This window comes from Watersipora subatra, chromosome 7, assembly GCF_963576615.1.
Source record: "Watersipora subatra chromosome 7, tzWatSuba1.1, whole genome shotgun sequence".
NCBI lineage: Eukaryota > Metazoa > Bryozoa > Gymnolaemata > Cheilostomatida > Watersiporidae > Watersipora > Watersipora subatra.
In genome coordinates, this window is record NC_088714.1 from 15,887,249 (window position 1) to 15,959,337 (window position 72,089).

Genomic DNA, 72,089 nt, shown 5'->3' on the forward strand with positions numbered 1-72,089 from the left:
AATATGGTAAGTCTGTGGCATGAGTGGAATATGGCATGAATGAGATATTAAAGTTATAATATGACAAGTCTCATCACTTGGATTAAACCCACTTTTTCAAAAATACGTTTGTAGAACAATGCTATAGGTTTACATTATTTTATATTTTTATTTTAATCCAAAATATGGCAAATACATGTATCTATTAAGATGAATGCTGGTATTAAGCTAAAGTGGGAAATTTTTTTGGCATCACTGTTTAAATAATTTATCGAAAAAAAAGTGTTTTTGAGCTAATGGAATTAATGTGCTGCAACTTGCAGTGTTTTTCAATGTAAGGTTTTTTGGTAATTACACATAACCTGTCAGCATTTTGATGGTTTCAAGAAACAACACCAAAAAACATAAGTTTATAATTCAAGCCACTAACATCAACTATCCGACTCACCTGAATTCACTAACAATGCTCACAGGAGTGCAATGATGGAGCCGAAGCTAAAGAAAAAGAAGCTCAAGATGTCAAGGCTATCTCTTGGTACATGAAAATTCAATGGATTCTATACAACGTCTCACTCTCAACTTCAATTCTTGTCACACTCATCTACTGGGGAGTCCTTTTTGCTATCGTTGCACCCGACACAAAGATAACCTTCTTTAATGTCAGCGTGCATGTGATCAACTGTGTCTTTATGTTGATAGAACAGTATATAGCCGGCATTCCTTCTCGCATTGCTCATGTTTATCACTGTGTTGTGTACGCATTTCTCTACGTTATTTTTTCCGTAATAATGCATTTTGCGGAAGGTCTAGTTATATACCCTATCGTACTAGATTGGTCAAACCCTGGGCTTACTACTGGTGTTGTATGTGGTCTATGCTTGTTTTATTTTGTAGCGCAATTTGTGTTTTTTCTCATATACAGGGCATTGATAATGTGCGTAAAATCCAAAAAATTAATGGTTTGACTTGGTAGTGAAAACATTTTTACATTCTGAAAGTAACTTGTAATAAGATTTTTTGTAAGTTTCAATATATTTGGAATAGATTTGTTGACTTACCCAAGTTTTCCAGCACAACAAATATTGTACTTCCAATCAGAAAAATTTCATTTTGTGGTTTTCTGTATGCACTTAATATGATCAAATACATTTATAGTAGTGCTTTAGAAAATAATCTATCTATACCTACTCAGAAATAGCATACCATAGTATACTTACTTACCTATGTTATCTAAGAAGAGATGAAACAGCTAAAAATTTGGGTTGTTTGAGTGTTGACATTATGTTTGAGATTATCTACATGTTTTACCTTATCCACGTCAAGCTAATTTGGTGTTTAATAATTACAATGCATTGATAATTGTTTACTGTATAATATTTTATGAGCATACTCTTTTCTGTTAACATCTTGGTTTAGAGATTACAATAGAAAAACCGGACTTCGTTTTCCGGTCGCCATACTTGCAACTACGATTAATTCTCTCTGTCTCCAAACTATAAAAACAAGTACTTTAACCAATCTTAACATGAGTGGTGATCTACAGCCAGCAGTCTTTATGGAGAAAAATCAATGCGTCGAAATGTTAAACTTTAAATTTCAACATTTAAAAAAGAAAACATTGAGAAAAGCTTGCTAAGTAGTCCAAAGCCTCTCCATTACAAGACAATGTCATAATGTCATGTCAAAATGTCATGTTAAATAAGTTTCTCATAACTGATATTTCATGTCAGATTTTTACAAATCTGTGTACACATGTACATCTAGTATACTGTATATTGAAATAAAAAGCAATGAAGAAGGAGTTGTCTTCTACCGTTGCTAAACTTATTTGAGACTAGAATAAGTGTAGACAACTACGACAAAGGTCCTTTGACAAAATCATTTAAGAAATGCATAGCTTGTGCTTTAAAACAAACTTGTTCAAGATTTTTCGATCAATCATCATTCTTTTAAATAGAAGCATAGCTATTCTTATGTTCAGTCACTGTCCATTATTTATCAGATCTACAATTCTGAGTTTTCATGATGCACACTAACTCAATATCATAAATCTAAATCACATGGAACTAAACTCTGATGCATTGTGCATTGACAAGGTGGCACTAAAAGATTATAAATAGTAGACATTGAATCAACGAGATCATCTCGTTGACTCAATGTCAAGGTCGAGATCTCTGCATTAGAAGATGGTTTGTCAAAGTACGCTGATTGTTGTTGTGTCTTTAGTATTGTACATGCCCTACATTTATGTCATAAGGGGTAAAGCGATTACGTAAGCATACTAGCTGAATGCCCGGCGATGCTCGGGGAATAAAAAAGTCTTTGAAAAAAAAAAGTTTTTATTTAACATATACAGAATTTACCATTCTAGCTTTTAAACTTCATATCATGAGAGAAGTATTTTTGTGCAGTTCAAATGAATTAGGAGACAAAATAAAACAATTGTGAAGGTTTTCAAACTTTTTCAAACACCTGTAATTTTTAAATTCCATATAATGAAATAAGTGTTTCTTTGAAATAAATTAAGAAAAAAAAATGTAAAGGTGTTTAAATGTCAGTGTGAAATTGTTAGCAAGTAGTGGCTAAATATAGTCTGTTTTGCTATGTTTACAATGAAAAATTGTTTGGTATACAATTATATGATTTTAGCGTTGGCATACGAAAGTTGGCATGCCAATTTTCAGATGCCAGTGTTGGCATGCAAGAATATCGCAGGCTATAGACGTACATAGAGTGGTATAGAAACCCATAAAACCACCTGGTAAAAATCATCATCATTAAAAAATAGTAACAAAACAATATGTTAATCTTAGTAACTATAGTTACCTACAACAACTTTAGTGCATTTCGTGGTCATGCTCTGTAAGACAATATAACATTACAATATACTATGCGCAGAGTTCTCACCTTTAAGACAGACGTGTAACATAAATGCTGAATCTAAATTAAATGAATTTAGCTTACCAAAAGCATACTTGAAGGAAATTTTTGTATGTATATTCTAATAAAATTCAAACTTTGAACTAAAATTTTATCATTTTGCTGTTTGAAAATCCGTTTTCACAATAACGAATAATGCTGAACTCGTCATGGCGGGCAATTTATATCTCTTAATAATGTATATAATCAGTACACAAATCGACAAATTTTAGTTTTGAGAGAAATTATTGTTGATATTGTGGGACGGAAAAAATTCGCTCTAGTGACAAAACAACAAAAAAGCATCCTGTTTCCTCGAGTTGGGCCAAAAAATTCTTATAACAGAGGCATCGTAACGCATGGGCACAATGCTCAAATAATACGTCATTTAGCGTATGCATACGCCATATGGTATATGATAGTGTCTTTGATAAATACAACTTGGATAGCTCAGTGGTAGAGTGCGCAGATATAAAACTTGTGGATGCAATCTCTATGTGTTCAAATCCATCTGAACACGTGATTTTAATAACTATAGGCAACAGACCAACAAATATCCAAACGAACGGACAAACTTTGAGAAATATACTGCATATACATGTATAGATATGTTACAATCTGTGCAAAATTTTGAGCTCGTTTCTGCGTGCAGAAATGAAAAACCTTTGAGATACGAGTCAGTTCTCAATGTGCCCACTAAATGACCAAGTATGTGAGATTCTGCTTGAGAACAGCAATGCTCGATCTTTTTTGTCGAATCAGATTGAAAAAGTTTTTCAAAGGATGACTAAAAGTTATAGTTATTCCATGTGGTACTGTACATAGTAATGTTACATTTATTGCAGATCATAGCCACTAAACAAGTATTTGTCACTTTGTAAGCATAGGAAGAGAATTACAACAATTAAAACAAAATTTCCATCATAATATCTTGTTCTTTAGTGATTGTTTCACAGAATTTATATATTTGAGAACTAATGTTGGCCACAGTAACAAGCCTTGTGGGGTTCCAAGTCACTGCCGTGTTATGAGATAGCGCCCTTTTCATTGCCACTTTTTGTCTTTTATTTGTAAAACAATTTGTATCTATTTGCATATGTTCTGGTCTATACCATCAAAATGTCTAATTTTTTGGATTAGAAACATATGTGGAATCTTGTCGAAGGCCGTCTTGAAATCAAAAGTTGCGCTGTGCAAGGTTGAGCCTTTTCTGAGTCTCTTTGCTAGTTCATGATAAGAAATACGCGGTTAGCTTTCCCAACTAAGACCGTTTCTGAATCCGTGCTGCCCGTTATATAGCACAGCATCTAGAGTTTGGTTGAGATAATGAAGAACAGTATGTTCTAGCATTTTGCATGAGATACTCAATAAAGAGATAGGTCTCTAATTACAAGGATCTTCTCTATTTTTTTTTTGCGTATAGAAGTAATTATGGCAAATTTTTACTGATTTCTATTGATGTTTGAAATATATATGCTAAACACCCTGCTGTCAGTCTATTAGAAGTTCAGACTTTCTTGTTCAATCAGGTACGGCAGATTTGTTGTTTTGGGTGTCATGTATGAGTTTGACAATACCATCCGGGTTGATCACTAAAGAGTTGTTGTCTCTCGGCAAGAGTTGTAGTTCGCTTATACGCTCATCATTGCAGAACTAACTGTAGAAATAGACCTCCCAAATGCTGTGTCATGCAAAGTCAGTCTGTATGCGGATGATATGTTTTTATATTCTGAAATCAACAATGACAGATAATTGCAACACTTTCTAAAGGACATTGATCAGCTCTATGAATAGTCTGTCAGATGCGCAATGCCCTTCAATGTTGATAAATGTGAAGTTATGCTTTCCTGCAAGTAATCAATCAATCAGCTAACTTACACTTTGAGCCGGTCAGCACTCTGTGTAATTACAGAAGCCAAATAATCTAGTATTCAAATCTAATCGAACCTGAGATTCGACAAACACATAGACAATAAAACTGGCTCCACCTCAAAGGGTTTTGGCTCTATTAACTACTTTTTCCACGGAGCACCCGGAAAGTACAAGCTGTTAGCATACACCAGTCTATGCAGACCTATTCTTCAGTATGGAGACACTTTATGGAACTCTGCAGACAAAGCCACTGTTAAGTTTTTAGAATCAGTGCTAAACAAACTGTCGGCTTTATTAAAAACATTAAAGACTGTCACAGCCTACAGAAATGCAAGCTCAACTGCAACTATATAATTGTAAATCACAACAAGTAGCCTTATTGATGAGAATACTCCCTGATGAAGATAGATATAACACCCTCTTCTCAGGGTATGATGAACTGCTTGAAAACAGAAACAGCACAACCATGACCACCATTTCAGCTACAACGGGCGAACCAACTTTCATATATGGATCCAACCATGCAGACTGTTACAGCTTTCTCTCAACTGGTGTTACAGATATGAGAATTGAGTAGACAGTTAATCAAGAATAACCTTAGCAGCATTCTGTATAGCTGTGTTACACTGTTTCAAAGCATATACCATTAGAGGCACTTTTCTCTTTACACCGTCAGTGTTGTGAGAGTGTCCTATGCTCCATGAGGTACGAGATGTGAGTATGGAAACGAATTAGTTTGTTTTCATCTATTTTATTTAGAAAATAGTGCTTACTGATACGAGCAAATTGACATACGAGCTCAGTCCTAAAACACATTAAGCTCGTATGTTAAGGTGTGACTAGTACATACCGGTATTTCAATCAATAATATCATGAATGGAGTTGTTTGCTCACTATAAACTGTAGGACAACTCTCGTTAAAAAACTTTGAGTATGTTAGTAATTTTTGTATTTTGTATTTTGCTGATAACAAAATAACAAAAAGCTTCTATTTGCAGGCATATTATCAAGTCTTATTATCATATCTTATTTGTGATCTTATTTTTATGCCTAATGCACCATTTTATTTCTACAGGCCTAGCGGCCACTTGAGATATTTTACAGAGATAGAGATAGATCAAACAAAATGGAAATTGTAAAAGTATCCTGAATGCAAGATAGTAGTGAACAATTCATGTTTAGCTTAAGATTATTTGTGTAAAAAATTAAAAGAAAATTTACATGTGAGGATGACTTCAAATAAGTAATGCAGGATAACTTATACAAAAATAAATCGATTGATAGTATGTACAAGGGTTCAGGTCTGAAGAATAGATCCTCTATGTATGAGATAGATCCACTAGATCTATCTGAGTATGTTACTCTAAACTAGCAAAATATTTTTGAAACCTTTTTATCATAATTTGAAACTAAAAATGTACTATAATGCTAACATATTTAAGTAATCAAGATTTGCACTTGATGCAATCAAAGCACATGTATGATAGCGCGCTAATGATAGGCTAGAAGAACTCTTCTGGATAATTCGATGTCATCACTTCTTGCTGTCGGTGTAGCTCCAGAACTGAGCTATCGATTTGGAAGCTGTATCGTGCTTTAAACTTAGCAACCCGTAACACGATTTTATTGGAATCTAAGGTTGCGAAGAAAAGTCAAGGTTAAAAAATCGATTGTGATTTTTTTATTACAAGAGCCTTAAGCTAGGGTCATAGTAGCAACGCGATAAATCTCGTAAACTTGAAGTTTGTTAAAGGTTTGATTCTTGTCTTAAATTAAGGATGATATTTTGTGATGTACGCTGGATTTTAATTGCTTGCAGTAACTATTTAAATCTATTAGAAGCTGCAGCAAGAGTCTAGGTTTGTCGCTCAATATCTTTGCGCCAAGAAACCAGACATATGAGTTGATCCGCGAATATTTGAATGCTTACATCGCACAAATTAGCATAAGCCAAGCAAAAAATATTAAACAAATTTAGGTAGCATAACAACAATATTATGATGAAACCAAATAATATATAAAATGGTGGATATTTATATTATATTTATTTTATTTTAAAAAAGTGACTAAGTTAAGCATTCTCATCCTTGCCACTGGGAATAGGATTTGCTTATACGTTGACTGGTCTTGATCAATAAGGTTTTACACACATCAAAAATTGTGACAACTTTGTGGTTGCTGGTTATATGGGGTTGTCAACAATCGAAGAGCACTGCTTACTAAAGGCAACGCTCTCATTTTAAATTATTTATCATATGACAAATAGTGCATATCTTTGAACGCATGCATGCGATTTTCATGTTGCAGCAATAATATAGGATATTTTGTTGCTGGTAGGCTATTCAGAACAAATAGTGCAGACTCTTAAAATGTATCCTCATCGCTTTCAGCGGAAGGAAGCGCAATTCTTTTGCTAGATACAAGCTGTAGGTAGCAGTGCTGTTCCTCCAACTTTCTTGACTTCGGGCACAAGACCACACTTACTCGTGCAATAACTGTACATTACTTTCTTTTGGCAGCTACTAAGGATTCCATAGATCGAATTAAGACACATCTGCTCATCACAAAGGCTCTCCTCAGAATTGGAATACTAGAGTAATTGTATTGCATTATCTCTTTAGGCTTTGAAGACTATAAATAAGACGTATTTATGCACAAACAAATAATCAAAGACTGCTAAGATAGACATATGTAAACACAGTTGAAGATGTAACAAAAAGGCGAGGTAAATAGATTTTTGGAAACCAATGGCAATAGATTAAATTAATTAAATCAAAAACCGAATTAAACAGTTTGTAGTTGAATCGTAAATAATATCGTATATTGATGCAATCCAAATTAAATCTTTCATGAAATTTTTAGACGATTTTTTGGACAATTTAAAGCAAAATTAGTAAAATAGAGTTTTCGGTGATTGGAGATGGTTGAGTCATACTTTTTGGTGTTGATATCATGAATTTAAAAAGGAACACAGTAGCAGCTTTAGTTGGATGTCATTGACATTACACTCTTGTCCAGAGGTTAAACTCTTTCGGCCTGTATTATGCTGCTTATTAAAAAATATGCTAGGCTCTTTCATTGAATGCACTTATTTTATTAAAAACCTTTATTCATTTGATCATTCATAGTCATACTATCATTGAGTTTGAATAAAAAGCAAAAAAAAGCAGAAGAATATTGGCCTGCAGTTAAGGCTATGCATAAATTCTAATAATTCTTTACATTATTCAGGTCATCAGTCTAACTAATATGAACAATGCAGGGTGACGAAGCTAAGCATCTCGCTATCGCAGCTGTTTGTGGAGCAGCTCTCGGTGCAGTAGCTGGTGCTTTTGGTTATGCTACTCTTTCGACGCCAATCATATCTAGGCGAAGTTCATGCTCATCGTGCTTAGAGAATGCTAGTCCGAGTCATAGTGGCAAATACTCCGTTATTGGAAAAGGCGATGAAGAAACCATTTCTGAGCAGGATGCTGCTAGGCTTCTGAAAGAGCTCAACAAACGTATGGAGAGTTTAGAGAAGGCGGTGAGAAGTAAACTTTTAAGCAGGTCGGGCACCAACTCTTCCATTGCAGGATATGTCACTGCCCAAGAATCTAGTGCATCTAGTGAGGATGACTTTCAGGATGTTGAGGCTGACTCAGGGTTGGTACAGCTTCTAGTAACAATCTGGGACTTGAGCATACTCGTTTAGTTAAAGGTTGACTTGCAACAAAATTCACATTACAGTTATTTGGTATCAAAAGATTCGCCATGTCTTACTCTGTTGTGTGGTAGGTGCCAAATATGTAGAAATGTGATTAAAAGCTCTTAAAAGCTCAAAAACAAAAAGCTGCCGTAGATTGGAATCTCTTGATTTCGATGACGTATCCGCGGATTTTGGTTATTGTCTTGTCACGTGATGTTCTCGCGTGAATTGAAAGGCCAATACAAAGCTCAATATCAAACTTATCGTAGCAATAGTTTATGACAAGCACTTCGGGTTTTACCTAAGACCCTGTATCAAATATAGATGCTCGCTACTTTACAGTTTCAGCTTGGCCATTCCGTCCGACATTCAACATACGCGTACATGTCCGAGTTGCGATCATAAAAAATGTCAACTTCTGAAGAGTTAAGACCCTGGCGTTTCGAGCCTGACGCTCTATCTGAAGAAGATCATCAACAGAATCAAACCTCCTAGCAAGTAAGCACCGCCACTAGCCAGCTCTTATGTGCCAAGCTAGCTAGTAGTAATAGTTTTAGCTTGAGAGTGATAGAACGAATATTATTATTATATACATGTATATGATTTTAATGATAATAATTATCGCTTCATATTGCGAAAAAATAATTACAGATTTTTCTCGAATGACAACATTAACAATTTTAATATTTAAATCTAGTGCAGCACTGATATACTGTTGGATAACATCGACCTGATGTATTAGCTATGGTTGCATAGACATATCTGTTCATTTCTTTAGGAGCTAATACCATCAGCTACAAAGTGTTGTGTCTGCAAGCGCTGTCAAGACATGCCATCTCTTCCTGAATGTTTGTGCTGTCATGATGCTGAGTTTGCGCATCGTCTCCATGACCGCGGGGAGCATGAATGCCTGTGTATGCATCCTGGTGTGGACGAACTTGTGGCGCCTGCACCCCTTGAGTTGGGGTGGAATAATTACCTGCGATATCATAGTGAGTTGGATTTTCATTTAATGCCAACAACACCAAAGCTATGCTAATGTGTCAAGCATTATTTGCAATTCTTGTGTTACACATTTAATGCATTGGTTGAACACACATATTCTGAACTCATGGAACACACGGAGAACTGTTATATTTGGCTTGTACACTTACTACAGTAGAGAGTGTATTAGTTTTATGATTTTATTATATAAAGATCGAGATTATTTTGATGATCAGCAATTATTGTTTTTCAATAATTGTTTTGGTAGATAATCTATTCCCATTTGGAGAGCCATCGCCAAATGCTCGGAAAAGGTTGTGTGCATACCGAAATCTTGTGTTTTGGCTTATGTCGCAAATTCGTCGCGGTGAGCGACGGCCTCTACCTGCCTGCTTGGTGTCTAAGATTCGGGCTCTTTTCCCACCAACGGATGATGAAGAAGAGTTTGCAGACTACGTCTTCAAGGGCTTCTGCTATGGCGATGAAGAGACTCAACGACTTTGGTAAGTGGTGAAACCAATATGCGTTCTTCTATGTATTTGTTTTTATTTTATAAAATCAGTGATGGCAGATTTATGCACATTAATCATGTGATTTTAAATATGGAAGCAATGTAACAGCAGTTTACTAACAAAAATTAGTTTGTTAGCTACATGGTGTGTAGTCACCATGTGGCTTAGCCTGAATAAAAGTAAAATAATAAAATGACAATGCAATAAAAATGAGTACCACCTATGATATAAAGTTGATCTAGAATTCTCAATCAAAGTCGTTGAGTCTCTTCATCGCCATAGCAGAAGCCCTTGAACACATACTCTGCAAACTCTTCTTCATCATCTGTTGGTGGAAAAAGAGCCCGAATCTTAGACACCAAGCAGGCAGGTAGAGGCCGCCGCTCACCGCGACGAATTTGCGGCATAATCCAAAACACAAGCTTGCGGTATGCACACAACCTCTGTAACAACATCCGTTGTAATGGACCTCACTCTCAGGCCGTGGGAAATTAGATCGGACTGGCATCGCTTGAAGCCTTCCAGCTCCATGGCGTTAGAGCTGGTGGTCTCCGTTGACTGCAAAGTAAAGAAAGTTACGACCAACAATCACTTTCACATTATTTGAATGAATTATTTAGCTAGATCAGCAACTTCATGTTTATGTATTGATAACTACTAAAAAATTTGGGTTTTTGTCAGGCTGTGAAGTAAAAACTGTCAAAGTTTTACCTTGACAAGATGGCTGCTGACTATTAAACCGCAGCTCTGATCCATCATAGTGTAGGCCCCGTATAGTGCGCAATGCCCCGGACTATCGCATCTACCGTCACCTGCCAAATCAAGCTCCCAATCGATTGCTGCCATCAATCCCTCGTTATGCAGGGTGTACTGCTCAGCAATACACTGTAAAATATTGTAAAACTTCATTATACAAGATTAATTTGTATCATTATCATTAGTCTAAGAATGTAGAATCCTCTTCCCCCTTTTTGTGTTATATTATGATGAAGAATCAGAATTTTAAATTATAATAATATATTTCGCTTGAAGAATGACATATTTTCATTTCAAGAAAAAAATTGTTTCCAAATGTCGTTATTCAATTAGTTTGCCAAGCTTTTACTCACGTTTTCCAAGTTTATGGGTAAATATTAACACTCACACCATGTAAGTATTCTCTTTGTTGGTAGAGGCAAACGCTGTGGCTTGGTATCGCGATGTTCAGGAGCGACAGAAAACGGAGGTTCTGCGTAAGGCATCCGCCAGAAAAGAGTGATGCAGCTGCCAGCAGGGGGTTGATGACGTGAGCTCTGTTCACCCTGGCAGTTGTTTCCCAAGTGTACGATTGGTGACAGGAGGCACATGTAACCTTGAACTCTATCCATCCGCCTTCTCGCACCATCGTGAATGAGCAGGGGAGGGCGCAGGCGTGGCAGTGAAATAGTCACTGGAGTGCTGTCACACTTACTATTATTTTCTCCACTTTGAAGGAGGGTTTGGGTCTGAAATCACAACACAATAGTTGACTTGCAATAAGATTTGTACAACGTCATTTCCTGTTATTATATCATATTTGCTTGATCAGAAAAAGAATAAATTTATAGCCATGCAATCATGGCACAGATTTTACAAAACCTTATCAGAATCCATGATATTGTAAACATAAAAATGTGAGTAATAACTCTATAGGTATTCTTTATATTTTGTAAAGTTTGGTTAAGTTCAGCTCTATCTTACATGTAATTGGAGAGTGTTTGACGCTGGCCAACATAGCGCTCAAACTCTTCCCAGTCTTCAGTGGTTGGCACAAACTCTTCATCATCTAATACTAATAATAATCGTCTAATAATACTAATATGCTATTAATGATGATACCAGAAAATGACAATAACTATTTTGTATAACATATCTATTATAAGTGAGTGGGGTTAAGAAATTTGGCGAAATTAATTGTGAAACTTATAACATTATTTCATCAATTATAGATTAATATATTACGTTTTACAGATAGATATGCAGTATGACTTAGTTTTGTTATTATAATAAGAATAATACACGTAATTAAAAAGATAAAATACTAATAATATCATATTACAATTAAATGACATTAATATTGTAATATTAAATATAGATTAATACATTAGTATTAGGAAAATACTAGAAAATAACCCGAGTTACTACTACTACTAATACAAGTGGTTCATAAAATAAATTACTCACGTGCTTTGGTGACATGTGGAGTATGCGAACAGGTTAGAAAACATGTCGTCTTTGAAATGGCGAAAACAAAGGTAAGAGTAAGCAAGCGAATAAATAAAGTTTGTCACATCCAGCTTCACCCAGTTGCTCCACGCCCGGTGAAGGTCTGGTCTTTTCTCTGCTCTTGGCCAAGAAAAAAGGGGCTTCTCAGCTTGCCAGCTGCACAAACACGATGTGGCGCGTTAGAGATTATGACGAATTGAAATTAACAAGTTTAATACGAGAAAGCGTATCTGTTATTTGCGATAGATCAAACTTGAACTGAAACTAACATTATCTGATCATGTGACTTACAATTCCCGCCATATGGCGCGAACACCTTATACAGTATTTTTCGACCATCATAGCGGATCAAAAGGCTCATCATTTTTATCAGAGGATGATAAGCAATCGTTCAAGCTAAGTTTAAAAAATTAAACATATTTTTATGCTATGTTCTGAGATATCAGTGCTCAAAGTTGCAGCATTACGATGCCGATAAAATAGACGCGTAAGAACAATAGACACGGTTTTTATTGCAAGCGTGAAGTATATTTGTGAAAATACTTCGACGAATAAGAATGCATGAAAGTGTAAACATAAACCATCTCCCACACAAACGTCACATTTTAGCCGTTTTGGAAAACGAATCCAAACTAGGGCGGTCTCGTGTGGCTGCGATTTTCTGTTCGTTTTTGAGCTTTCAAGAGCTTTTAATCACATTCCCACATATTTGGCACCTACTACACAATAGAGTAAGACATGGCGAATCTTTTGATACCAAATAACTGTAATGTGAATTTTTTTGCAAGTCAACCTTTAAGATAGTCAGAGCTATCTGGGGACTTATAGTCTTGCAGCCTACATGTCTAACTAGTTTGCTTAAAACTTGTTTAGCTATTGACTGACATAAATCCAGAACACAGACTTTATAGCTTCTGATATTGAATATTAAAATAAGATATTTGATTACGTTATTACTGTTGTATGTTCATTACATTAAGACACACGAATAATGCCGTGTCATTAATATTATTGATATGCTGGCTACAGACTTAAGATACACACGGCTATCTAACCATATAGTGATATACTTTTGGTTCTGTTAGCAGTGAGGACGTCTTCTTCCAGTCGTCTTCTTCCATAAAACAGAGAACTAAGAAAGCAACTGATGGTGGTTTGCTGAACCCTGATGCAGGTCATCTAACCCCTATAGTTCCCAACTCCACGGAGCCTTCTGCAGAGGCTGCAGAACTCAGTGTTGGTTGTTCAAGTGAACTCATTCATGTTGACTACGCTCAGATTGACCAATACCTCTGTAGTGAGCTCATCGATGACAATTCTAAAGCCTACGATGATCTCACTTCTCTCCATCAGCAAGTTAGTATTAAATGGATAGTATCTTTAAGGCTGCTCATCTCCCTTGCTGCTTCATTCTTTAGTATGTTATTAGACCTCACGGTTGTGCCACAGGAATGATTACTTGTTTACTAGTTGGGGAAAAATAACTAATAAAGTGTTTTATAGACAAACCTTTGTCAATAAAAGCTTGTGAGTTCACGGCATTGTTTTCTTCAAAAATTCAATTCCTGGCAAGATCAAAGACATATATAGTATAAATTATCTAACTTTTATTTGGGTGAGAGATGGCTAAATTTCTGGTGGCTCTCAGCCACTCCTGATGATTCCTAGCTATAACCTATGTAGACAATTCTTAAACAGGAAACAAGCATGTTTCTATCAAATAGTAGTCGGCATTAATGAATTATTTTTAATTTACTTGACATTCTTTCGGCCATTTTCTCACACTCTTAACCCTTTTGCAGGCAGAGCGACATTATTGTCGTTTTGCGATACTGATGACAATGGACAGAGCGACTATTTTGTCGCCACACGAACATTTTATAAAAATTGATTTTTTGTTGGCTTATTGCCTTTTTCTGTTAAATTTCTTTACTATTGGTAAACTAAAATATATTGGTCTTTGTTAGAAACTAAAAAATAAGCCGTTTTGATAAAAGAAAAACGATCTTTTTTGCAATATTAAACGAACAAAAAATCCGAAATAAAACGTCTTTAAATAAAATTGGTAGTTTTGTTTGTAGCTTGTTGCTGCTTTTGTTTCTGCTTTCTGAATGTTTTCCCAGACTGCAACAACTTTCTTTTCAGTGCCATGGCGCCCTCCAAACGAAATTACCCACGTCTCTCTAATGCTGCAAGGAGTAGTAGTGTTAGTGCTAGCAGTAATAGTATGATATCAGTTGATTGTGATCACTTTTTAGAGTTAGTAGCCAGAAGTAATAGTAACAGTGAATCTGGTTCAGATTGTGACTGGAGTGATTTTGCATCGGATTCTGAGAGTGAAAGCGATGAAGAAGCTAGTGACAGTTTTCATACTTATGGAGGTGGCAGTGATGCTAGTGCCTGGACTACTATCATAAATTTATATACTAATCAGGCCTCTGCAAGGGCAAATGCTTCCAAAAGTACCATAGCTAGAGAAACAGTTATGAGAAGAATTGACTTGAAACACATTTATTTGTATTTACCTGTATCATAAACACATAATACATGTTTACAATATCATAAGAGAGTATCAGGGATTTAAAAAAAAATCGATTTTTGAAAAATTAATTTGCCTAGGGGTTCTTGAATAGCCACAAAAAAAACTTGCCTGCAAATGGGTTAAAAGATGTTCTCATTTATGTCGACTATGCTCAGATAGACCAATTTCTCTGTAGTGATCTCATCGATGACAGTTCAAAAGAGTACGATGATCTCAATGATTGTTACATAAAGGAAGCTGTTTTTTAGTTTATCTGCCGGTCTCCAAAAAATTAGGAAAGTATTCGCATGTCTAAAATGCTAATGGTGAATTTGTCGAGTTCATCATGTTTTTCATCAATCTCATTTTGATACTCATTTTTCTGGCTCATGCATTACAGGCGGATTTATCATAGTCAGTATCTACTAGCTGGTCTAATTCTTTAGCCTAGCGCTGTAGGCAGTAATTCTTGTGAACTATTTCTGATATTCGAGTGCCATAACTATACAATGGTGCTTTAAATCTTAGCGATTGGTTAGGTTGAATGACCAGACATCCTTATGAATCACCCTTGTTTGGTACTCTCCGAAGCTTTAAAGTTTAAACCTTTTGTCAAACGGCTGCTTTGCAGAACCATTTAACACAATGTTCATATTGTATGGGCACTAAACAAAGAACCATTCATATATAGTCAGTCATATAGCCATATGACTTTATTGAACCAGCTTGAAATGTTGTCGTTTGTTTGCAGAATCCTTCTCTTGACTCGGACGCTCAGTTTCTCTGGCGCTTTGCCAAGTCAGCTCATCAGAAAAATTTAGCTAGCTCCGATCCGGAAGAGAAGAAAGTTCATGCCTTTCAAGCTAAGGAGTTGGCCTTTAAGGCTCTGCAGTGTGAGGGTGGGGAGGAGTTAGCCGATGTGCACAAGTGGTGAGGCTATATCGAGAGCAAGGCTGTGCTAATGCGTTCGGCCAAAGTGCTTTCTCTTTTGTATTGCTGATAACCTGACCTAGCTGCGGTTATTGACACATGAATTTGTTATAAGGGTTTATGGCAATTTCGACTGATCATCTATATTACATAATGGGTTCTAAGCTTTTAAACAGACATTACGAGAGGTCTGGATCTGTGAGTGGAAGGTGTTTCCATGGTAGCTCAAGATCTTCTCTCTCAAATTTTACTTTTTAAATTTTTTTGTAAAACCTTTTATAATTTCTGTCCTAAAATTTCTTTTTGTTTCTGCAATCCACTCGGCACCCCCATCTTGCAACTTGGTAGTGCCATCTTGCAACTTGGTAGTGCCATCTGCAACTTGATAGCGCCATCTTGCAACTTGGCAGCGCCATCTTGCAACTTGGCAGCGCCATCTTGCAACTTGGCAGCGCCATCTTCCAACTTAGTAGTGCCATCTTGTAACTTGGTAGTGCCATCTTACAACTTGGTAGCGCCATCTTGCAACTTGGTAGCGCCATCTTCCAACTTGGTAGCGCCATCTTGCAACTTGGCAGCGCCATCTCGCAACTTGGCAGCGCCATCTTGCAACTTGGCAGCGCCATCTCGCAACTTGGTAGCGCCATCTCGCAACTTGGCAGCGCCATCTTGCAACTTGGCAGCGCCATCTCGCAACTTGGTAGCGCCATCTTGTAACTTGGTAGTGCCATCTTGTAACTTGGTAGCGCCATCTTGCAACTTGGCAGCGCCATCTCGCAACTTGGCAGCGCCATCTTGCAACTTGGCAGCGCCATCTCGCAACTTGGCAGCGCCATCTCGCAACTTGGCAGGGCCATCTTGCAACTTGGCAGCGCCATCTCGCAACTTGGCAGCGCCATCTCGCAACTTGGTAGCGCCATCTTGTAACTTGGTAGTGCCATCTTGCAACTTGGCAGCGCCATCTCGCAACTTGGCAGCGCCATCTTGCAACTTGGCAGCGCCATCTTGCAACTTGGCAGCGCCATCTTGTAACTTGATAGCGCCATCTTGCAACTTGGTAGCGCCATCTTGCAACTTGGTAGTGCCATCTTGTAACTTGGTAGCGCCATCTTGCAACTTGGTAGCACCATCTTGTAACTTGGTAGCGCCATCTTGTAACTTGGTAGCGCCATCTTGCAACTTGGTAGCGCCATCTTGTAAATTGGTAGTGCCATCTTGTAAATTGGTAGTGCCATCTTGCAACTAAAAGTTTAACTTTCAAATTATCGCAAGTCGGCGTCAATGATGTAACCAAGCTTCTAAAAAGGTTAACCCAGCCAAAGCATCCGGATTTGACAACATTCCATCACAATTAGTTAATGATGCAGCAGAAGCTATTGCTCCTGTAATAACTGAAATTTTGAACTCCAGCTTAACAACTTCTCAAGTACCAAGTAAAATGAAAATAGCTAAAGTAAAACCCTTGTTTACAAAAGGCTCAATTATAATTTGCTCTAATTATAGACCCATTAGTTTGCTACCAGTGCTAAGTAAGGTAATTGAAAAAGCTGTAAATAAACAGATTATGGAATACCTTCAGGGTAATTTACTGCTGAAAGATGGGCAATATGGTTTTAGGAAAAAGCTCAGCACCGCTAATGCACTAATTAAATTGACTAATAATGTTTAAAAATCCTTAAACGATGGTAAATGTGTTCTTGGCATCTTTCTAGATTTTAGTAAAGCCTTTGACACAATAGATTATAACATATTGTACTCAAAACTCCACAATCTTAATTCTCACATCACCACATTTCACTGGATCAAAAGCTATCTAACTGAATGTAAACAACACACTATTATTGGTAACACTTTATCTTTCATACTAGATTTAATGTGTTGTGTACCTCAAGGTTCCATCCTTGGGCCAACTCTTTTTTTAATTTACATAAATGATTTAACACATGTTACTAACTTTTTCATGCCTTTGCTCTGTGCAGATGACACTAATCTCTTTTTTGAATCCTCTAACATCAACGAGCACATAGATTGTTTAAATAACGAACTTCTTGCTATTCAAAACTGGTGCACTTCTAATAAACTCACCCTAAATGTTGATAAGACTGATTTTGTGTTACTAAAAAACCCCAAAAATAAATTTCATCTAGCTAACACTCATCCTTTTTCATTTTCAACAAGCCAATTTGTCAGACAGATCACACTAAGTTCTTAGGTATTTTCATTGATTTTAATCCCACTTGGAAAAAATACATCCAATATTTACTAAAACAACTGAGACCCTGATCAGGCTTACTCTACCGCACATCTGAATATTTTCTCCTCAAACCTCTGCTTTTATTATTCAATTCCATGGTTAATTCCAAACTTTCATATTGCCTTGAAGCATGGGGCAATGCACCTGCCACCCATTTTACGAATTTAATAACACTTCAAAAGCGCATGATAAGGATCATTCACAAAAAACCTCGCCTCACCCACACCAAACCTCTTTTTAAATCATCATCCATACTACCTATCAGTTCACTATATTCATACCACATTATACTTTTAGCTCATCAAGAATTTTATTGTAATTACATCCCTCGCACAATACATCAAACCCGATTCTCAAATTTCTGTCTAAATCTCTCCCAATCTCCTTCCCATGCAGGCCATCGCAGGGTGGATTACAAACAGGCCATTTTTTAGAACCGACTCCCTAATACTATTAAAAGCGTAGAGGTGGCCAGTTTCAAGAAAAAACTTAAGTTACATCTTTTAACAAGTGAATAAAACCTAATTACCCATAAAAATTGACGTTGATTACACGATGACGACAAGCCCGACGCCACGACTAGCTATGCTAATGCGTATTATGGGCTTCATCATTCCTCCAGCTTTTTTCTTTTGTTTAACTACTTTTGTTGATGAAAATAAATCACAAAAAAAACCAAACTTGGTAGTGCCATCGTACAACTCGGCCCCGCCATCTTGCAACTTGGTAGCGCCATTTTCCAACTTGGTAGTGCCATCTTGCAACTTGGTAGCGCCATCTTGCAACTTGGTAGCGCCATTTTGTAACTTGGTAGTGCCATCTTGCAACTTGGTAGCGCCATTTTGCAACTTGGTAGTGCCATCTTGTAACTTGGTAGCGCCATCTTGTAACTTGGTAGCGCCATCTTCCAACTTAGTAGCGCCATCTTGCAACTTGATAGCGCCATCTTGCAACTTGGTAGCACCATTTTGCAACTTGATAGCGCCATTTTGCGACTTGGTAGCGTCATCTTGCAACTTGGTAGTGCTATCTTGCAACTTGGTAGTGCCATCTTCCAACTTAGTAGAGCCATTTTGCAACTCGGCTAAATTTGAATTATATTTTGTGATGACTTGCAGCAAGTGTTGCATCTGGTGCTGTCTAATGTTTCACCAGTCAATCTTACATTTCTTAGTTCTTGGTTTAAATCTTTATTAGCTAATCACAAACAACATTAAACTTACTATAATAGTTCATTATCACTTAATAAATAATATTAATAGATTTAATTATATATTTTATATTAATCTGGGGCAACAGATTGTAACAATCCAATGATCTGGGTTGCCTCTGGTTAGTATTGAGTTTGAGTATTCTCTCTTGAATACCACGTCTTCATAAATCTAGTTGTATTGCTAGAGAAAACAACTCCCATGTTTCTTATTTTGTCAGATTGTTAGAAAATATCACTGAAGCTGTAAGTAAAAATATGTTGCTGGCATGACTCTGCCACTGTTATATGATTGTATCAGAGGCACTTGCAATGTAGCGTTCACAGTACGATGTTACAGCAATTCACAATGATATACTTGAAACAATTTTATACACCAATATACTTGTAGCTATTTTCAAACTCAAATTAGTTTTATAATTGTCATGTATTAAGGTGTGCTATCACTATTGGGAACATCGGAGACTATGTCTCAGTACAAGAAAAGATTGCCAATGGGTCACAGTTCAAAGAGAGGATAGACGCTGCCATAAAGTTGAATAAGAAGGATGAGATGAGTTTCTACCTACTCGGCCGATGGTGCTACTCCGTGAGTTGTTAGCTCTTTTATTCCTGTCTGACTTTTCTCACCGACTCAATCTCTTTCATGCTGCTGTGTGTTTTCCTGGGTACACAGTAGTTGACAACACTTTTTAGGCGTATAAGTAAGTCATTTTTTTGCAGATTTACATGATGACATGGGTTGAAAGGAAGGTAGCCAGGTCTCTCGTTTCGGACTTTCCTTCTGCAACAATAGATGAAGCCCTTGTCGCCTTTCAAAGCTCAGAAGCTATAAAGCCTGGGCACTGGATCGATAATCAACTCTATCTCGCTAAGGTAGTCCATGCTTGTTAGGCTGTACCATTCGTATATGATATGCTTTCCTAGAGGCATGCACATTGAGGTCACAAGTGTGAATAAAAAGTTTTTAAACAGTCACTCATTGTTCAGTTTTTCTGCTCTGAGAATACTTTGCAGTCAGAATATCATGTTTAAAATGAGTAAAAAATAATTAAATTGCCATTTTTTTGTTCATCGCGCTGTCAGGACATCTAAGTGTTTTCATTTATACTTGAATTTCTTTCGTCAAAAGGCCTGTTGTTCTCTTGCACAATAGAAAACTTATGGGTATAAATGAGGAGATTTTTCTACATCCTACATACCCTTCGCAGGGTGAGCGTAGACTCACATTCAGGACACTGATATAGGATTTTAAGTCTATTTTCTACCATTACTAGTTGAAAGATATCTTGCATTAATGGGAAGAGTGCTAATTATGGTTGGAAAGAAGATATGTTAATCCTGGTCATTACAAGAGTCGTGTCTGTCCATCCGTCCGAAACCAGGGTTACATTTTAGAGAAAAAGATTGCAGGATACCGAACTCGAACTGATGAATTCAGCTTAGCAGCCTACTGTCCAACTCCTGCGCTGGTTAGGCACCTTTTGAATAATTGTGCACATGTTTATTTCATGCGCTATATCAGCACACTGTACTACCAGGGTATTTGCTTGGAATAAATTGCACAGACCCTTTTAAAGCACCACAGTGTATGCAGACCTGCCGCGTGGTTCTTTTTTGCAACACAACAGCAGAGGTGAAATTATCTTTTTTATTTGCCCTTTTAGCAAGTTTTGCTAATTTAGAAAGGTTCTCTAGTTGGCCTCTTATTCGGTGTGAAATATCAGCAGCACCCTGGAATAGCATCGAACAATCGTTTCTGTGAAAATGCTCCGCATTTGGCAGCGTAGCACTTTTGGCAATCCTTCTTGTTCACTACTCGTCTGCCATTTAGATGTATCTAAATGTTATCCACTGGCACACCCGCTCTGTTCCGTGGCTTCACACCAGCAATACACGTATCTCTTGTCTGACTTATAATGAAAACATGAACTTTATACGCTGACTGGTAGATTGTTTATGTCTGACGCTGTCATCATCTTCATTTTTCCATAACTATGACGTGCTTTTAGATTAATTGAGGATTAAAACATAATACAGATTTTTACAGAGTCATTGTTTACCCTCTAAAATTTGTTTTGAATTTTGGATTATTACGTTATAGAGAGCTATTTTGTTATGAATATTCGTTTTTATGTGCCCTGCTATGAAAACATGATATAAATACGGCTACGAATGTTGAGGTGAGTGCTCAAACTCCCAGGTCTCTCGTAGGAAACAGGAACTTGAGTAGACTTTGCAACCTTCTTTCTATTAGGATATATACATATATATTTATATATATATATATTTATATATATGTATATATATCTATATATAGATATATATAGATCTATATAGATATATATATATATATATAAGTATATACATGTATTAAGTATTTATATATATAAGTATATACATGTATAAGTATTTATATGTATATAAGTATATACATATATAAGTATTTATATATATACATATATGTATATATACATATATATATTTATATGTCTATATACATATATATTTATATATATACATATACATATATACCACTATATGTATATATATACATATATAGCACTTTATACATGAAGTCGCTACAATCAGACTAACTTCATGTATACAGTCAAACATGGATTACTCAAACTTCATCGGGCCGAGCAAAAGTGTTCGAGTTATCAGAGCGATCATGTTATCAGAGCATTGTCACAAGTCCATGTATTTATTTATTTATTTATTAGTAGATTCATGTACATATACAAACTATAATATAAACCAAAAGCATAAATGGCTTGTTTCAAATTAAATACTTCTAATGTAAAGTTTAAAATTTTTTTTATCAAATTGTATGTAGATTTTTCTATCACTTGAGATTGGTTTGTTGTTTGAGGCGATGTTATTGCCAGGGCGTTTTTTAGATTAAAATTGGCAAAACTTGATCGCTGTTGAAATGCTCAGAAGAAAAAACATCTTTTTCTTTTGAGCGTTTTAACCCAGATCAATTTTGCCGATTTTTCTTGAAGTTTATGCGAAGGTTACCTCACTTTTCCTTGCTTCCGAAGGGCCATCGCTAAGCGGATGTTTGGTAAAAATCAAATTTCATCAAACCTTTAGAAAAGTCGTTGACAAAAATATTTTGCCGATGATGGTAAGTAATAGCGACGCCTATGAACTACGAAAAATTGAGGTTTACCTCGAAGGCTTGGAATAAAGTGATTTTTATAAAGCGATAACAACCGTTTCGGTAGCCGTTGGGCAAAAACTGTTCGCGTTAACAAAGTTGAGATCGAGTTATCTAAAGCAATTTATCATTGCGTGGGATCAGACAAAAAAAAACGTTCGAGGTAACCATGTGTTCGAGCTATCCGAGGGCGAGTTATCCATGCTTGACTGTATATATATATATATATCCTAATAGAAAGATATGTGCCGATATCGGGTATGTATTATATACCCTATATCGGCACACTGAACCGTCTGGGTATTAGGTATATATATATTATATATATTATTCCGTGGCCAAACATATTAACAACTCATCATGCCACCCAGACCATGCAACATACTTATTAAATAATTTCTCAGCAGATTTGCTATAAACTTGACAACATTTATATAAAATAAAGCCCGCCATAGCAGTTGCTAAAAACTGACCAAGTCTGCTTGTTGAAAATTATCATTAAAATTCATACCAAATGGCTAAAACACCTGGAAAAAAAGTGAGAGAGCCGTGGTTGTGCACCTTCACAAGCAAGGGATGTTCTTTCTTGTCTGTTTAGCAATAGATTTGGAACCATCATTTGCTTCTGACGGTGCACCATGACGACTCTTTCACTTTCTACGATGTTTTTAGCCCGTTTTGCTGTAGAAAAACTTGAAATCTTCCTAGTCGTTACATTATCGAAATAGAAACTCTGAAAATTTTTCTAGAATGCGAGCGCACAGTTCTTCAAAGGAAATTTTAAATATCAATTCTAATAAAAGCATCATCTGCACAAATGTTTAGGATCCCTAAAAAATACATACACATGCCATAAATGAAAAATACATACACACACCATAAATAAAAAATACATACACATGCGATAAATAAAAAATACATATACATGCCATAAATAAAAAATACATACACATGCCATAAATAAAAAATACATATACATGCCATAAATAAAAAATACATATACATGCCATAAATAAAAAATACATACACATGCCATAAATTAAAGATACATACACATGCCATAAATGAAAAATACATACACATGCCATAAATGAAAAATACATACACATGCCATAAATGAAAAATGCCTGCAATCAAAATCTTTTTAATCATCTTTAGGAACATAACCTTGTTTAAAATACGGTGTAATCTGCTTGAAGTTTTAGCTCTGTGCGAGCAATATGCCTGACCACTCATTCTGGGGTATGATTAGGATCAAGTTGAAAGAAAACAAACAACAACGTCAAACGTTAATCTCTTGCAGCCCATGCTAGCTTGTGATAGAGGGTATTCACAAAAGACAAGATTATAGGCTACTTATGATCAATGATATCAGTGTTTATCCAGCTAATCGCTGCGCCTCTTCCCACTTGAATGTGAGACTATCTTTCGTTAACTCCCTTCAAGGCTTCCACACCCTTAGCCGCTACAATAGACGTGTATATTCTCATCGCTGGCTTAACTCTGATCTAAGGATGGCGACTGACGAGACCAGTGTCAAGGCACACTATAATATAAACAGAAAACGTGTTGTAATAGTGAATATATTCGTAATCCAGACTTTCGTCTTATAAGTGTTATCTCATAGCGTTTAGTCGATATAAGCTAGCTGCTGAAGCTCATAATGCTCTTTTAAGCTGTTTCACTTTTTGAAGCCTGGACCTGGGATAATTCAGTGGATCTTTTTCTCATAAGACTCTATAACCGGCTGCGTGGTTTCCCTTTGTTTTCTGTCACCTCAGCTATAGGTAGGATTATAGGTAGGAAATTTTGGCTACTTTGTGGGTGATATATTTTCAGTAGAATGCCAAAGTTGTAAATCGATTGGACTGTTAATTCGCGAAATATCATCAAAATATATAATAATAAAATAATAATAAAATAATCGTCAAAAGGGCATTTCCAGCTGGTCGAGTGGCGAAAAATGGCTACTGACAGGACATTATTTTTCTGACACCCTGATTGGAACGCTTGGCACTGAAAGCTCAGAAATAGTCGATGTTAGAAAGTTTCTTCTCGTCAGCAACAAAAGCTTTACACTAAACCTAGTTGTTTTTCTATTCATAAAAGAACATACACCATCTATCAGCTTCCGTGTAGAGGCCTACTGCAGTAATTACACATATGGTTATTCAGTTGCCTCCAAAACATCATCTTTATGGGAGAGTGAAATAAGAACTACTCACCTTATATGATTTCTATTATCTTTCATTATTTACTAGAAGCTTAGAGCTTCAAGATGATATTCACTTAAAAAGGAGTTGTTATTTAACATTGCTCATAGCTTGTTACAGGGTGTTTAATAGGCTGAACGCCGAAAAAAATGAGCTCAACAAAGAGCGATTTTATCACAAGATAAGGACGTTATCACACTTTTTGAGCTCATTTTTCTCACCGTTCAGCCTATTAAACATCCTGTAACAAGCTACGAGCAATGTTAAATAGCTTATCCATCTTTCATAAAAGACTGAAACTATTTTAAAGGCTGAATTTAAATAAAAATGGGTTTTAAGACGCTCATCTCTATCATTCTAAATCGGACTAAACACTCCCAACTTCCATTCCTAAAAAGCTAGCATACGTCACATATTTATGGGTGGAGCTTGTTGCATCGATTGTGTCATTTTCGAGACGGATATTGAAACGTTGTAAAAAAGCCTTCATGGCTTGAAAAGTTAGTGGACCAATCTTTATTTTGAGTACAAAATCGGAACCAGCCTGTCTGAGTTATCTAACAAAAACCATGAAAGCTGTTCTTGGCAGTTATGGTTTAAAGCTTCAAGATGATATTCAGCTCAGAAGGAGTTGTGCTATTCTAAGTACTCTCACAGTTCATGAAAAGTTATTAATATGGTCTAGTATCAGAGGACTTGCTGGTATATGAAAGGCTAAACTTTAAATTGTTACGTTAACCCAGTCATCCTGATAAAGATGTACTTGCACTAAATCTTAATTGATTTAATCAGAAAATATCGGTATTCTATCATTTACGATTGTTTTTTTTATGTTTAAGGTGGCCTTGGAGTTTTCTTTTAATGAAAAACTAAATAGGTGACTCTATCCCTTACTCAAGTATAGCGTGTGTATGTCTGCTGCTACGTGTCTTTGGTCACTCTGACCAGTAATGTACATGCTTGAAAAGGTTTTAACAGCAATTGACAGTTTAAAACAAAAATTGATCTTAGAAAGGCTGACTAGCAGGATGTAATTGCAAAATATTATTTAAGCTCTATTTCAGATGGCTTAAAGGCAACAGAGTTTTGGTGCTGAAGCTGAACTGTTTTAGGAAAGTGCACAAAAAATACAACAATTGAATCTCGACAAAAAAACAGTTGTTTCCAAATTGTCCAAAAAAATTATACTATTATTAACATTTTCTCAGCTTTCGCAAACACTAATGAATAATTAATAGTATTCTATTACTAATTATTCATTTGCTTAAAAATGCGACTCAACCCCACTAGACAACACTGATATTTCCGCTAAGCATCCACGCATAATCATTTTAACATAAATCTTAATATTAAAGCTCTAGGAAATTTAAGTAAACGTATTTGAATTTGACTAAATGTAGCGAAAACTCATTGAGTGTTAAACATCTCATGTAATTGGTTGATATGTTTGTATTCTTAAAAGTATTTGGTTGATATGTTTGTATTCTTAAAAGTAATTGGTTGATATGTTTGTATTCTTAAAAGTAATTGGTTGATATGTTTGTATTCTTAAAAGTAATTGGTTGATATGTTTGTATTCTTAAAAGTTGCTGAGATGAAGACTGATAGCACTGAAGAGCCCCTTTGAACTATCAATAGATTTTATGAGGCTGTGAGCCTTAAAGATGAACTGACACAAAATTTTAGCAAATTTATCTGAAGGTATTGATGTTTTTTTATCATTTGTGATTGTTTTTGATGTCTGAGGTGATCTGACTGTAAAGATGTTTTAGGATTAAAATCGACAAAACTATATCATGGTTGAAACAATCGGAAGAAAAATGTGTGAAATGACATCACTAGTTGTTATCGTTGCAATAGTTGATATCAGCTATTGTGTTCAAGCTGCAGCGTTACACATCTCTATTTTGTCAGTCTCTTTACAACTATATACATTATAATCACACTTTCGCTTGATTCGAGCATTTTAACCGCAATCAAGTTATGTCAATTTTAATCTTGAAACAATCATAACAGTCAGGCAACTTCAAACATCGAAAAACAATCACAAATGATAGAGAATACCGATACCTTCTGATAAATTTGTTAAAGGTTGACTTGCAACAAAATTCACATTACACTTATTTGGTATCAAAATATTCACCATGTCTTGCTCTGCTGTGTTGTAGGTGGAAAATATGTGGAAATGTAATTACAAGCTCTTGAAAGCTAAAAAAACAAACAATTAATCGCAGCCATCATGGAAACGCCGTAGAATAGAATCCTTTTATTCCGACGACGTACTCAAATTGATGTGATTATTGTTTTGACACTTGATGTTATCATGTGTCAAAACAATAACCTTTTATACCTTGCGGATTTATTTCTCGCCCAAGTGTTCAGAGGAAACCTGATCATCTGTGTTTTTGGTATTCAAAAGGTCTTCAATATTCTAAGAGCTTAAACTGTAAATTGTAAACTTACAAACATACACAAGCGTTGACGTAATCATTGCGCAGTTATCTAGTCTAGATTGCTAGTTGCTCTTTCAAAATATAGACGACCCTCAGTTGTTCCGACTAAAACAAACTGGGCCATGTCCGTACATTGACAAAAGTCTGGACATCGAGCATTTGGTACTGTACTGTACATTAAACGGCCTATATTGTCTCACCCAGATACTCCTAGGTTACAATATGGTACAATATGCATATACAGTATACATGTGTGAGTAAAATATTGTTATACCTACAATAGTGTACAGTATAATATTAATAACAGTAGTAATAAACAAGAATTGCTGTACAACACCCTGGTGGGAGCCTAGTGCACGCCTTGCTTGCATCGTCTATCGTGAGAGCCAACTATTGATCAATGTTGTCATTCTTTGGACAGACAAGGCCGCATCGAACAATCGTCCGAACAATCAAAAGTCCAGAAGTCCAAGGGAGCTGGTGTCAGCTGTATATTCATAGGTATTGAAACACATACCGGTAGATTAAATGTTGCCCTGTTCAAGCTACGTTATGTCTATGACGATTCTTGATAGGTATTGAAACACATGCCGGTAGATTAAATGTTGCCCTGTTTAAGCTACGTTATGTCTATGACGATTCTTGATAGGTATTGAAACACATGCCGGTAGATTAAATGTTGCCCTGTTCAAGCTACGTTATGTCTATGACGATTCTTGATAGGTATTGAAACACATACCGGTAGATTAAATGTTGCCCTGTTCAAGCTACGTTATGTCTATGTCTATGACGATTCTTGCCGCTGATGAAGCAATTTCAGAAAAGATTGAAGAGAAATTTAAAGAAACTCTAATGAGATATTTTTACTAATAATGGGAGAAAATAGACTTAAAATCTTATATCGGTGTCACAGATGAAAGTCTAATATAACTCTGTCAAATATGGGAACCCACCTAGTTTATAACAATAGGTTTTTATATTGTGCAAGAGAATAATAGTCACTTGATAATGGGAGTTTTAAGTATAAATAAAAACACTTAGATGTCATGACTTTTTGCAATGATACAGCAAAATGCCTGTTTCATTATTTTTTATTCGCTTATTAAACAATTTTTTAATGTAAGATTGATGAAAAGGTGACATAATATATAAAAATAGCTTACAATCCAAGTTTACCATATACACGTAGAAGTGTTTAATACCGTAATGAATTCCGGTGTATAAATAGAAAATTTAACATCACATTTCAAGTTTGAAAATCCATCCTCGACTTATACGGTAGCCACATTTTCATGACATGAATTCTTGTAAAATTCAGCTTCAACAACCATGGCGAATCAAAATTTTATGATATAACGGAGGGATATATTTATAAACTAGTAAAGTTCTAGTAATCCTACTTCACATGAGAACTATCAAGCGCAATGTCCCATTCTTCGTTCAATATGTCATTGCTAGGATTCTCTTTTGAAATAACGTGTTTTTTTCGCATTTAACGCTTTTTGCGTAGTATCTACCCGCAAGTTCACACTTTGGTAATTCATTTGGCACATCCAGCATTGTCCATCTATCCTTTTTCTTGTACATGAATAACGATTCCTGACGGAAATTTGTCTTGTGGTATGGCTTTTATGTTAAAAATGTATATACATGTATTACCAAAGGTGGCAGTTTTGTTCCATTTTCTGTAATCGGGCCAATACGATGACGGAGTTTTGGTTTTTTGTGTTTATGGTCTTCACTAAAACCGTCGTCTCTCGTTGTTTTGTTAATTGCTGTACGTATTGCCAACATCACAAAAACATGGGCATTTTTGTTGATGACACAGTTGAATGCCATTTCCTCAGCTACACATTGTGACATTGGCCGCTTCTGATGCCGCTAAACTATTAGCGATCGAATGATTTGAGCCAGAGATGGGCATCAGCTTATACGGCAGGTATATGGCAAAACAAAAAGTTTAAAATCAAGCTTTAAACTAGTGCTGGGTACGAGTACTTCTTGGCCAATGAGTTTAGACTCCTCTCATTCCCTTCGAGTTTTTCGAGTATCGGGTAGCTGGTAGTGCTTGGCAAGAGTAGGGCCTACTTATTGGCCAACGGGTTTTTTCGGGTATCGAGTTTGTTGATACGGGTTTTATGTCTAAAATTTTCAAATATCAGACATTAAAACTTACAATGCAATTATAATTCTATTAAATTTATTTTAATATTTTTTACTATTTTCTATTGACCGATATTCATGTTCGTTGCATTAAAAGGCGGGTTGTTAAACAGTGATTAGAGCGCAGGAGGCAATAGACCGACTTTTTGTCTACTCTATTCGACGGAATCGTGAACCGAAACCCGAACTCGCAAGTCAAAACCCCAACCCACAAGATCGAAATACTCAAAATGTCTATTACTCGAGAGGAGATAAACCCGCGAGTTCAACGAGTTTTATTACCCTTGCCCATCACTACTGTAAAACTCAACTTATACACTTTGTCGACTTGTACGCCGGGGTACAAGTTATTTATTCAAGTACAATTTATTCAAGTTGAAGTTATTGTCTCATGGCAGTATTTAACATCAGTTCTCAATTTGCAATGCTTGTGCTAAAAAATCATCAGTTTTAAGTTTTATGTCTCGATCAGTCAACGATTTACAAAGCTCATAACAAGAAAGTTAATTTCTGTTGCCACCAAGCTATGTTTCTAAAATTGTCTGTGATTGAAACAGATTTTATGGTTTTGAAGCTCACAACACACAAATGATGCAACTCTGATTTGTCACAATATAAACTCTAGACTTGGCTAAATATCTACAGCCCTCTACCTATCTCATGCATGTTGGGAGTTTTTGAAGGTGAATACTTTTATGTAGCGGCCCTTCAATTGTGAACTCGCTAACGGCAGCAGAAGTGTGGTGACACTTTTACTAGTTGGACACATGGTGCATGAAAGTCATTGGTGACAGAAGCTAAAGTCAGCTTTGAAATATGTTGCTACAGCTCATCTGAAGTAAGGGGCTCATTAGAACTAAAGGTTTCCGTTTGTGACTAGCTCTGTATGCCCAAAAGATAAAAATTTATTTAAAAAAGACACTAAAAGTTAAAGGTGATTTTTTGCCATGTCCCGAAGCTAAATGCTGCTCCAGACCAATAATATGTCCAACATTAGCCTGCTTCACAGTAGTATTCTTGTTTAATTCCAAGGTGGGAGAATTTTTAAAAAGTGGTGAATGTCCCAACGCTGCCGATGCATTGCTTTTTGTAAGCAGCTCATCTATTAATGCTGACTGGTAATATATTTTGATTTATGAAAATTTCAGGACACTAAGTTAATCCTCTAGCCAATAATTCTTTTGCATTTCAGTTTTGCAAAATACAGTAATACTTCAACTTACAAGTGCTCCAACGTACGAGAAACTTGAGATACGAGCCAGCTTTTAAGCAAGTTTTAGCACTAACATACGAGCCATGTTTGAGATACGAGCACGTGAGTCAGTTGCCAAGTATGCCGGAGGTGTTTTATGACAACAGCATCAATCTGTATTTTTCAACTGCACAGGTTATACTTTGGTACCGTGTTTTTGTGCGCACTTTTCAGTGCAGAGTTATGTGAATTAAAAGTACTGTGCGTAGACCGAAAGTTTGCCAGTAAAATGAAAAATAATGCGAAGGAAAAGCACATGATAACAATTGATATTAAACGGAAAATTATTGAAAAATATGCGAAATGTGTATGCATGATTGAGCTAGCTCAGCAATATGACAGAAATACATCCACAATTATCAAACAGAAGGATTATATTCAGGGCATTTAGCTCGCAAAATGACTAACCGTAGTTTCTAAACGACGCAGCGATCTTCACCACCGCTGATGGAGAGACCGCTCAGGCATTGGATAAAAGATAAACAATTGGCCGGTGACAGCGTAACTGAAACGACGCTATTTAAAAAGGCCGGTGCTATCTATCAAAACTATAAAAATAGACATTCGGACAAGTTGGCTAGTGGTCGTGCATTAAACCTTTGTGACGACACCTGTGTTCGTCCTAATCGCAACATGTTGAAAGGGCGACAAAGGCAAACGTCCTTAGATACGTTCATCTTAAAACGGCCGGCTAGTCATGAAAGCGAAACAAAGGAAAAATTAGCTAACTAGCGAGAAACTTCAAACTATGAACGCCGAAGAAATTTTAATTACGTTAAGTTAAAAATGAAAGTTTGCTTTTAGATTTGCTTCTAAGTTTGTCTTTTAAGACTTTAATAAAATCCGAATTTATCAAAGTCAACTGTTGTAATGAAGGATAACTTATATATCTCTCTCTGGCAAATGCTAGCGTTAGCTGCTATTGTATGTATTTAATTTTACATTTTAATTTAACACATTTCCTTGCATTATTTTTTATTTGTTGCTTTTTGAAAGCAAGTGGTAAGTTAGGACAATAACCAACATGTTCTTTATGTTACAATATCTTGTTTTGAGTGTTTTATTTGCATTTTTCAGAGTATGGAAACCAATAAATATATATTTAATTGTTCTATATATAAATAAATTGCACCAACATGCGAGTAAATTGGCATACGAGCTCAGTCTTGGAACGCATTAAGCTCGTAAGTTGAAGTATGACTGTAGTAATATTTCTGTTATTAGGAAGATGATCACAAATTTATTTGTTCATACTGTTTATGGTAGTTGAACAGATGCAGCAAGTTTTGACATGAAAAATAGCAAAGTGAGTTCAACTCCGTGTAAGTCACTGAGTTGAACTTCGTGTAAGTCACTGAGTTGAACTTCGTGTAAGTCACTGAGTTGAACGTAGTCACAAAGATGTTACCGTGATTTGCAACTACTCAGAAATATGGCTTTGGTTGAGAAAACCAAACCTGATCCTTAAAAATGACTCAACGGAGTGTTACAGGGAAAGGGTTCTACTGACTCACGACATCATCTCCGCCAGTTGCTGTCTTGCAAAATCAGTGAATGTTAGAAAGCATGCTATCTGTGTAAATTTACTTAGAAAAGATTATCTAATTAAAGTCAAATGATTCTTAATCAAATTGATTGGTTCGATATGGTGTTAATCAAATCGATTGGTTCGATATGGTGTTAATCAAATCGATTGGTTCGATATGGTGTTAATCAAATTGATTGGTTCGATATAGTGTTAATCAAATCGATTGGTTCAATATGGTGTTAATCAAATCAATTGGTTCGATATGGTGTTAATCAATTTTAACAACCAAAAATTTTACAAATTGTTTATTTGGTTTTGCTTATCAGTACAAATTAATCATCATCAATGGGTTTTAAACATTTAGAAAATCCGTAAGTTCTGGAGACCAATTAAACGTCCATGAACATTCCATGACAAGGAGGACCAGCAAATGTGCACAATAATGCGCTATAAACTGTTAAAGTAGCAGCAAAACTAGCTAATAAATTATTTTTATGACAGCTCCAAGCGCCGTTGAATCCCTTCCCAATATTCTTCAAAGGCATACCAAGCCTCTAATTAGCATCGCTTGTATTGCCATGCCAATTTAGCCCCAATGCTAAGAATCTTAAATAACTCCCTTTACACCTGTTTTTGTTTATCTTCACCTACTTTCTACCCTTGCTTTTCCCAGTCTATATTTTCTTCTCCTTTTCATGCCTGCTCTCTTCTTTTTGTGAACAAAACAACACAAAGCTGTTACCCAGTACTCAGCTGCAACGATGGCACACCAACTTTTCCGTTGCCACCAGCCTGCACCACCACGGCGTCACACGCCTGTAGCGCAATAGCTAAAACCAATTCCGCGACAGCCTCTGCTGCCAACACTTGTGCGCAAGCCTCAAACCTCTCAGCAGCCACCGCTGCTACTCTATAGTCTCTGTTTGCCTTGACTGCCACGCACTGAAAGTTTCCTGTCAACAAAAAAGAGAGGCACGACAACTTAGCTCAGTTCACACGTTTTGCTCTCTATATTAAAAATTTTCTTTCTAATGCTAATTTGCTGCCCTATACAGCGATTCCTACTAACAGTCCTCTTGGCTCTGTGAAAGCAAGCTTTTGTATCACTGGCTAGTCACAGGAAAGCTTCGGTTATTCAAATAATATTCCAGACTTTGCTCCCTTTTTTGCCTTCCTCGTTTAACTTCTCTTTTTCCTGTTTTCATTCTATTTTCCTCTTCTTTGTTTTCCACTTTTAACCTTTCTTTTCCTTTTTTCCTCTTTCGACTCATTTTTCTATTTTCTCAGCAGGCTTAGTGTAGATTAGGAGAGGATTTCTATTCTCATAGGGAACTAAAATAAACATTAAAAGGCCCTGTTTGAACTTCCTGTTCAACTCAATTAAAAAGTCCATTGTTGCTTATTAATTTGTGATGAACTGTATTAGATGGACCCGAAGAACCTCGCACTGCTTGGTGTTCAGACTGTCTGTCCGCTTACTCACAAGTTTTTTGCTGGTTTTCCGCTAACTCTTTGTGTCAAGGAGTCATGTCTATAAAGAGTTTGCATTGCGTAGTTAGCATTAATTTAAGGAAACTTCAAAACCACGAGATATTAAAATCTTTGCACTCTGCTCTTTTAATCTTCAACAGATGTCGTTTTGTGCTGCATCACCATTAATAATGACGTCTCCAGAATTTTAGCTCGTAGTTTATTAGTTTTACAATAGAACTTTCAACACCTTCCCTATTAGCAGCATATCTATCAGATATGCACATGTATCATTCTGGCTTTGTATATATTCTCTTATTGCCTTTCCTAAAATAATATTTGCAACTTGTGGTTTTTACCGTTTTCCTCCAACATTTACTCCGCAATATACAGCAATGTATTAACTAGCTATTAACAAATTTTTTGTCTTCCTGCAGTGTTACGTCGAGAAAAGAGATTACACTTCTGCGATGGCTTGGCTGGACAAAGCTATGACTCTCGATTGTAAGCCAGAGGTGAGCTCTATGTTCCTTACTTTCCTTTTATTCTGCCGGTTGCCCGTCTCTCAGTGACCTGTTGCTGGTCAAGGTAGACCTTGAGCAACCAATCCTTACTTTCTACAAGCACCTGCAACTCTTAATATATAATAAGTTTTTGTGTCGAAGCATATTTTTACATTACTGCTGATGTGCTCTTAAAAATGCTTTCGTATTTAGCAACCCCAAATACCCAACTGCTAAGGGACACCACTTAGGCTGGTTCACACTATATCGCCGTTCATCGGTGTTTTTTCTTCGGGGTTCATCGTCGATTATGTTAACCATGAACCAATGGCATCGACGAAGCACCGCGAACACTTCGGGAAAGTTTGCAGCTGTCAAACTTTCCCGACATTTCGCCGAGCATCAATGACTGACTTTCAAATGTGAACCATTTCGGCTATAGCAGTTCGCAGTCGCCGATATCGTGATTTATTCATTTCTGTTTATGATAGTTGCTGAGGGACTAGTATTTGACTCCAGCACTTAAACATAAAGAGGTTTCTTCGTGAAGATTTAAAAAGAAAAATGATAACACCCCATCACGGAGTATTTGAGGATGCAACGCGGATGGGTTTGTGATAGTGTGAACATTATCATCGACAATCACCAAAGTATTGGGGCATCAACACCGCGATACAGCGATATAGTGTGAACCAGCCTTTAACACTTGTTCCAATACTGCTGCTGCAAGTTGCTAAACTATAGGGTTGATAGATATAAAACAACAGATACACTGCTGCTGATATTTAATTAAAAAAGGTATTATACCATTTAGATATATTTATGGATCTTCTCCGCCATCTTGGAAGACAAGTAATGCTCTATCAATATAGCTCAAAGGCATATTTTCTTATTATGCAAATTTTTTCACAAGATTTAGTGTGATAGTACTTCGTATCAGTATTAATAAGTAACCGTCGAACGAACTTTTAAAATGGTACATAGTAGGCTCTCATTTTAAAAGTTTTTGCTCAAATCATTCGGAGTGAATTTAAAAACAATTGCTATGGCTATTTCAAGTTATATAACTCATTCCTACGTCCACCAACCAGGCAAATTTAGATTCTTATAATTATTTTGAAAGCATTTGTAAATAGTTTAGACGATCACAACTTTATTAGCTCACTGTTTATGGTAGTTGAACACATGCAGCTAAAAGTTGTGATATGAAAGTATCAAATCATACTCAACTCAGACATTTAACTGTGAGTCACTGTGTTAGATGTATCTGCCAGATGTTACCATGATTTGAAACTACTTATAAATATAGCTTTCAATGAGGAAATCAAGCTTTAGCTATAAAATCATTTTAACGGAGTGTTGACAGAGTTTGTGAAATACAACTTCCCTATATTTATTGTTTCCTGTCAACATAAAAACTCATAAGTAGGTTAAATTTGGAACACAGCTCTGCTGAATACACCACATCATCTCTGACAGTTGCCGTCTTGAAAAAATTGTAAATGTTAGTAAGCGGGATATCTGAATAAATTTACTTTTAAAAAATTTATCTAAATCTGTTAATAAGGATATTAGTTGCTGTATATTTGGATAATAGTGATAGCTTCTGAGTAAGTTATTAGACTCAATAAGGTGGTTTGCTGAAGTTGTCCTAATGCAAATATTTATTTGAAAGTTTTCTTTTGCAGGCGTCAATCACTATAACTGAACTTGAATGAATATATTAATATCACTTTGTCATTGTGTGCATGCGTGTCTGTCTGTTAGCTTGTATAAATGTGTAAATACTAGGCGGTTGTACAGTTTTTGAACTATTTAGCCTAAACTACTGCCAGGTCCCGAGTCTGTGCCTTTTGCTAGGTTGCTAAAATATTTGATTTTAAAACTTCTTCTGGTTCCTGAGAACCAGCCTCATAAACACCCTCTTGTGGGCTATCTTATTGCAATGAAAAAGAATCCAGGCACCATGTGGCTTACTGCTAACTTTAAGTTGTGTTTTATTTAAAGTCTGGTCAACAGCATGTTTCAAAATAATATTGAGTTTTGAACCTCTTAAGGAGCTACCTTACGAAATTAAAAATTAAGCCTTATGCCTGTCTGATAACACGGCAGCAATAAATACTGTCAGAAAAATCTCCATACAAGATTGAAATGTTCTGAAATACCTTTAAAATTGCTGCATCATGATTGTACTAATTTTTACAGAATTTGTCAGATAATTTAGCCATTCATCATATGATAATGTTACTAAATTTGTCTCAGCCAGTGCCCATTGGCAGCGCAAGCATTTGTTTCTATTTGGTTGTTTTAGAAAGATGAAAGTTGAATAATCACAAATATTTATCATAGTTTTGTCTAAATGAGAGTCTTATGTTTTCTTTTTTGTTGGTTATCACTCTTTCACTATCTCAGCAGTGATATTGCTTGAGAAAAGTTGACACGAGTTACTTTTGTTTTTCAAAGTAATTCTAACATCTCTCCCGATTAGTAAGACTTTATGATTACCGTACTTTTCGGACTATTAGCCGCTACTTTTTTCTGATGTTTTGAGCCATGCGGCTTATATAAGAGTGCGGCTATTCTGTGACTTTTTCTTTCACCGCTAGGGCGCATTAACCAGAATCTCCGGTTAGTGCGCCTCTAGCGGTGAAAGAAAAAACGAAACAATGCCTAACGGTACTGTTTCGTTAGACACTAGGTTAAAAAGTGTCGTTTAATACCAAACAGTGCCATTAGGCACTGTCCGTTTTAAACAGCAAAGTTGCTGCCATGTTAAAAAGCACCGTCCTGAGTTCTGTGGCCTATACAAAGGTGCGGCCTATGTGTTGTTTTATTATCGTTTTTTTTGGAAAATAAAGCAGATGCGGCTTATATAGGGATGTGGTTTATAGTCCAAAAGGTACGGTATATAAGAAGGGCACTATGGGCTGCATTATATCGTGGTACAGTCCATGCTGCACCATGGACTGTACTGTCGGGCTGCAGTAATTGAATTTTTTTATTTGGACTACACCATGGGCTGCAGCAACTGATTTTTTGCAGCTGTCCATGAGTAAAAAAATTTGCAGAGTAGTTTCTATTTTATTGTTAATAAAATTATTTATGGTGCTTTAACATTTCTATAAAGGATTGTGATTGGCTTGTTGCGGAACAAAAGAACATGTAGGCCTATGATTGGCTAGTGGTAAGATCAATTTTATTTATTCAAAATCACTTTCGGTTCAGGTTTATTTATTCGACTTATAAGATTTGAGCAAAATGTGATGCTTATTAAACCCCTTTCTTTGAGCTACCCAATTGCAAAGTGACACATTGGTAGCGAGTTCGCAGGAATTACTGAGATTGATTCACAGGCAGGTGTTATGCATAAAAAGTGCAATCATATATGCTATTTCTATTGGGATTGTTTTCCTATGACAATTTGACACTCATTACATGGAAGAAGGCTTAGTCTTTCATCTATACTAGCCCCCTGACGGCCCAGTGCAAAGTGAGAGCAATAAGTAACTGCACAATTATTCCAAAATGCTGGTTTACCAAACTGTGTTGCATGTTCGAATCCTGTTAAAAGCAATGTTTTTCCTAACCTCCAGCATGGCCACGACGGGTACAGCTTTTACTATAGAAAGAATTTGCATTCTTTTAAATTGGGTTTTTTAGAAGTAATTATCTGGTCATTGCTTTCATCTCAATCCATTATCACTCAGAATACCTGATGTGGTGAATACTTTTATGTAGTGTCACCTAGTTACCTTTTCTCCATTTTTATGGCTGTAATTGAATTCATTTTATTGGTTGCTTCTCACTTTACAAAACATTGTTGCATATTAAGAAAAACAGCCATTTTGTGTTTATATTCTTTTGATGCGGAAAATTGCGTGTTTTTTTGTCGAAAACTGTAAATTATACTAATGAATTAAAAAGTGCTGATGATTCCATTGACAACATTCTTAGACAAGTTTCACTTTGTACATTGGCTTAGGCTTTAGGGATGCAAATAAATTATTTAAAAAAAAAACAATTAACATACTGTTTTGATTTCGGTTAATGAAGTTTTAGGTAATTATTAATGGAATTATCGGCTCCGCTCACAATTTTTATGAGGAAGTTGGTTAAGCTGTGCCAAATTTGTCCATTTGCTGGATAAATTGTCTAATTTTCACAAAATTGTCTGACAAATTCTGTAAAAATTAATAGGCCTACAATCATGATGCAGCAATTTTAAAGGTACATGTATATTAGAACATTTCCATTTTGTATGGGGATTTTTTTTGACAGTATTTATTGCAGCACTGTCTGGTTCTCATAGACATTCTCTCACTCAATAAGTCCTTGAAAGATCTACAGAAAATACCTCTTTATTCTAAGATCCTTTTTACTAGCTATTGATTGTGGTTTCCTGAAATTAATGTGATGCCATTCACTGTCACTGAATTGACCATCTTCTTTAGGCAAAGGCTGAAATATGGATATGCACCTGCTTCCTTTACTTGTCTCATAAATTTCACACGGCTTTATGTCATCCTTTTTCATTTTTCACGCTTCAACTTTGACACCTAACAGATGATCTATTAGTTTAATACTCTATTAAAACACCAGAAGATATTTTTACTCTTCTTACTTTTTCCCTTTTCTGATTTAAGATAATAATGGGTTTTAAAACACCCATCTCTATCATTCTAAACATCCCTAACTTCCGTTCCTAAAAAGCTAGGCTCTGTCCAATATTTATGGGCGGAGCTTGTTGTGCCGATTGCGTTGTTTACGAGACGGATATTGAAGCGCTTTAAAAAAGCCTTAATGACTTTGAAGGTTAGTGGACCAATCTTTATGTTGAGTACAAAATCAGAATCAGCATGTCTGATTTATCTAAAAAATACGATGAAAGTTGTAGGCCTACGTTACAGTTATGGTTTAATGTTTGAGGTGGTCCGACTGCCAGGATGTTTCAAGATTAAAATCGACAAAACGTGATCGTGGTTAAAATGCTCATGATGACGAAGATGAGGTCATCAGGAGAGTGTTGGATATTTTATATTGTACAAGTGTGCTTGTGGAAAATCGTAAGAGTGCTATTAAAATGAGCTTTTTCATAAAAAATGCCCTTCAATTATTTATAAATTCATGAGCATCCTTGGGATAATATTACAACGACGCTGGTGACTTCCTGCTGTGTCAAGGCACCGTATTACCTCTAGTTCACTATGATCTTTCACAGCAGTAACCAAATGTCCTAAGGATTTCGGTTCAGGATTAGGACAGCTTAGGATTTTACATGGTAGGAGTACTGACACATTTTATTGTACATAGCTAACGTCTTCTGCACAGGATGCCAGAATCAATGAGATCTGCAAAACATTTATTCGAGCTCTGTAGCTTTGTTTTTTTACCGCTGCGGCTAGGTAGCTTCTGGCTGTGAATTAAATTGTTTTGTGACCATTCCAACCTGGTAATCGTATCTAGAGATTTGGCTTTGGTTGATTATATTAAACTTATGTGTTAATCAACGTATACTGCCACATCTCTGTATACAAAGTTAATTTTTTTTAATATGTTACAACCATCGTATGTGGGAGCGGAAATTTTTTGTTTGTTGTTGTAATTGTCCAGCTATAGCTATTAACACCTTTGAATAAAGAATTCGTGTTGCAGAAGGTTTGATCATAGAGCCTCCCATTTGCCAGTCCGATGCCCTATCAATTTAGCCACACGAGCTGATAGATTCACTAGGTGATATATGTCGCTATATGGGAGCAAATACGCTACGTTTTCGGTCACGACGCGAAGTCATTACGTAATGTCATGAGAAGCCTTAGTTTTTATTAGTAAGATTACTCAAATTATTCATTGGCACTGTGCTAGGCTAATAACAAGTTGCAGGCAACTCTTAAAACCTCTCATTGTTTATAAGCTGATTTATAATTCCCGGGCAATGCCGCGTAACACAGCTAGTCTATATATAAATGCGAAAGTATGTCTGTCCTTCCAGCTATAGATCTTAAAATCTTGGATTAAAGATACTGAAGAATCTCGGTCCTACCATTCACCACTCTGACGCCGTACCCATTAGGCCAGCGAGATTGAGTTGGTAGCATGCTGATATAAATCATTATAGGAGAGCAAATACCCGATGGCATGCGTATGACGATGGCATGCGTATGACGCAGGGTCATAGCGTAACATCACGAGAAGCTGTTGGCTCACATTATTAAACGTACTCAAATTTACCATTGGCAATGTGCCAGGGTAATAGCAAGCAGCTCTCATTACTTCTCATTGTTTATAAGACAAAACACTGTTCTCATGATATGTAGTTTGAAAGTTAGAATGGTTTTTATATATTAATACAAATCAATTTTCTGTCCAAAAAGGCTTTTCTATTACCCGGGCAACGCCGGGTAGCACAGCTAGTATATACAGTCAAACATGGATAACTCGCCCACGGATAGCTCGAACACATGGTTAATTCAAACGGTTTCTTTGGTCCGTTCCCACGTAATGATAAATTGCTATAGATAACTCGAACTCAACACTATTAACTCGAACTGTTTTTGCCGAACGGCTACCGAAACGATTGTTATCGCTTTAGAAAATCACTTTATTCCAAGCCATAGAGGTAAACCTCAACTTTTCGTAATTCATAAGCGTCGTTATTACCACCATCGGCAAAATATTTTTGTCAACGACTTTTCTAAAGGTTTGGTGAAATTTGATTTATACCAAACATCCTCTTAGCGATCGCCCTTCGGAAGCAAGGAAAGTGGTATTCGTTAAGAGCAACACTCCGAGGCAGTTCAATTAGAAGTTTTACGAGGTTTTACGGTACATTGTATATCACTCTATCACTCACGCTTTTTGAATGGATACTTATTGAACGTACATGTATTCTGTGTTTAGGTCAAACGATGAATAGTTTTCCGACATTGATTCCGTGTTGAATCAACGTCGGAATGTTGAATGTTTAAAACGTCTTAAAAATTGTTGTAATTAAACGTATACGTTGTCTTAGCTAAAAAAATATTCATCGTTTGACCTAAACACAGAATACGTGTGTACATTCAATAAGTACCCATTCAAAAAGCGTGAGTGATATACAATGTACCGTAAAACCTCGTAAAACTTCTAATTGAACTGCCTCGGAGTGTTGCTCTTAACGAATCCCAAGTAAAGTGAGGTAATCTTTGCGTAAACTTCAAGAAAAATCGGCAAAATTAATCGTGGGTAAAACGCTCAAAAGAAAACGATGTCTTTTCTTTTGAGCATTTCAACAACAATCAAGTTTTGCCAATGTCAATCTAAAAAACGTCCTAGCAATAACATCACTTCAAACAACAAACCAATCTCAAGTAATAGAAAAATATCTATACTTTTTGATAAAAACGTTTTAAACTTTACATTAGAAGCATTTAATTTGAAACAAGCCATTTGTGCTTTTGATTTATATTATAGTTTGTATATGTACATGTATCTACTAATAAATAAGTAAATACATGGACTTGTGACAGTGCTCTGATAACTTGAACGCTCTGATAATTCGAACACTTTCGCTCGGTTCCGTGAAGTTCGAGTTATCCATGTTTGACTGGATGTAAAACGCAATGTCCAGCTATAGCGAAAAAGTTTTATGAATGAGAAATCCACTGCAAACTGGATTTGAACTCACAACCATCAGTTCTGCGGACAACCATTTATCCAATACACTACACTGTTCAACTGGCTATACCATGGAATAAATTGGGCACATACCTGGAACACATGACAATCTTTCATGGCTTCATGGTAAACGCTGAAGCTAGCGTTATGTGTAAAGACATACCAGAAGAAAAATCCGTGAATAAAATACCATGAGGAAAATGCATGCCATTCCTAATACCATAAGAGAAATGTATGCCCATACGTGAAGAAAAAATGTGTAAACTCATATAGCCAACATGACTATTGCAATCAGTATAGATCTGTAGTAGGCACTGCGGCCAGTGCGATATGAATTACACAAAAATAAATATATTAAATAAAAATAGCGCAGTACACGGAAATAAACAAACACCTTCACTTAGAAGTTATCATGATAAATGTTGTATATGTTGATTAAAAGTAAATTTTCTGTGCAAAATTTTTTTTATTTGTGCAACGCCAGGCATTTAGTCATTACTGTGATAAAGAGCCATGTCGGTTCGTCTGTTCGAAGCCATGGTTAGTTGTTGGAAAAATATTGCATCATACAGGATTTAAACTGGGGACATTAAGCTTGGTAGACCAACCCTCTAACACCCTCACCAATCGACCACCTTGCCATATCTTGGTAGACCAACCCTCTAACACCCTCACCAATCGACCACCTTGCCATATCTTGCTAGACCAACCCTCTAACACCCTCACCAATCGACCACCTTACCATATCTTGCTAGACCAACCCTCTAACACCCTCACCAATCGACCACCTTGCCATATCTTGGTAGACCAACCCTCTAACACCCTCACCAATCGACCACCTTGCCATATCTTGGTAGACCAACCCTCTAACACCCTCACCAATCGACCACCTTACCATATCTTGGTAGACCAACCCTCTAACACCCTCACCAATCGACCACCTTGCCATATCTTGGTAGACCAACCCTCTAACACCCTCACCAATCGACCACCTTGCCATATCTTGCTAGACCAACCCTCTAACACCCTCACCAATCGACCACCTTACCATATCTTGCTAGACCAACCCTCTAACACCCTCACCAATCGACCACCTTGCCATATCTTGGTAGACCAACCCTCTAACACCCTCACCAATCGACCACCTTGCCATATCTTGGTAGACCAACCCTCTAACACCCTCACCAATCGACCACCTTACCATATCTTGGTAGACCAACCCTCTAACACCCTCACCAATCGACCACCTTGCCATATCTTGGTAGACCAACCCTCTAACACCCTCACCAATCGACCAATCGACCACCTTACCACATCTTGGTAGACCAACCCTCTAACACCCTCACCAATCGACCACCTTGCTATATCTTGGTAGACCAACCCTCTAACACCCTCACCAATCGACCACCTTACTATATCTTGGTAGACCAACCCTCTAACGCCCTCACCAATCGACCACCTTACCATATCTTGCTAGACCAACCCTCTAACACCCTCACCAATCAACAACCTTGCCATATCATGGTAGACCAACCCTCTAACACCCTCACCAATCGACCACCTTACCATATCTTGCTAGACCAACCCTCTAACACCCTCACCAATCAACAACCTTGCCATATCTTGATAGACCAACCCTCTAACACCCTCACCAATCGACCACCTTGCCATATCTTGGTAGACCAACCCTCTAACACCCTCACCAATCGACCACCTTACCATATCTTGCTAGACCAACCCTCTAACACCCTCACCAATCAACAAGCTTGCCACATCTTGGTAGACCAACCCTCTAACGCCCTCACCAATCGACCACCTTACCATATCTTGCTAGACCAACCCTCTAACACCCTCACCAATCAACAACCTTGCCATATCTTGATAGACCAACCCTCTAACACCCTCACCAATCGACCACCTTGCCATATCTTGGTAGACCAACCCTCTAACACCCTCACCAATCGACCACCTTACCATATCTTGCTAGACCAACCCTCTAACACCCTCACCAATCGACCACTTTGCCATATCTTGGTAGACCAACCCTCTAACACTCACACCAATCGACCACCTTGCCATATCTTGGTAGACCAACCCTCTAACACCCTCACCAATCAACAACCTTGCCATATCTTGGTAGACCAACCCTCTAACGCCCTCACCAATCGACCACCGTGCCATATATTGCAATAATTGTGCACATAGTTGTTACACCTGACACCTGATTTTTCACCGGACGCGAGACTGTCAGGGTATTAGTTATACATGAAATTAAAAACGCATTAGACAAAAGTATGTATTAAAATTAAATTGTTTTTCTAAGGTATATATCAATCGATAGATTAATAATCAATAACGATGTGTTTTTGTTAGTTTACTGTAGATATATGAATACAGGAGTGTGAGCTCAGTGATGTGTAAGTTAAGAGGTAGAAGTGGTGATAGAGATATGCCAGGAAACTTTATCTAACTTTTATTTTAATAAAAGTTAGATACTAAGTAATCAAGTTTACTTAATAGTAAGTAAACTTGAATTTAATTTTGCTTGTATTTGACATTTTTTGAAGTTTTCATCAGCTTCTTGGCATTCGCTGAGGATACTGATTCATTGAGAAATTTTCGTTTGGTATTTTAGAAATTATTTTAGTTGTAGAGCTGAATATCTGCTCAAGTTTTGTTGTCTTCTGGAAAGTTGGTGTGTTGAAGTGATCATACGTGGAGATTTGACTAATTTGATTGATTATATTATATATTCAGTCAAACATGGATAACTCGAACTTCACGGGACCGAGCGAAAGCGGTCGAGTTATCAGAGCATTCAAGTTATTAGAGCACTGTCACAAGTCCATGTATTTATTTATTTATTTATTAGTAGATACATGTACATATGCAAACTATAATATAAATCAAACGCATAAATGGCTTGTTTCAAATTAAATGCTTCTAATGTAAAGTTTAAAACTTTTTTTTATCAAAAAGTATAGAGATTTTTCTATCATTTGATAGGTTTGTTGTTTGAGGTGATGTTATTGCCAGGACGTTTTTAGATTAAAATTGGCAAAACTTGATCGTTGCTGAAATGCTCAGAAAAAAAGACATCTTTTCCTATGAGCGTTTTAACCAAGATCAATTTTACCGATTTTCCTTGAAGTTTGTGCGAAGGTTACCTCACCTTTCCTTGCTTCCGAAGGGTCATCGCTAAGTGGATGTTTGGTGAAAATCAATTTTCACCAAACCTTTAGAAAAGTCGTTGACAAAAATATTTTGCCGATAGTGGTAATAACGACGCCTATGAATTACGAAAAGTTGAGGTTTACCTCTATGGCTTGGAATAAAGTGATTTTCTAAAGCGATAACAACCGTCTTGGTAGCCGTTGGGCAAAAAACTGTTCGAGTTAACAGAGTTGAGGTCGAGTTATCTAAAGCACTTTATCATTGCGTGGGAACGGACCAAAGAAACCGTTCGAGTTAACCATGTGTTCGAGATATCCGAGGGCGAGTTATCCGAGTTTCACTGTATATGAGATTACTACAAAAATTAAGCTAGTTCATCTCAAGAATGTGTGCCAGTCATAATTAAGTATTACTTTTATTAAATTTGTAGCATGCAAAAGCAGTTAGGTAATCAAAATGATTGTTAAACAATATAGTGCTTCTTACACCATAGGATTTGAGGAAATCGTTACGGCTGGCTTTCGGTTACACGAACTGCTTCCTGTTGAAGGAAGTTGCATTACAATGTTAAATATCCTATCCGTAGTACTCTAAGAATGTGTTAGGGAAACATAAAGCTCAGAACATTGTTCTCCGTCAGAAATATGTACATTTGATAAACATTAGCTTACCTTGTAATTAAAGCAATGAATAGTCAAAATAGAAGGCAACTCCCTCTAATGGCTGAATAGTGCCTGAGGCTGATGCCACTCTTATTATGTTTCCATTTATTATATTTATCAAGACCATGATTCTGTTCACTCAATATTATATTTCTTTTACAAAGGCAGGCCAATTACAAAAAAAACCAAATCACTTATTTTAGTATCAGGCTATCCCAATGTACTGTTATTGATATTATGATATGTAAAAAGCTGTGTGATTTACAAAAGCATAGCCTTGAGGTCTAGAATGCCTGACCTACAAACAGGTTAGGGTTGAATTCCCAAAAAGGAACCTTAAAGGTTGACTTGCAGCAAAATTCACATTACAGTTATTTGGTATCAAAAGATTCACCATGTCTTACTCTGCTGTGTTGTAGGTGCAAAATATGTGGAAATGTGATTAAAAGCTCAAAAACGAACAGTTAATCGCGCCATCGCGAAACTGTCGTAGATTGAAATCAGTTTATTTTTCTGACGTAGTCATTACATTTAGTTACTGTTTTGTCACCTAATGTTCTTATGTAAATTGAAAGGCCAATAAACGGCTCAATATAAAACTTCTCGTAGCACTAGTTTATCACAAATTCTTCGGGTTTTACCGTAGAGTCCTTACCAAATATAGATGATCGCTACTTTGCAGTTTCATTTCAGCTTGGTCTAATCATCTTGCCAAATAGCACGAACAATTTCTACAGCATTTTTCGACCATCACAGGTCACCAACAGGCTCCTCAGGCGCAAGAACAATAGACATGGTTTTATTGAATGCGTAAAGTATATTTGTGAAAATATTTCGACGAATGAGGTTGCGCGAAAGTGTAAACAGAAGCCATCTTGTACAACTACATCCCATTTGAACCGTTTTGGAAAGAGATTCTAATCTACGGCGGTCTCGTGATGGCGGCGATTAACTGTTTGTTTTTGAGCTTTTAAGAGCTTTTAATCACATTTCCACATATTTTGCACCTACAACACAGCAGAGTAAGACATAGTGAATCTTTTGATACCAAATAACTAATGTGAATTTTGTTGCAAGTCAACCTTCAAATTGCTTTCTGCAACTGGGCATGCCTCTAGTCGGCTAGGTACCCTTGCTGAACCCAGACATTTCCAGCCAAGATCGCAGAGGCATTGTGTGTGCAAAAATGATCTTATAAAAAAACACGGCATTCTTTGCTTGCAGTAAGCTATGTAGAACTCATACTCTGTCTTGGCTGATCGCTTGCATCATAGCCATAGACATCATACAGCAAGTGTGTAACACATAATAATAGCTTTTTAGGACAACAACCCTTGAAAAACATTTTAGAAAAACATCTGGCCTGTAAAGTTTCTTCTAAAGTTGTTCTCAATGATTTGGCAGCCAGTGATTCATGGGACATATCGATTTTCAGGACATATAGACATTAGTGCTGTCTGGATTTCTCCTTATTTTTACTTTGATGGCTGTAGCAGCTGAATTTTCATATTTGAAAGCATGTGATAAAAATATTATTTACACCTAATGGTTGTAAATACTAGTGCAACTATGATAGCCGAGGTTGTGGTTTTGTAATATGATACTCATTGAATAGGTGTTTATAACCTCGGTTTGTGGTGAGCAAAACCTGGACCGTGTCTACCAAAAATTGCACCAAACTTGGCAACAAACAGTTTCAAGCTTTGCTAAACTTGCCACTTTTAAAGGTTTGTTAATGATGCACTTGCAAAAACGCATTGTAGAAATTATTGGAAAGTGTCGGGCATTCTTCTAGCATTTGCCATTGTTTTTGATGTTTGAGGTGATCTGACTGCCAAGATGTTTTAAGATTAAAATTGATAAAACTTGATCAGAGTTGATAACTGAGGAAACAGTTGAAAAAATAGAGATAAAAAAGCTTTTAAATGAAGATAAACTTCCTGTCTGTAATATTGTTTTAATCTGGTCTCAGATATTGCTTGTGAAGTCATTGCGTGGGCTCACATGAGTATTATAGGCTTTTATATCATTTAGATGTATCATAGCATGGAGTCTGGCTGTATGTTGGGTACATGCTGACTGTAGGATTTGGGGATTAGCTATATTAATCTGCGCGTAAAAAGGATGATATAACTGATAAAAAATGCAATCCTTTACATGAGTAGCTGTTCAGGTTCCCAATGGCTTTTGCTACCATTTTGGTGTCAAATTTGTCCCTTTCAACCTAGACATCAATGTGGCTCTTCCAAAGACTGTCCTCATGTTTGCAATGAATAGTTTGATTGTGTAATAGGTGCTTTCAGAAGGGTTTTTTGCGGCCCATAATAAAGTCATGGCGCTTCATTTTGTTTCCAATCAGTTTTGTTGCATAATTTTATTTGACATGTTCTTGGTTTCAGCTTATTTCATTTGATGGATTTTTTTAATATCTTTGCGTAATAAATAACTTTCATTTTATAATTAATAGTCTTTATGATCAATAAGTAATACTGAACAAACCATAAAGTCTCCCCATCTGTTAGTCATTAGTGATGGCAATCGGTGCTCAGTGAATTACTCCAAGTTAATTGGAAAAGGGATGTATAAGTTTTTTAATAGAACTGCTCTTCTCCTATTTGTTAAGGATACAAGCCATAAACGCTTTTTGATTCTGTTGATTAAATCTTGTAAGCAATAGAAACAACTGGGCTTTCTCGTGAAAGCATGAGAAATTCTAATCTATGTAAAATTGGGTTAAAATCGTGATTGCGCATTTTTATGGATTGACACATGGAAACATTATATAGATTTTTAATATGTACTTAGAGCGGAAATATTATTTGCTTCATCGCGATTTCTATATATCCTAGATATGTTTCAATATAAGTTTTTTTTTTATTTGGTATCACTTTTTGTTTTTGCCATCTCAAAGCCAGCTTTCATAACTATAATTAGCACCAACAACCCATGGTTTATCAGTAAGGTCATCCTTTTTGCACACATTCAGATGGGTCCTAAATGGGTTCAATTAGTCATCCAGCTCTTACTGCCTACTCAGCCTTCAGCCAGACTGTACTATTAAACAGCTAAATGATGTAAATCCCATACCACTTATAAATCTATACAATGACTTTGCAAAAGATACCGGTGCCCAGTTGAAAACATTATTGAAGATACCGGTGCCCAGTTGAAAACATTATTAAAGATACCGGTGCCCAGTTGAAAACATTATTGAAGATACCGGTGCCCAGTTGAAAACAATATTAAAGATACCGGTGCCCAGTTGAAAAAAATATTAAAGATACCGGTGCCCAGTTGAAAACAATATTAAAGAATAAAGGTTTGCCTTCATTTAAGGTTTACAGATGCGACTGATTGGATTGCACTAGAGATGGCATCCCTTTCTGAGCAGTTGCATCACATTCTATGCAGTTGCATAAATTCTATGCTGAATTTTTCTTGTGTGTCGTTATACTTTTCTCAGGACTATACCATTCGCGAAAACTGCTAAAATTGCGTTCTGTAATAATTTGTTCAGCCAATTGAAAACGATTTGTCGACAATTTCAGTGTGCATGCACAGTTTTGGCAATTCTGTCAGTTTCGGCCAAAGATTATTTTGCATTTCTGAATAGTTTTGTATATTTCGTGATTTCGGTCAAAACATTCGGATCATGTGGCCGTACATTTATGCTGCATCACCTTGTAGTAGCAGATGGAGGAGTAGCCTCCAAGTAGTGAGTAATTCATGTGAAATACTATCTAGATGAGGTCAATGATCTAAGTACCATACCAACCGGCTGACGAGTCTATGGCTAATCCAATTAACAGTCATTGTTTGCGCTGCCGAAGACCATTGTTATATGGGTGGAGCTTTCCCACAATTTAATTAGCCCTGTCCATTTTCGGAAAAGGTATACTACTGCACTGTCCTCATAAAATGACTTGATGACATTCTCAGATATGCTTTAGCAGGTGCTTGTCATGGTTTTGTACTGGTTTATGGAGGTGGTCAGCAGCAGCTCTGCAGCAGACTAGTGACACATATTCCAGGTTTTATCGTGTGTATGGCTTATGCTTGGTTTCTTCTTACAGGGATTCTGTGGCCTTTATAAAGGCTGCTTTTAAAATTAATCTTTAGGATAATACGGAGTTAGTCCACCCACGCTGCAGCCTGTTTATTTCCCGATTTCCACGATTAAACATTTTTCTTAGAATGGTCCTGCCAATTATGGATGACTACTTTTTAGAACATTTCTTGTGGTCTTGATTTGCCTCATGATTTACGTCTTACCCAATTGCGTAATTATACATACACGAGGCAAGCTCTGGGTACAGCTGCAGTTTCAGATTACTATCAAATCTAATAATCAATCATATAATTGTATATCTAATCCTTTATTGTATTTAGGGTTGTATCTCTTCCAATAGAATCGAAGGCATTCTTCTAACCTTTAGTTTCTGGTACTTGTTGCATAAGGCATAAACTACATACTTCTCTTCATTTTTTTTACTTTTTAGCCCTTTTGAAATATTTGTTAAACGCACAGACTCTGATATTAAACGAAAGAGTCTAGTTTGTTGAATGCCTGTCATACGCAATACTGCTCCTGTCACCTCATGCCAACCAATCAGGTAGTAGTAGAGCTTCACTGCGATTTAACTGTTTGGGGGTTTTTTAGGGTAGAAGATTTGAAAATCCTCGTGATTTAAAGAAATATCGCCAAATTGTATGAACGATGTAATCGTGTAATGGTGATCTATTTCACAACTAATCAACACAGTGATCGACACTAAAACAGAAAAAACTAAAGCACACGGGTCTTATAGTCTTGTAATACACTCATTCCATTGTCTTCCTCACACGGGCATTCACAAAATAAATATTTCCAATTATCACGAACACAAAACAATTTCCTTTTAAGTTAAAATATATAAATAGATATTAACAACAATTCTTTTTACACAATAATAATATCAGAAAAATATATCGCAAATCGTCTATTTGCAATATCAAATCCTCTGGTAATTTTTGAAATCGTGAAGCTCCAGGTAGTAGTGCTGCCAAAAGCTAGACCTGACAGTTGTTTGGTCAAGCTGGTAGGTTGGTACTCGTGTCTGCTCTCCTTTGGGTTGCTTAAAAAGTATCATATATCAGCCATTCAAATGTCAAATTGCTTAAAGGTTGACTTGCAACAGTATTCACGTTACAGTTATTTGGTATTAAAAGATTCACCATGTTTTACTCTGCTGTGTAGTAAGTGCAAAATATGTGGAAATGTAATTACAAGTTCTTAAAAGCTCAAAAACAAACAGTTAATCGCGCCATCACGAAACTGCCGTAGATCGGAATCAATTTATTTCTCTGGCTTAGTCAAATGATTTGGTTTGGATTTGGTTTTGACATGTGATGATCTCACGTGAATTGAAAGGCCAATAAAAGGCTCAATATAAAACTTCTCGTAGCACTAGTTCATGACAAACGCTTCGGGTTTTACCGAAGAGCCCGTATCAAATATAGTTGCTCACTATTTTACAGTTTTGTTTCAGGTTGATCTAATCGTCTAGTCGTAATCTGATCATGTGACCCATACTTCCTTCCAAACAGCGCTTTGAATTTCTGCAGCAAAATTTTATGGTAGGTTTTGAGATATCAGTGCTGAAAGTGACAGCATTGCAATGATGATGAAATAGACGCGTAAGGACGATAGACATGGTTTTATTGAATGCGTGAAGTATATTTGTGAAAATATTTCGACGAATGAGGTTGCATGAAAGTGTAAACAGAAGCCATCTTGTTCAGTTACGTCCCATTTGAGCTGTTTTGGAAAGGGATTCCAATTTACTGCAGTTTTGTGATGGCTACAATTAACTGTTAGTTTTTTGAGTTTTTAAGAGCTTGTAATCACATTTCCACTTATTTTGCACCTACAGCACAGCAGAGTAAGACATGGTGAATCTTTTACTACCAAATAATTGTAATGTGAATTTTGTTGCAAGTCAACCTTTAAGTCAGTCTTTTCAGTGTACCTGTTTTTCCATTCTAGCTGAAATCTTCAAGTTAGTTGCCGAAAATGAGTTGTATTATAGGTTAAAACTAGCTTTTCTGTTGGTCATATCAAGTGGACTCCGCAGTTATTAAGAACATGAGTAAATGGCTGACGACATAGGCTTATATTGCATAGGAAATCATTAATTTCTGCTAGAGCTGAGTACACACAGGCCGATAACTGACAAGTTGGCAAAATCTGGATCCAACAATCAATAACCTTCTGAATAATTTGCCGCAATTTGGATTTTTTGTGTTCAGTTTGAAAATGATTATTTTCTAATGATGACCAGTGAAAAAGCAACATTCATGGAGTATGGTTTTAGTTAATCATGAACAAAGAGCGATTTTACTTTTAAATATGTTTCGCTGAGATGATTTTATTGTTTAAATTTTTGTTCAAATTGCCATAAAAGTCACTGAAGTCTCTTTGGATTTTTTTACGCATGACAAAATATCAACAAGGTATTTATTACGGATGGGGTACGTGATGAGTGTTCGTGTGTTCATGTGGTTTTACACGTAGGCCTATCCATAAAATTGAAGCTATCCTCTACATTCCACTTGCTGCAATTTGTGACCGACACAGTAACTACTCTTTGACCCGTGTATATATCAAATAGGCCCCTATGGCATTTATATAATGAATTGTAATAAATTGATAAATAATATTAATAAGTTGTAAAAGCTGCTAGAATCGTGCTCGCTAATAATTTGTTTAGCTAATTAAAAGCGTTTCGTCGACAATTTCGGCTGAATAATTCTGTGTTTTTCGTTCATTTCGTGATTTCGGTCAGAATCAACGAAAAAATCGTTACGTGTGGTTCCGTTCCCTTAAAGTCACCGGTGAAAACCTTTTTAATTTTTACTTAAAATTTTCAGAGAATCAGTATGTGCATAGATATTCTAAAAGTCTAGCAGGTGAATGGAAGCTCAGGCAATAGCGTGCCTGGGTGCTAAGCCAGGCATGTATAGTGCGATCATTTGCGCTATCTCCATCCGTGGCGATGAACGGACAATCGACAGACATGCCTCTTACAGTAAAGATTATAGCAAAGATTAGGTCAGTTATGATTTCAATAGCGGAATCAAAGGAGTGAAAGAGTAAGATATCAATTGATTTTATTCTCAAAAAACCGCGTTCTCAAACATGCAGCTGTCATTTGCTGAAATTTTTGCATTGTTAAATAATGTCAACTATTATACTGTTTAAGACTTGTTCCGTTTTTAACTCATGCAGATTTTGTAGTCTATAATAAATCCAGCATTGGATCTTCATACACGACTTTTATCTATATTAAATCTGTTTGTCTGTCTGCGCGTCCAGTTATAGCGATGGAAGTTTTAGGAATGGAAAATCTACATTTCACAAGATTTGAACTCACAACCACCAGTTCTGCAGACAGGCATTTATCCAATACACTACACTGTTTAACAGACTATACTATGGAATAAAGTGCGCATACTTATATCTGTCAATCTTTCATGGCTTCATGCCAAACCCGAAAGAAATATGTGCCCATTTGTAAAAAAGAAATGCTTAAACTAACATGGCAAACAAGACTATTACACTCAGTATAGAGCTGTAGTCGGCACTGCGACTGGTACAGTATGAATTACACAAAAATAAATGCAGCACAAAGAAATAAACAAACGCCTTCATTTAAAAGGTAGAATGACAAATGTTGCAGATGTTGATTAAAAGTAGATTTTCTGTTCAAAAACATTTTTTATTGCATTCACAGGTAATAGATGCGACATCTCTTGCAAAACAAATGGTAGTACTAATATCTCTTCGTTTGACTCAGTGCCATTTGGTTAGGTCTTATGTTTAACACCTCTTTCACCGTTCATCTGCATTCTGAACGTTTCTCTGGTTATTAGAAGTTATAATATAATGTTTGGCTTCATACATCGTAATCCTAAATTTCCGGTTGCTTTTTTGAATCCATCCGAGTTGGCTATAGACTCTATTCGTCTGTCTTCAAGCATTAGCACTGGGATTATAATTGTTAATATATAGACACTAGTTCTATTTCCTGACTTGTTCACCGCTAGTCAGGTCAGTCCCAGTATTCCTTGCAGCAACTTTCACTGATCTCATGCTAAGTGGATGGCAGTAACTATTATGAATGGGTAAACTCCACTTAACTCCATGCTTTTTAACGAGTTGTTCTTAAAAAGTTCTCTTCCGTAATTTTTAAGCAATTTTATAATTATCCTTCTACCCTCAAGTTTCCAGGGGTGGCTAAGGCTTGTGCAAAGCTGTTATAGAACCTGCATTTTTATTTTACACATGTGCAACTTTTTCTTTCCACAATAGACCTTGCTGTCTAGAAACATTCAATTCAAATTGACATTGAAGGTGTGCGCTCCCCTTAACATAACATAAATTTATCGTAATTATGGACCTTGAATCAAGTGGAAGGGATGAGAAAAAATAGATTTTTTCCTATATGAAGGACTAAAGGGCTGAGTTTGGGATGAATTTAGAATAGATGAGGCAATTCACAAGCATAAAATTACTATATCGTAAAGATTATCGGAATGGATTATTTATATATATTGTATATATATAATCTGTAAAGCAGAAAATTTGATTTCGAAACCTCCCATCCACCAGTCAGACTGGCTTACTAACTAAGCCACACAATCTTGATAGATTGAATAGGCAATACATGTCGCTACATGTTCGCAAATACGCTACACTTACGGTCATGACGCAAAGTCATGACATAGCGTCAGCAGAAGCCGTCATTAGCCATCTCATTAGTAAGCTTACTCAAATTTTCCATTGGCAATGTGCCAGGCTAATAGCAACTGGCAGGCAACTCTCATTACCTTTCATTGTTTATAAGCTGATTTTTAATACCCGGGCAACACCGGGTAGCATAGCTAGTACATGTATATAGCGTAAACTTAATTAAACTTATAGCACACACAGAAATAAATAAACACTCATTTAGAATAGTGAATGTTGTCTATTTTGATTGAAAATAATTTTTCTGTGTAAAAACTTGTTGTATTACCCGTGCGACATGCATCTAGTACGTATATGTACAGTGAACATTCCTGTAACGTAAACTCCACTTAACGTAAAGAATTTATACAAAGCTTTTGCTTTGTAGAGGTGGAATGAGATACCAGACATCTCGAGTATAGACCTGTCTCGTATCGGTCTCGTCTCGACCTAACTATTGCCAAACTCGAGACATCAAATAGAACTAAAGCGCCTGCGCACGGCTGTTAAAACATGGCTTCTCGCGGTAACAACAACTCCATATATTGTAATGGATTGCGGGCAACTGCCTTGTTAATACATTGTAGTCCGGTTCTGGGTCCTTAAAACAGATACCCGCGTCGTATCCAATTACCCTCTGGTTAATCCGATTTAATAAATAAGACTGTTGTGGATAAAATGTCTGTAATTTATTGTATCGTGTCCAAACACCAACTGCCCTTCATAAATTCGGGCCTCTTCTATATACTACCAATTGGGGGTAAAACTTGCCTGGACACGGAGAAACGAACTAAAGGTTGTGTGGACCATAGTCCGTGTTTGGGTAACAATGAAATCATTGTTAGTTTAATATAAGAATATGTACAGTAGTTCATATAATTTCATGAGTACAATTTAAATATAATTCACATACTACAGTTAATACACAAACAAAACTTAACATAAATGAAACAATAAAAATGAAAGTGTTATCGTGTGTTCTTTCAGTTGCGGTAATTCTTTGTAGATCGTCGGCTATCGGTTTCATTACGCATTTCATTACATTAAATAGTAGGACCTATTCAATAGATGTTAAAGATATACATGTACAAAGCAATATGTTTATAATAATTATTATCAATCAAGATCAAAATTCTTAGAAATATATAACTTCGCTATTTTAGAGCTGTTTATGTCACTTTTGTTTACAAAAAATACATGCAGATCGCTATTAAAATGTGGTATTTAAATCGTTTACACCAAGTAAAAATTCAAGTTAAAAATAGGTTTATCAATTTTATATATCAAGTACGCTAGTCCTTGTGTAATGAAATCATCCCCAAAGCTCATTATTTTACTTTCTCGTGTCTCTAGTCTCGAATTTTTACAAGACAGAGTCTCGTCTCGAACTTAAAAAACCTCTCTCAATCCACCTCTATTGCTTTGTTACAAGTTCTCACATTCGGTTTGAACAGCGAGAGTCCCATAGTTAATCCATAATAATCCAACACTCCAACACCTGCACCAATCGATCACATTAGGTATCTCTGAATAATTTTGCAACTACTTACAGTATTGTCTGCGCTTTATAGGCACACCCTACGATCTCTAAAAGCACGCTAGACTGCGAGGGTACTAGTATATATAATAGATATACTCCTCTACATCGGTACTAGTATATATATAATAGAAATATTCTTGTACATCGTATTTTGCTAAGTGCGACAAAAGAGAAAAGGATATTTTTAAGGCTAAATATAGGACTCTCGTTGTTCAAGTCGAATGTGAGAATTTGTACTGACTTGACTCTTTATATTATATGGAATTTCTTATATAATACGAAGCAAAAGTTTTGTATAAGTTCGTTTAATGGTTTAATGGGCATATATTATAGAATATTTGATTAAATTTGGCACCTACTATTGTCTTTCCTTGTAAATCGGTTAAATAAGAAGTTGTCCGCTCAATTAGTTTTTTTAAGCAACTTCTTTTACTAACTGACCTTATTGTGTTTCGATATATGAAGTATTGAATGTATTGCTGATCACCTCTGACATCCTTTCTTGCTGTCTGAGGTTTCCTGTATAAAGCACCAAATTGATACTTGTACCCCTTCAGCAGGATGGCCAATATCACAAATTGGCTATTTTCCTGTTAAGTACTTCAAAAATTTTTCCGTTGAAGACCCGTTTTCCTGTTTGAATCTGATTTATTCTTATGGACACTTACTACTGATCAGATGAAATGACATCTGCAAAAAGATGTTTCCTCTTGACTTTAGTCCGACGCATACTCCCGGCGGCATCAGCTATAGGTCTGACATGTCGGTCTTTGTTCAGAAGGCTTTTTCTTTGCTCGTTCACCTGTGCACATTGGAAATTACCGAATTGACAAATCTCTTACGACAATAATTGACTGTGTGATCAATAAAAATAGACGTTTATAGTTTAAAATACCTTGAAGTGCCAGCTACTTTTCAATGGCTATTCCTCTTTGAATTCTATTGTAGAAAATCACTGAGTGTATCTGGCGAATGTAACTAGCAGTTTTTAGTAGCTGATAGACTCGCTCCTAACCTACATACGTATGTGCTAGGGCTAAGTTTTTGCTGTAGGGTGCATTATTTATAGGTTTCTAATGCTTGCTGCATGACTACGAGGTCCACTAGCTTGAAAACCAGATGTCGATTGGTACATACGACATTGCTATACTCGGTTTCCATTGTTTGTTGTAGGACAAATCTATCAGAGACGAGGTAGAGAAATTAGCGAGTAAATATTCATACTACAGGAAGGAATAAATCTTCACACATTTTCTTGACAAGCAGTATGTCTCGTTATGGCCCATTATATATACATCTTGTCTTTTCAACATGACATTAGCCTTCTATTGCTGCTAATGGTGTGAACACTGTCTGGTACACTTGTGTGGAAAAGTAATTGCCTATTGTTTTTTAAGGCTGTTTGAAAAAATAATTGCATATTGTCATAATTTTAGGTCAAGCTATGTTGTTTTGTTACCAGAGATACTGTGACACCGGAGTATATCAACACGCTGAAACCATGTATTCTCTTGTCACTTTGCTGCTCTGTGTTCTATTGTACTCCTTCATTCCATTTTATTCTACCTGTTGCTTTCACTAGACATATTGTCTAGAATCTTTTTCTGATATCATTACATAGGTTTTGATCATTTTTATCTTTGGTAAAGTTTATTTTAAGAACATTATTTTGAGGATTCACTTGTTTCAATACAATTGTTTGATTGGATGATGGGTATGTGCAAGAATAAATAAGCACGAAGATGAATATATGTGTGTTTTTATTTAAAGATATTGCTTCTTGTTGGTTGATAAGACTATAACAAACGCTGTAGGAACTATTTTGCTGGTCTTCGGGTTGTAAATCAAGGCTACTCTTTTTCAAGCATCAATCAACCAAGCACAGGAACAAGCAGTTAATGATCGTCAGGTTTAAGGTAACCTTCAACCGATCCCTGCACCAGTTACAGCCTGCGATCAGCACGCTCCTAGCATTACTTGTGCAACCTGTTTGCTTTGCATCTAGAGAAAAATTATTTGGTAAATGGAATGTTTGATGTTTTTATTAGTAGGCCTATCAAGAAATTTTCATTAGCCTTAATTTACATTCTGAAAATCACATCGTTAGCTTTTGGTGCGTTACCCATACATACAGCTGACAAATGAACTGAATCGGTTGTTATGAAATGGAAAGAGTTATGATACAAGAAGCAATTAGAGAATTTAACCTACCAGTTTGGATAAGACTAGGCATGGTTGTGACCACTTATTTTGAGTACTTATGGCAACAAAGGAGATAGAAAACACATTACCAGTTTGCCAAAATGGAGAATTTGAGATAAACATAATCTTGTTGCAGCTCACGAGCTGATGCAGATTCGTATGCATAGATGCCATGCAAGGTGTTGTTTGAGGAAATACATTTAGCATTTTGCTAAAAGGGGAGATAATTAATGCTAAAATCAGCTTCCCCGCAATCTGCCAGTAAACTCAGTAAAATCAGGTTTTTTTGAGCTAGAAGTTGAGTTGCAACTATTTAATGGAGTCATCTGGCAGGCTACTAGCCTGATAGCTACTACATAGTATGCCCTCAGCTGCGTGTGTGATATCCAAATGACATTTTCTGTCAGTGTGTGTGGTCATAGCTTGGGACAGATTGGTGGCAGGCTGATGTTTAGTTGCCTTCACTAAGGTATTTGCAGCATTGAAGGGACCATCTCGCGGCACGAATGATTGTATTACTAAATACAGTGTTACAGCATCAAATTACCAAATGTTAGGTGATCTAACATATGATTCTAGCCTCAGTTCTCACTGTGTCATAAAAAAATATTATTTCTTTACAAACTGGGTGGCCTACAGTCAATTTGGTAGAATTTGGCTTTTAAAACTTGTCAATAGAAAACATGGTTGTGAGCTGTAGATGGTGGCAACACGAGACCAAAATAGCTTTACGTATACTCCTATAATTTTAGACGGTTTAATAAGATTGAAGTAGTTACTGATGAATCCTGTCACAACTATAGTTGATAATTTCACTAGTGTCTTCAGATTTTACTTTCTTGGTTTCACTCATCGCTATGTGTAGCTACAACAATTTTGATGAAACTCTCTAACAAGCGTTACTTCAGTGAATTGAGCTGTTCTAGAGTATAGTAGTTGAATTTGCCGTGTGGCATTAAGTGAAATCAAGAAAGACTTAGACTCAGCTATAAAGATGTAGCAAAGAAGAATTTAAAATGGAGGCAGATCAATACAAACTCATGGAAAACGGCTGCTTGTAATCGAACTGATTGGAGATCTGCTATCATACATAAGCTACAGCCAAAGAAAGTCTCAGTCGCCTTGAGTGACGGTGGGATAGTGAGTTGAATTCACTGAAAACAAAAATGTTATAGGGCTATTTTGATAAACCTCTATAGAATATTTTAAATGAAAGAATGTGCGAACATAGAAAGCCGTTTATGAGAGTGCAAGAAAATATGCTGAAAAAAACGAAAGAAATCGACTGAGCCTGCTATATGTTTCATCCATGGCACATTTCCATGGTTTTTTCTATTGACTATTTCTATTTAGAGTACATTAAACAAGCAGTTTTTATATTAGATATGTTTTGTCAAAGTTTTTAATCAACACAAAATTCATGTTCTTAGTGATCACCACAAAGGTAAAAGTAGAAAAGCTTGCTTTGGCATATCACAGTTGGAAACCATTGTCCGAGGTATTCTCAAAACAAAAAGTAGAGAAATCAACCTTGAAGAAGTTTGAATTAGTCTCAAACTGGTGTGAACTAAAATGTGAAAAAAAATTTGCAATGAATTGTTTATGGCTTTTCACAACATTGCGTACAGTTAACCTTCTACCAAATTGAATTAAATATCGATAATTCTTTTTTCCGGAAAATTCTTTTCTATCTGCATGTCAATTACTCTAAAGCATGCAATAGTCTATTCATGATCAGCCATTCGGTGAGTTTTTACTTGCAGTTTTAAAAAACGGTGACAAGTCAAACAAGAACCAGACTCCAAATGTTTATATTCTAGTTAGTGGCTTTCTGTGTCAGTCCATCCACCATTTGCCGCCATTTTCTATGTCACGCAGACAAAAACGTACAAAATGGCACCTGTAAAAGGCTGAGGTTTTTGCCAATCTATAATGCTAATAACACAAGAAATGCATGAAAATTAATCAGCTAAAGCACTGCATTGTTTTAACAATGGTAAAATATTTCTGAAAGTTTTTTGCAATCCTCTTTGTGATACACTTATATCCTTTTTTAGGCATGAATATGCATGTCTCGGTATTTGTAACATAGTTATAGTGATCTGGTTCGTATCAATTGCTTGCGATGTCCTTAGAGCTGAAAGACTCAGGACAGTGAGTTTGTTTAACACATGGTAAGTGCTATTATCTGGTACTCTGTCAGAAAGCAAACTGTAGGTTTTCAACCGTAACATTCAGTAGTTTTTTCTGATAAAGTGCAGAGTTTAAGCACTTTTATAACTATTTTGAGCCATGAGCATTTAGGGCAAAAAAGGGGTGGGAATGTGTACCAGTTCCATTGCTGTTAAGGACTTTTTGTTGCAAAACAAACAATAAATCGCTTAAAGTCGCATTAGCAGGAAACTCTTCCCTAATTGATTTGCAACATTTCCTGCTGATGTAATGCATATGTCTAAACTAACGCACACCATACAACAGCTGTGTTTTAATTCTATTTACTTCGAGCAAAGCAGAAAAATCCTAAATAATGTGCCTTTTTCTAGGCACTTTCTACATATTTTAGTTTTTTATTTTCAAAACATGTTTTCACCGATCCCGTAGATATTTTATTAATCTATAAGTTATATACCTTAGTGATAATTCATATATTGCATGTAAATCCTCAAAACCGCAATGATCTAAGACATTTCTACAGTTTTGAGAAAATGGTTTGAGAAAGTGTAGTCGGTCGTATTCTAAACATGACATCTATCACATCCATGTTTGAGAGGCGTTCAGCTCATCACTTCTATGTTAACTATACGTTTGAAGATATAGCTCCAAAAATTGCTATATTCTTATGGAAGTTGCCATTTATTAATCATAGCTTTCACATTTGCATCAGTACCTTCTGTGGTGTCACAGAAGATTGGAAAATGAAGGGTTAGTTGTCACAGACTGATATGTGTCTGGTTACGTTGGTTCCTGGTTCAATGACCATGACTTTTCAGGACACTAACAAAGTTTCTCCCTGTGGGGATTACTGTGGATGCTGCACCAAAAACAACACTTTTAGAGAAAGTTTTGATCAAAAGGACCACAGCTCCTAGCATCAGATACTTAAGTCTATATAAGTTGTTAAAAATGATCTTACACAAAATTTTAGTGGACTTTTTCCGAAAGTTTTCCTATCATTTGTGATTGCTTGTGCTGTTTGAGGTGATTTGACTGCCAGAATGTTTCAAGATTAAAATTGACAATTTGATCAAGATTAAAACAATCAGATTCTATCGAAAGTGCATTTATGACATCTATAGCGTCACTTCGGCAAAAAGACTGACAGAATAGCAACGCATAATACTGCAAGTTAAACACAATAGTCGCTATCAGTATCGAAAACGATAGGCATCCAAGATACTAGTTGCGTGATTTCGACACATAATTTTCTTCTGTGCGTTTTAACTGCCATCAAGTTTTGTCGATTTTAGTCTTGAAACATCCTGGCAGTCAGATCACGTCAAACATCAAAAACAAATGCAAATGATAGAAAAATACCGATACTTTCTGATAAAATCTGCTAAAGTTTCCTGTAAGTTCATGTTTAAGCTTATAGGCCTACAACTATAGATAACATTGCAAGATGTTACCAACTACTGAAGCAATGGCCAAGATTTAAAACGAATCCTGTTTGACGTAACTAGGTCTAGTCACACTGGGTGGTCTTCATGAGGTAACTAGGTCTAGCCACACTGGTTGGTCTTCATGTCACAATGAAAAATATCACTTCCTCATGATGGACAAGAGTGAGTCAGTCACCAATTGATCAAGGTATTGTTGCCGGTTTAGGAAGAATTGAGATCATATGTTCATGCATTTTAGTGATTGGCACTTGTTCAAGGAATTTGCTGAAATTTTTGTCGCCAGCTTTGTATTTAGAAAACGTTCTCGCAGTCAGGTTCACAAAATGTTTAGGTAAAAAATGTTGAAGACATGCTTCGCTCATAATTAGTAGTCGTATTGAAAGTGCATTTCATTCAAAACTGGCAGCCTTCAGTACTAACTGTTGTTTTTATTAAAAAATGGAATATTCTTGTAATTTGCATTTAAACTTGTCCAGCATTTTTTTATCGAAAACATTCCTATTTGTTATATGCACATCCTTACTTTTCGGTACCTCATTTCTCTAAAAATCTATTAAGGCATGGTGTGCTTTGACTAAATCTTAAGGACAACTTGTTGAACGTTTTTGGGAGAAAGTAAGTTTTCAAACCATTTCTGTTATCTGATCTATTCCATTAAACTGTTACTCTGTTATTATCTGCAACCACCCATCAAATAATATACATCAACGAATCCATCATCAAAAATACAAAAAATGCAAGAAATGGATAATGTTGAGTGCAGCACAAGTGCGCTGTAACAGATTCATCTAGAAGCTATGCTCCTAGTTCATCACGCTGTAGGCACATGTGAAGAGGTATCACTTATTAGCACTCTAGTAATGTTATATCGACAGCGTATCAGATTCCCACTAACGAAAGTCAGAATTTAGTGAATCAAACCTAAAACAAATAAACTTCTAATTAAGTTAAGTGAGAAAAGTTGTAGGGGATCCCATATTAAACTACTGTGAAACAAACTATTTCCATATAAGACATGACTCTAGTCACGTTCCTTCATGCATGTATCAAATTCTCTTACACCGATTCTGAGTGAGAACTTGTGCACAATCTACTTGCAAATTAGTCTAAAAGGTACTTAAGCTTTTTATAGAATGTTATATTTCTGTCCTATTATAAAGACTTTCAAATCATTTTTTTTGTCATTTGGTGATTTGGTGTTCCGATATGCGATGGCAGAAATTCGCTTGTTTGCACTTGTTCAAAGATTTGGGCTAAAAGTTATGTTCACATAGAATATCAGCGTTAAGGTGGTGCTAAAATTTAACTAAATCCGATTGGGATACTTTTACTATTAATTGAATGTATAAATAGCAGCTTCACTTTATATACAAGACTTGAGCAGATAGATGAGCGATATTTGTTGTTTGGTTTCGTTAATCTGTAAAAGATCAGTACTGAACTTTCTTGTATTGTAACAACTTTAGGAATACAGTCTGCAATATAGATGTTCCCAACTGTAGCTAGCTGTTCTTTGGTGCTTAGTGATGCACTTCTCAAAACCAAAAAACCTAGCGACTGCACTGAAATAATGCAACTATGTTTTACTGAGCAGCTATAAAAGGCTATGATACAAATTTCAATTCTAAAAATGATAACATCGCTGCAGTGGTGTTTTTACAAATGAAGACAAGAATAATCCTTTATTCTTTACATTGGTGTAATGCAACAATTTCGTGAAGTTCCAAAATGAGACAAGTACAGTCAAACATGGATAACTCATCCACGGATAGCTCGAACACATGGTTAATTTGAACATTTCCTTTGGTCCGTTCCCACGTAATGATAAATTGCTATAAATAACTCGAACTCAACACTGTTAATTCGAACTGTTTTTTTGCCCAACAGCTACCGAAACGGTTGTTTTCGCTTTAGAAAATCACTTTATTCAAAGCCATAGAGGTAAACTTCATCTTTTCGTAATTCATAAGCGTCGTTATTACCACCATCGGCAAAATATTTTTGTCAACGACTTTTCTAAAAGTTTGGTGAAATTTGATTTATACTGCTATACGATGAATAGCACGGGCTAGCCGGGTCACGCGCGCAAGAATTTTCGCCACGCACATACAAAACAAAAATCGCATGTTGTTTTGTATGTGCGTGGTGAAAATCCTTGAGTGCGTGACTCGGCTAGCCCGTGATGAATAGTTTTCCGACGTTGATTCCGTGTTGAATCAACGTCGGAATGTTGAATGTTTAAAACGTCTTAAAAAATGTTGTAATTAAACGTATACGTTGTCTGAGCTACAAAAAACTATTCATCGTTTGACCTAAACACAGAATACGTGTGTACATTCAATAAGTATCTATTCAAAAAGCGTGAGTGATATACAATGTACCGTAAAACCTCGTAAAACTTCTAATTGAACTGCCTCGGAGTGTTGCTCTTAACGAATCCCAGGTAAAGTAAGGTAATCTGCATAAACTTCAAGAAAAAAACGGCAAAATTGATCGTGGGTAAAACCCCAAAAGAAAAAAATGTCTTTTCTTTTGAGCATTTCAACAACGATCAAGTTTTGCCAATGTCAATCTGAAAAACGTCCTGGCAATAACATCACCTCAAACAACAAACCAATCTCAAGTGATAGAAAAATCTCTATACTTTTTCATGAAAACGTTTTAAACTTTACATTAGAAGCATTTAATTTGAAACAAGCCATTTGTGCTTTTGATTTATATTATAGTTTGTATATGTACATGTATCTACTAATAAATAAGTAAATATATAGACTTGTGACAGTGCTCTGATAACTTGAATGCTCTGATAATTCGAACACTTTTGCTCGGTCCCTTGACGTTCGAGTTATCCATGTTTGACTGTATATAGATAAAAATAAAGCGTAGGAATTCATAGTCACAGTAGGTCTCCTGGTTGATAGGTACATCTCACTCAACAATCATGCATCTTGTGTTAGTATTTATTAACTAATGCGTATGAGTACCCAAAGGTGATGGGCTAAAGAGCAGACCATTTATTTATCACCTATAAATAGCAAGCATGACTATTGACAGCATTTTGGGAGAAGTGTGATCACATCATTTTCTTCTGAGTGTTTTAATTGCGCTCAAGTTTTGCCGATTTATCCTAAAAAATCTTGGCAGTCAGATTATTTAAAACAACAAACAACTTCTCAAATGATACAAAAATATCATTTCTGATAAAACTACTGAAGTTTGGCGAGATCACATCTTTAATCCATTATAGCCAGAAAAAATAATGTGCCAATTTATGACCTCTAGATTATTAGTTTGGTACTTAAACTACTCCCAGCTAATCATAATTCTTTCCTCGACATAATTGTACTATTATAACATTTGTCTTCTTCACTTTAGCAAAGGATTTGAGTCTTGAAATGAAAAGTTGAAAAAACAGTCCTGAAAAACTCCACAAGCATGAAACGAGCCCAGAGTTACTAGCAACAAAGATGTCACTATATATAGCATTTGATTTTTTGGGTTTTCAACCATATTTTTTAGAAAACACCAAGTATGGCAAAAATTTAAGAATTGAGATGTAACTTTATGAAATACCCCATGCAAGGTCTTTTCCATTGACTATTAAAATATGTTTTTGAGTAAGAAGTTGTTGAATTGGCAAAACCTATTTTAGAGACCACATTATAGAACATTCTTCATTTTTTGTAGGTTTTGCTTATCATAAGATTTCAAGAAGGAAGCAGACTCTATTAGCGCCTAGCGCCGTAGTGGTAACTACGTTGAGCTTTGATTTCTGATATGGGATAGCATCCTGTTTCATCAGAACTGTCTGATCAACTTTTTTTATTCTTACCTCAACCGGAAGAGTTTAAACAGCGCATGATCATGTTGTAGGACCTACTTACTCATTCTGACATTGGGAGCCAGTGAACCGCAGTACCTAAACTTATTAAATAAATTGAATGACAGCTTTTTGACCGAAACCAAAATGTTGATGAGGCATGATGTCCCCAGTTAGAGATTATGAAATGGGTCAAATGTTGAGACCAAATTGATTGATGTGCGGAAATGCAAGCTTTGGGAATGTAGCAAAAGCAAGGATTAGTTTTCCTCTCGAGAGGCAGACGAACTTAATCTATTAAACATCCGAGACTCATTTCTCATTACATTGTCAGATATCTTCTTTGCCCATTTCAAGACTCTTTCACTGAATAAGCAGTGTGTAGATATATCTGTACATAATGATTCATATGGTTACCATACCGCATGGTGATGATTTTCATTGCTAACTTTCCTTAACCATCGCTGTCACATTCCTGCATTATAAATAATATTTGTCAAAACATAAATCATTTCTATCTAATAAATAAAGTGTATAATTGCTTGTTAACCTCACTATTCATCTTTGGTCTATGATTTTCCAACAGTAATCAAGTGTTATGCTGTGAAATAAGCAACTTATTTGCGGTCCTAGAAGGCCTCCAACTCTCGCTTTTGACCCTTGTCCAACGTTATTCACTAAACTTATGTAAGTTTAACTATAAATAGTTATAGTTTCAAGTTGTAACTTAGTTCTGCTTATGCAATGCTTTGATAGTTTCCTCTTACAAATCATAGCTCACTATTTTTTTTAAATTTGATTTTTTCACGTCTTTTTTGCAACAACTATATTGTACTTTGATTACCATAACTTAGTAAATGATTCTCATTGCATCTTCAACCAATTTAGTACAAGGTTAGCACAGGTTATTATACAGTCTTCCATAAAACTAGTGTACAACCTATCCAAAAACTTTGACGATATGTTGACAATGATCTTACACCAAATTTTAGTTAATTTTATCAAAAAGTATTGGTATTTTTTTATCATTTGCGATTGATTTTGATTTTTGAGTTGGTCTGACTGAGAGGATGTTTCAAGATTAAAATCAACAAAACTGGATTGCAGTTAAACGCTCAGATTGTGCAAAAGTGTGATTATGATGTCTATAGTCGCAAAAAACCGACAGATTAGAGACACGTAACGCTGCAACTTGAATACGCTAGCTAATATCAACTATAGCAACAATAGCAAATAATGATGTCATTTTGCATGTATTTCTCTCCTGAGCATTGTAACTGCTATCAAGTTTTGTCGATTTTAATCTTGAAAAATCCTAGCAGTCAAATCACCTCCAACATCAAAAATTGCAAATGATAGATAAATACCCATAGGCCTACAATCTAATAAAATCTAATAAGAGTTTGAGAAATTTCACCTTCAACTAGATGAATATGACCAAGAAGTTTGTACTTGTTATGTTTGAAAAAAGGCTATTTTTTCAAAAATTGGAACAATGGCTATCATATGAAAGAGTGGCCATAGTGTAATGAAATCGACGATTTTTATGTCTAAAAACATCAGTTTGTATATAAATCAAAAATAAACCAAACCGAATTTGTGGGCATAAGTTTTTAGTGATTGCAACTCTTACTGTATTTCTCTACAACCAGCTTATTTCCTTTTTCATTTGCTGAAACTGAGATTATTGGAAAACTGGAAAGGAATGACTACTAGTGTGCATGATTCATTACCCAGAAAAGTAATCGTCACTCTATATTTCCACTATCACTGCGCATGCTTGATGGAAGCTCTTCACTCTTCAACTCGTTGCAAAATTGGTTGCATCAGTCTCAATATCTAGTTTCACTCAGTCATGTAGCCAGCCTTTTATAGACCTGGAGATTCGATTGGTTATTTATCAACGTATACCCTCAGAGTGACGAGAGCAAGTAAAGGAAATCCACGTCACACACAGGCTGCTTGCCAATATAATATAATTTTTATAACTTGCATGACCTGCCTTCTAATTCACCAATCCATCAAGGTAAAAATGTGGAGTATGCAGGTGTTTTGACTGACTTATTTTTATTAAGCAAAAATTAAACCAAAGCCATTATGCTTGGCTTGCAAAGTATTTTATAAGCTTTACAAACTATGGGAGCAAATTGTTATCATAGCTTCTTAAATTCTCGTGTGTCAACATGCTTGTGAGTATTTTAGAGCAGGTGAGGATACAAAGCAATAAATAATACAGGACCTACAAGAGAAACATATGTATATATATGCATAAATGTACATACATGTATATTTATATATACATATATATGGTATGAAATGGAGAGTACTTAGCTGTCGGTAACCATGACAGATCTATTTTGAACAGACATAGGTCCACTCTCATCAGTTGGTAATATAAATCAGGAAGTGATAAAAAAAATTTTTTCAAGTTACCCCCTGATGAGAGCAGACCTATGTCTGTTCAAAACACATTTGTCGTGATTACCAACAGTCAAGTACTCTCTGTATTATACATGACACTATAATTCACTCTACACATAGTGTATTGAGTGCTTTTTTATTATTCTTTACGGAACTAGCCTTTCTAGCTATAACAATTATATATATATTTGATTGTAATATAATCAAATAAATATATCATTAGCGTTATAATATACTATATTATAACTAGGTATTGCAGTATTGCGCAATAAATACTAGGCATTGCGCAGGTAATTATTTTAATACCTCTGTTGCGCCAGACATTCACCTAGTATAAATGTGAGAATATATATATATATAGATATATGTGTGTAATTTCAAATTAAATAGATTAAACAGGAAAACTTTAAACTTGTTTGTACAATTCTGTTTGTATAGCTGGTATTGCGTATCAAACGGCTAACTAACAATTTTAAGTAGAGTAGACCATCCATTGATGTGTTAATAGGTTTCGTATGCCCTGAAATGTGCACTGGCAATACCGCGTTTGTTGAAAACATTTAATGTTTCTACTTTTAATGTTCATAAGTTTTTTTACATTTTTGGAATTAAGTGCAAGTATTATTTTGTGAATACTTTACTAAAGATATTTACCAAGGAATAATCTGATTCGTTATTCTCAAATATTAATGAGACCATAAATTTGCTTGTTTTTATAACTAAATTTCTATTTCTGCATTAAATAATCCTCTACACAGCGCGGCTTTGAACTAGTCCCTAGGCATCATCAGATTAATTTCTAAAGATTCTGTTTGACTGCCATTTCTTTATCATAGGAAAATCATCAACTATATTCGTGAAATACCTACCACTTTATTACAAAATTCCGTAAGTTTAGAAGTAAGCGACAAGACTAATTGTTTCAAATATGACATGATCTGACATGTTTATCATTAGCCATTATCTATTAAACTTATTTTTTTATTATTTGTCTATTACAATAAAATCCCCAAACACGTGGAAATGAGTCACTGGAGTGCATTGTCATGATTCATAAAAGGGCCGAAACACAGCAGGAAACAAAGAGCATTTGTTATTTCTCATCATAATATACCGATTAGTTTTTATGGAATATTTTAAGCCTGTCATTAATACCTCAATATTAGTCAGAAGAAGGAGGCCCAGCTTAAAGTAAGCAAGGCCTTATAAGCAGAGCTTGGAAGATTTATTTCACATAAAAAATTTTAATTAAAAATGGCTTTATCTAATACTAATCAGGGTCATATTAAAAGCTATCAATCAGCCAATTCTTACCGCATCAACTCATAAGCTTGCTCAATAGAGAAGACTTAAAAATAACACGTGATTCAATAAGCACTGTGTTTAAAAAGCCATTTCAGTACAAATTCTAAAATAAGTGTTAGTATGGCCAACTAATTCATACCTCTCGCCCACATGCTTCTTTTCCATTCAATTTTTGCAAAACAAAACTTACTAAAAAATTACTGATAAATTAATTAATAATTAATAATTACTTACTGATAAATTTTTTGAAACAGTAATATTTTGACTGATAAAACAATAACAGAAATATGAAAGGTAGTGTTGAAAACAAGCATGCTGTGCATACACGCTGTACAATATACATTTACTGAGCAAAACAGTTACAGCTCATCCTCACATGACGATGGGTTCAATTAACGACTATTTGGAGTTATGATGGCATGTTAAAAACGCAATGATTATCAAAAATACGCTTAAAGAATCTAAATGAAAATACATAAATAAACATATTTCTCAAATCCATAAAAGTAACTATAAATGTATAGACATCACACATATGCGCTGGTCATGACTTGCTTTCATGCACATACAGTTTTAGGTGTTAAGCTAAAATCTACCATAGTTGGAAAATTGCAAAAAACTGACTAGAATGCATACAAATGATAAATAAATAAAAAAAGTAAACATAAGAATGGTAAAAATACATAACATTTGAGCACATATCCCCCACATGTGCAGAAATTTAAGAAAACCAATACTTAAAGAGACCAGTCGTTATGCAGTCAAGAATGATGACCCTGAAGTCATGACATGAAGTCATGAAGCCATTGACTTCATGAGTTCATAATGATGACTTCAGCCGTTGTCTTCAAATGCCATTAAATCAGCTTCTATTGTTATGCATGACTAACTACATAAAATATGTGAATGATTACTACGTCTTATTATAAATGAATAAACCAATTACTTCAACATCTTTCATAGAATTAAACTGTTGCTAAAAATTTATCTCGGTGAAGTCATTGCTACAAGCGTGTAAAACATCACGTACAAAGTAGCCATTGTGGAGCTTTGGTCAGGTTAGGAAGGTTGTTATGTTGATAATCTACTGAAAGGGTGATGACCTCTTGATGCCATAATTTAAAAACTGTTCTTTGAATAGCACTAACCATATGATACAATCTTTACAATAGCATAAGCCTGGTCTGTCCATCCATCTGTCTGTCCGTCCGTCTGAAGCCACAGTAGAAGCATTAGAAAGATTCCACAACATGAGAATCAAACCCAGATGTTCAGATTCCCAACCAAGCTCACTACCATCTGTGCCACTCAACCACCTTATAAAATCTAGGAATACTTGTGCACATAGTTATTACACATGACCATCTCTCACGACAAACCGTACAGTCAGTATTAATTTTTACTACAGTAAGAGTCATGTTCGTTTGTCTGTGTAACGTCACGCTTCAAGGTTAGGGACAAAATTGCTTTTAATAAGATTTAAACTCAGAACTTTTAGTTTGATAGACTGACACTTGACCACCCGCGGCAATCGGTTCGCCTTCAGATTTTACCAAGTAACTGTACAGTTAGTCGTTACAACTCATGACCTCTAACGGCACATTAAACTGCAAGACTACTAATAGGTAGTAACCATTATTTAGCGTTAGCTGACACCATAAAAGCTCTGCCGATAAAAAACCAACCGCTAAACTAAACTAGCTGTAGAGGGTTCCAGACATGATAGAGCAGGCTACAGTAGAAGCTGCAACCAATCTTATTGCAGCTCGCAGATACAGTTTTACCTACACCCAAATTGAAACAATTTATCTTAGCTTTTTTTTAAATGTTGTTTTACTGTAATTTTCTACCTATTTGTATTAACTGAATATTTTGTAGTATAGCCAATACAAAATGGGTTTAATATTTATGAGAGTTTTCAAAAGTTTTGTTGACTATAATTTGATTCATGTCCCCACAAGTTGTATGCTGTCCTTTTTAGATGGTATACACGTCATACACTATATTGAGGTAGGAAAATACACTGTATGATTTGGTTTTCCTTTTGGTTTTCCTTTTGGTTTTCCTCAAACTGAGACTTGAACTCAAGTCCCACACCAACAGTACATGCTAATAGCCAACTTGCATACACTAATTGGTGGCACAGGAGAGTGTTTGGGTAGGCTGTTTATAATTCCATACCCACAATGTATATTCCTCATTTTACCACTAGCTAGTACTAGCTAGTAGCTCTTGTTAGAGACTAGTAGAGATGAAGTCAGACAAAGGGCAAGTTAACAGACGTGACCCGTCAAACCAATTTTGGCAATCAATGGAATTCTTAGCTAGTGTTTGGCATGCTGAAAGCTAAATACAAAACTTAACATTCATAGCAACTTTCTGAAACGTAATTACAATGCACGAACGCTGTACAGCAGGGATTGTTCAGTTTTAGCTGTGGCGAACTTCCACTAGACTGGAGCTTTCTGTAAGAAATCTGCATTACTATTATGGTGGAAGATATGATGGAGTTTTCCATTTACACTCACTGGCTGTTTACCTATTCACACTTATAACCACACCTACTGTGTATGCATTACAAGTTTAGTATAATATAGTGGTTTATGTAAGCATAGCAATTTGTGAGCAATGTTATTAAAAAGAAACAACAATTGTAGAATCTTAAAAGAGAACACATAAATTGTGCTACACTATATGTAATGTGTGTCTCTATTCTGCAGAGACATCATGGATGCAATTTATAGTTAGGATATTACAAACTAAGCTAAAATAATAAAAGTCAATTAAACAAACATAAAGCTAATAAATGAATAATTGAAACTCTGTCTATCAGAATATTCTACGAAAGAATGCTATTTTAAAATCTAAAAAATGCATATACATTTCATAGTATAGGCATAACCGTGGCCATACTGGCTTTACGCAGTTCTGACTTGCAACTGGTGGCTCTCGGCTAGATTAGGTTATAACAAGTATTGTGTCTACATATATTAAGCATATGTTGTGCTGAGAGCTAAAAAGCAATTGTTCAATGGGTGTAAAGTTGACTTACTTCACTTTAGCC

The 72,089-nt window shown here is 35.9% G+C and overlaps 2 protein-coding genes across 3 annotated transcripts in view; both read left to right on the plus strand.

The window, feature by feature from the left end:
- Positions 1 to 944, plus strand: part of LOC137400468 (protein rolling stone-like) — a 6,202-nt gene extending 5,258 nt beyond the window's left edge. Inside the window, exon 5 of the mRNA XM_068086791.1 lies at positions 453 to 944. Coding sequence (XP_067942892.1) covers positions 453 to 944 — 492 coding nt within the window. The remainder of the gene's footprint in view (positions 1 to 452) is intronic.
- A 5,526-nt stretch (positions 945 to 6,470) lies between these two features.
- On the plus strand, positions 6,471 to 57,393 carry LOC137399889 (regulator of microtubule dynamics protein 1-like). 2 transcript variants are annotated; one of them, XM_068086149.1, is made up of 9 exons: positions 6,471 to 6,523; positions 8,002 to 8,415; positions 13,284 to 13,554; positions 15,471 to 15,649; positions 19,549 to 19,702; positions 19,837 to 19,989; positions 33,796 to 33,873; positions 56,831 to 56,922; positions 57,094 to 57,393. In XM_068086149.1, the coding sequence occupies exons 2-8, from the start codon at positions 8,027 to 8,029 to the stop codon at positions 56,894 to 56,896; spliced, it is 1,290 nt and encodes a 429-aa protein (XP_067942250.1). In that variant the 5' UTR covers positions 6,471 to 6,523; positions 8,002 to 8,026; the 3' UTR covers positions 56,897 to 56,922; positions 57,094 to 57,393. The 2 variants fall into 2 exon arrangements, with proteins under 2 accessions (XP_067942250.1, XP_067942251.1); XM_068086150.1 differs by having other exon boundaries at positions 13,287 to 13,554.
- Positions 57,394 to 72,089: the final 14,696 nt, after the last annotated feature.

What these genes read in the sequence shown, in the direction of transcription:
- LOC137399889 (XM_068086149.1), top strand. Translation starts at nt 8,027, where the DNA reads ATGCAGGGTGACGAAGCTAAGCATCTCGCTATCGCAGCTGTTTGTGGA. An exon ending in ATCAACTCTATCTCGCTAAG is followed by an intron (nt 19,990 to 33,795) that starts GTAGTCCATGCT and finishes GTCTTCCTGCAG; the next exon opens with TGTTACGTCGAGAAAAGAGA. An exon ending in CTCTCGATTGTAAGCCAGAG is followed by an intron (nt 33,874 to 56,830) that starts GTGAGCTCTATG and finishes TGTTTGTTGTAG; the next exon opens with GACAAATCTATCAGAGACGA.